At 41.5% G+C, this 72,089-nt stretch overlaps 2 protein-coding genes across 2 annotated transcripts; both read right to left on the bottom strand.

Moving 5' to 3' along the window:
- Window positions 1-3,521: 3,521 nt before the first annotated feature.
- LOC109871453 (forkhead box protein F2) lies at window positions 3,522-8,060 on the bottom strand. Its single transcript, XM_020462354.2, has 2 exons — window positions 6,696-8,060; window positions 3,522-5,377 (listed from the first exon to the last, which is right to left on the bottom strand). Exons 1-2 carry the CDS (start codon window positions 7,669-7,671, stop codon window positions 5,202-5,204), a joined length of 1,152 nt encoding a protein of 383 aa, XP_020317943.1. The 5' UTR covers window positions 7,672-8,060; the 3' UTR covers window positions 3,522-5,201.
- A 4,285-nt stretch (window positions 8,061-12,345) lies between these two features.
- LOC109872388 (forkhead box protein Q1-like) lies at window positions 12,346-14,858 on the bottom strand. Its single transcript, XM_020463599.2, has one exon. It carries the CDS (start codon window positions 14,642-14,644, stop codon window positions 13,823-13,825), a length of 822 nt encoding a protein of 273 aa, XP_020319188.1. The 5' UTR covers window positions 14,645-14,858; the 3' UTR covers window positions 12,346-13,822.
- Window positions 14,859-72,089: the final 57,231 nt, after the last annotated feature.

Here is a 72,089-nt window from a genome sequence, read left to right on the forward strand (position 1 = left end):
TTCTTTTGAGTTTTGATGTTGAGTCTTTGCCCGACAAGTAATGTTAAGATACTGTATATACTTCAGTGAGATTAGATTTTTAGCGTTTATAGCAATGGTTTTCAATTGTACTGCAGGGATGGAATGTAAGTTGCAGGAAAGGTAGGTTGTGGTGTAAGCTGCAGGGAGGTATTTGGGTGTACGAGACCTGACGTCAGAGGAGTTAGAGGGCGTGTTAAGTGGGGGTGTCCCGTCTTTTCAGGCTGTTGGACAGAGGTAGGACTAGATAGACTTCAACAGCGGAGAAGGGTGGTGGGTTTTTTAGTGAGTGTAGGGTTAGATGGTAGGGTATTTGTTGATTTTTTTTCAATTCCATTTCCTTTAAACCAAAGTATAAGGTGGTGGTAATGCAACATTTATCGGATGCCAACCGCTGTCAAACCTCATCGAATAAGAAGAATAGAGGTGAGATTTTAGATATCTCTGTAACCAATTAATTTCACACACATTATGTTTCCAGTTTGTGAGTGTGTGATATGGGGGTATAGAAAAGTTTATTTAGACATTTATACAGAAGAACTTTTAGAACCAGTAGCAGCTATGGTGACACTGCAATGTTGATCTGAGCCTTGCAGTTGGAAAACCACTACAGAGTCCGACTTTCTGCTATTGCAGATGCGCCTTCCACAACTTCACTCACCGACTTTCGTCTACAGTCGTCTTCGTTGGGCTTACTGCTCGAACACACCCAGCATTTAAAATGGAGTCAGGGGATCATTGCCAGGTAATGGCTGACTATTACAGCAACGTGGATTAGCCCAGCCGCAGCTGTACCAATAGACATCCCAGTCCAAGATGTACTTATTTTCTAAAGTAACCTTTCAGAAGAGCCAAGCAAGCTTACCCTCGAGTCCCATTTTTAAGAGACACGTCTTGTCCAAAGTGATCGAATGGGCAGGCTGATATCTAAATCTGTCCATCATCAACCATGCATAACATGCATATAATCATAATGTCAGGGCTTCATTGATAAGACATTATGCATGATTAATGCGGTAGGACTGATCTCTGCCCAACTGAAACGCTCGGCTGTTTAGGGAAGTAGATTTATGATGGATGGTGAATCATTATGATGTGTCGTGGTGGTGCTAGTCATTTCTGGTGGTTGTGATTGTTGTTGAATACTCAACAGCATTGACGGTAGCATTGATAGCCAGGTTGAACTACACAGTTTATACACGTTACATTATCTGAAAAATGTCTCACTTACTTGACCTTTTATTCATTCAACAGATAAGCTGTTTATATGTGGCAAGGAGGCCGTGCCATGAAATTAGGAGTTCCACAGAAGTCCTATGGATAGAGGTAGGCCTGTGTTACTCTGAATACATCCATCATGTCTAAGGGACCCACCAATTGGAAGTAGCCTATAGATTGTGAAAGAGATGCATGTAATGTATCTATCAAGACCGGTCTTTGAGCGCAGACAAATCGATCAACCACCAACTCTCTCAAGTCAGTTGGAAGAAAAACATATTCAATTTAATTGCTGAATAGCTAATATAAATCTGGACTAAACATTTCATAGCTGCAGAAATGAATTCAGATGCCTTTCAGGACATTTCCAGATGATTAATAATATAACGTAACCTGGTGCAATGATGACATGGATAGGATAGGATCACTACAATGTTAAGGGCTACTTTATTATGCATTTACATGTACATGTTTCTAACCCCCAGAGTCTTTTCCTGATTAAAGGTTCAATAAAATGTTTAAAAAGTGATCCGTTTTTTACATTTCTGAAGTGTGAGTCTTTCGGAATGTATCATGCACATTTGCTGATGTTTGTTAGTGAAAATATGATGTTTAGATGATTAAAAATGACTCCAGATTAAAAAATAGCGCTTTTACCACTCTTCATTTTTCACAATAAATAGATCCCGGCCCGAGGACCCCATAGACCCCATCCCTAGGCCCCCATAGACCCCGGTCCGAGGCCCCCATACACCCCATATAGTATTCTGTCATTTACAAACCTCTGGCTGTTTTGATTCAAATTTTTAAAAAATTATCCACTACATAGAATAATCCAATCCAATTTACTTTCATGATAGGTCAATTTACAATCAAATCAATATTGAACCCAGGAACCACATGTTCAATTTATGAAAAGTCTGTGATAGACCTTATAGAAGGGTCAGATTGACTTGGAATGAATTGAATATCGGTCTGTCCAATCGAAGCTTGGAAGTCATAGAGAAAAGCTGTAAGCCTGGTAATGTGTGAGGCAGAGGGAAGGCTCCAGAGTCATGTCTATATGGTCTGGTATGCATCATGTCCATGAAACAGGAAAGGATCACTAGAGTCACCAGTGTAGATGCTATATTGAACTTGAACCATTTCCCATTCCAGGCACCAGGGAGCCCCCGTTAATGTGGTAAGGCTGTAGGTTACCTCAACTACTATTTTGGGTAGTTAAATGCCAATATTGACTTCATGATTGCATCGTCTCAATAATGTACAGTAGTTGTTTTCCATCTTTGTGAATTTCACATTTCACATTTCTCGGTCTGTGGAAGGTGTACAGGTAAGGCAGTACCACTAGGTGGTGGCCTTGTTACAATCATTGCTTGAGATGGATTTGTGAGCAACCGGTAGGCATAACTAATCACCTGAAACGCAAACTGGAGTATAGTTCTATTTCACTATTGTTTTCTGGTATTCAGATTTCAGGCTACATGTATGCCTTTTAGCTACTATTCATTTCACAATGGCAAATCATGTATGTTTCTCCACCTTGTATCTATTTGTCTTTCTTTCTCCTCTCTAGTCAGCTATGCATCAATTCCAGTGACATGTATGCATGGTAGGCAGTGCAGGCAGTGCTTACCCTGTGATAGTCTAATAAAAAAGCTGATTCTGGTGGTTTTTAATACTCAACATTTCAAAATTGGCTAAAATGGCATCAAAGCCTGCAAGGCCATTCCCATACAGTCACTGTCTGGATAGGGACAACATAGGCCTCACTGCTTTGCCTATAGTTTAATTTGTTTATTGAGCCAATTTCCTATTTTGCGCATAAGTATTACCTCATCATGTTGTGTGGTAAACTCTGCACATGTGGGCGTGTCTACATCATTTAGCTGGCAAGCAAAAGCAACCTGACCAATTGATACTATACTGTACCTAAAACAATTTTCCAAGTTGTATTTTGAAGGAAAACTTGGTATAATTCAGAGAGGTTTACCAACACCGGAGTTACCTGACCTTCATCAGTGGAAGGGACAGAAAATCACCCGATCAAATGAACCACACTCAGCCTGACAGACACAGAAACCCGAAGCAGACAAGACGATTACAGATGAGACTAGAGGAATGTTTTACAACATTTTTTGACAATGTCAGTGTTCAAATGAAAGCCAGGTTTGATCATTTTGTCATTCTTGGCCCTACAACGATGCATTTTCTAAATGCATTTTCCTTTGCATTTTTTCATTTTTGAATGAATATGAGAATAGACAATATCACTTTGATGCATTTTATTTATTAAGGTAGAATTTCATTTTGAGACACTTTTTTAAACATTTTAAACTGCATTTTCATTCATTTCGAGTATTTATATGAATACTTTGTTGGAAGTATTGTAAATCCATTGTGAAAGGCTGTGGAGTTTGTGTTGTGAATTATTTGGATGAAATGTGTCCATATGTTGGTATTTTAGTGCCAGCTATCAGTTGTAACTCGGTCTATGGCTGAGCTATGTTGATCAGTGTGTCATTTTGTAGTATGATATGAAATATGCCACCATCTGAGGCTATCGCTTGTGTATGATGGCTACATTGGTATTTACATTTGAGGATTTTTCTTGACGTTGTCAATTTTGGTTAATAGCTTATGTCACCCTGATTGTTGGAGTTATCTGTTGTATGGTGAATTTTTGCTTCATCAAAGTTTATTTGTGAGCAAACCAGATTTTTTTTAAAATCAGGATTTAGAGAAGAAAAAGCATTGGTTGAATAGTAGGCCTACGTATGTTCAAAAGGTTGTAGTGGATGGTAGCTAGCATTTTGATAGTCGACATTTCAAAGTTTTAACCAATAGGTTATCTCAAATGTAATGCCGTTATGATTATTTGTCAAATGTATTCTGTAACAAATATGTAACAATATGTTGATATTAGTATGATCATATTATATATTCGATCCCAATGGAAATTAATCCTAAAAGCACCAACATATTTCAACCTTAAAACCTCCAACGGGGGTAATTTCTGACCCAAAATGGATAATGATTGCATTTGTAAATGCTGAATATAATACATTAGATGTATTCATGTGTTTGTCATTTATTTGTCAACAGTGAATTTGTTGAATTCAAATAGTAGGCTGTAACAATAACAATCTATCTGTGTATTAATAACAGTTATATTAAGGTTTATAATAACACAAAAATAACCAAAAAAATAAGACACCTAATTTGTCATAAAGAACTCAAAGACCATTTTGGGCAATTGTAGTCCCAAAAGATCTCCCACGCTGTATACAACCCCTATAGGATTTGCGATATGCTGCATTGTATAAACATTTAGCCTACCCTTGAATAAGAATGAACCCAAACCGTTTTAAAATAGATCTCTTTATTGACTTGCTGCAGCGAAATCTTTCGAAAACTCAAGGGTTTAGATTTAAGTGCAAATAGGTAAAGATAAATCGGAGTGAATGTGCATGTATTTTTAATTAAACACATTTAACGTAGTTGTATTGCATTTTATCCGTGTGGATAACTTATACTCAATCACTAGTCTACAATATGAATGAAACGACACAATTAGTGTACTCCTGAATGCATCATGGCATGGTGACAGAGTTTGAAGGAAGGCTGACTTGAGATGTCATTGATCAACTATATCCAATAGCTGTCTGAGCCGTCCTTGACAATGGCAATAGGCTACATGTATGTATTTTTTCTTCTCCAATTTTTACTCCATGTACTCAGTCCTAAAGTTTTTCATTTCTCCTGAAAGGTGTTATGGCATGGAAGTTCCCACACTGACATATTGTATACTGCCTAACCCCCCCACCCCCACCCCCACCCCCCCCCCCCCGCCCATTTTTACAGGTCTTGGCATCTGGAACAAATGACAAGGAAGCTAATGGCTTGTATATAGTAGCTGTGTAGTTGTTGTGATCCAAGATGGCGGTGGTCTTAACGCGTTGATTTCACAAGACGCATGGCTTGACGTCCTGATAGACATTCTGGTGATGGTGATGTAGCTGGTGGTAGTACGATCCACTGGCAGTTGGTGGGTGAAATGAAGAGATTCCGTTAAAGTTCAAAACAAAATCTTTCCTGTCACATACTGGCGATGAATGGCTCGAGTATCGAGACAATCCCGCTGCAAACAGATGGAAGAGACGTGACAGTCAAACACAAAGCTTTTTCAAATACAAAACCAACTTGTTCTAATGCAAAAAAAAAAATGAAAGAACTCCATGGCGCCAATATTTGGACGTTGTATTAATGCCAATTATTTTTCTTAAATGGTAGGCTACATTTTTCCTAAAACAACTGCATGCAGATCATTTAGAGCATACATGCAAAATACAAACGATTTCATGAAACACACACATATTTATTTATATATATATATAGGCTACATCACTTTTACAATGTGAAAATAATAGATCATTTGTAAACATAAGGTTTCGAATATTTTCCTGGAAAAGTGTCCTTGATATTTGCCATGAATACTTTGCTTTCTATTTAGTGTTGAATTATTTTACAAACATCATTTGTATTTGTAATGAAACTATTTAATTCAGTGATATTATTGTTCATATTTATATGTAGTTTCTTATGGAGACCATTGCGCACAAAGGTCACAGGCAGTTCTATCTACACTGCCCAGAATCAACCATATGCACGGATAGGGAAAACATACTTGGTTGTTGACAATACTGATGTAGTTTTGTGTATTATATTATTTGTGTATTTTTGTGTATTATACACATAATTAGTTGACATATTATTGCCATGGCACATATTGGTGTTTGGCGCATTTTCATTTAGGCCTATAGCCTTGAAAATGAAATCTAGGCTACAGTTTTTGGCCTTAGTGCTATTAGCCCATACAAACGCATTGATTAACAGCTTCACTACATGGAACAACATATAGTCCCCCCCAAAAAAATCTAAAGGAAGCTTGTACATTTTTGTGTATTATTATATACATAATTAGGTGTCGACATATTATTGTCATGTCATATATTGGTGTTTGTAGGTCCGTCTGTGGCTGAGCTGGCCAATAGCCTTGAAAATAAAAATATAGGCTACAGTTTTTTTTACTTCCTTGAGAGTGATTATGTTAATCTTGGCAGTAGAATTTGCATGAATATTACTTAATTATTTGTGTTTTTAGTTAAATTGTCATAGTTCTACAATTGTCTTTTATTCATAAATGGACAAGCAGAACAACGCCAGTGTTGCCTAACTAGGCCCAATGCCCCCTTCCCTATGATTCGCAATCAGCAACTGCCCATCTCGACTAGGTCTACTTCCAAATAAAACAGTAGATATAAATACGCACGATTTAATGCAAACTGCACGTAAGAGTATACTATTTATTACTTGGTTGCATATGTTATAATTGGCCAAATAGTGTGCCCATGCAATTAAATATTGTGTTTGCCTATTAGTAAAGTAAACAGGCTTACTTGAAATATCAGATGAGTCTCTTCCGTTGTGATGGCGATAACTTTGCTCCAGAGAGTAAGGGGATATGCTCGAATGCAAGGCAGAGGATGTGGGACTGTTTGAAGCCAGGGATTGCTGCTTGATGTATGGAGACACACCTGGTGATGTCCAGTGTGAGGGGACACTGGTATAGGGAGAGTGACAGTCCAAGGTGCCTGCTGCCATCGCCGCCGGCGATGAGTGCAGAGGGCTACTACTGTTGTCTGGGCAGTATTCTCCATTAGACGACACCTGACAGGCAGCCATGTAGGTGGACCCGGGGCTTGGCGACATGTGAGGAACATGATGCCCTCCAGCCAGCCCGTCGTAGCTCCCTGGCACCGTGGTCCCCATCACGTCCAAGTTGTAACCATTATGACATGCCAAGGACGCAGAGGGGTTCTGGAAATCGAAGTTTTGGGGCAGTATCGACGCGCCAAAGCCGATGCCATTCATCATTCGATACATGGGTTTCAGAGCTTGGCATTTCCTACGGAATCCGCGAGGTCTGCGACGGAAGGACCCCTCTTCGAACATAAACTCGCTTCCCGGGTCTATGGTCCAGTAGTGTCCCTTGCCTGGTCTGCCGAGGCCCTTGGGCAGTTTTATGAAGCACTCGTTTAGAGACAGGTTGTGCCTCACAGAGTTTTTCCATCCCTGGTAAGACCCTCTAAAGAAAGGGAAACGGGCCTGAAGAAACTGATAGATTTCAGCCAGAGTAAGCCTCTTTGTCGGGGAGCTTTGGATAGCCATCACAATAAGAGCGATGTATGAATAGGGCGGCTTCTCAGGACGCCTCAAGCCAGAGTTGCCCTTTTTCCTTTTGTTCGACGCATTTGGTGAGCTCTCCGCCACTGGCTGTGCGCTCATCTGAGTGGCGTGCATCACTCCGGCTGCTGGGCTGGATCTCAGAGGATGAGACGAGTCCAGATGTTGCTGTGAGCTCTCAGTCGTCATGTTTGCGCCCAAATTGGGACACAGAGGAGTATGAGTAGCCTATAACCAAGAGGATGACCAATGCTCTTTTTATTTTTGCACTGACCTGAAAAATCTAATGAGAGCAGTATCCTACACCCAATACTTCAGTCAATTGCTCAGCATAACTCCTTCAGACGTTCTAAAATATGTTTCCAAATGTGATAATTGAAGAGGTTAGTGTGCAGTGGCGATTCACTGCGCGTTTATTGCAGTTCTAATCAGGAACACCAGCTGATTATCGGTGTGGCGGCTGCTCCTCCTCGGTCTCACTGTGGCCATCGCTGGCAATAATCCTTTAAGAGGGGAAACATAAAGCTCCTCGACTTTCTTGCGCATATCCACTCGGCCAAACAAAACTCGACCACCTATCAATTCTTAAATCTCTCTCTGCCCCCTAGATCCCGGCTAAATCCCTCCAAGAAATCGCCAGGAACTCGAGACCCACCCTCTCCCAGATCTGGCCCCGGTCCAGCGGTCCAGACATAATTCTAGCAAGAGCCACACACATCACAGCACAAGCTCAGAAGACTAACAGAGACCTCTTCCCACCCACTCCTCACAACTCTCATACACGCAATTAAACCATTTATCAAACTCATTTAGACATTCCAGTCAACAGTGCAACACGCCAGACGATGAAGGCAATGGTTCCAAGTTAACCATGAATGAGACATAAACATAACGTAGGCATATCCTATTTACTAGCATTCTAGTTTTAGGTATATACAGTACCAGTCAAAAGTTTAGACACACCTACTCATTCAAAGGTTTTTCTTTATTTGTACTATTTTATATATTGTAGAATAATAGTGAATACATCAAAACGATGAAGTAACACATATAGACTCATGTAGTAACCCAAAAAGTGTTAAACTAATCAAAATATATTTTAGATTTTAGATTCTTCAAAGAAGCCACCCTTTGCCTTAATGACAGCTTTGCATACTCTTGGCATTATCTCAACCAGCTTCATGAGGTAGTCACCTGGAATGCATTTCAATTAACAGGTGCCTTCTTAAAAGTTCATTTATAGAATTTCTTTCCTTCTTAATGCATTTAAGCCAATCAGTTGTGTTGTGACAATGTGGTATACAGAAGATAGACCTATTTGGTAAAAGACCAAGTCCATATTATGGCAAGAACAGCAAAAATAAGCAAAGAGAAATGACAGTTCATCATTAATTTAAAACATGAAGGTCAGTCAATCAGGAAAATATAAAACACTTTAAGTTTCTTCAAGTGCAGTCGCAAAAACAAGCAAGCGCTATGAAACTGGCTCTCATGAGGACCGCCACAGGAAAGGAAGACCCAGAGTTACCTCTGCTGCAGAGTATAAGTTCATTAGAGTTACCAGCTTCAGAAATCAACAATTAACTGCACTTCAGATTGCACCTCACACATCTCAACATGAACTGTTCAGAGGAGACTGCATGAATCAGGCCTTCATGGACCTTTGATAAATTTGAGAGGTGTGATGGTGTGGGGGTGCTTTACAGGGTTCAAGTAACAGACACATCACAGCATCAACTGTTCGAAGGAGACTGCGTGAATCAGGCCTTCATGGTCAAATTGCTGCAAAGAAACCACTAAAGGACACCAATAAGAAGAAGAGACTTGCTTGGGCCAAGAAACATGAGCAATGGACATTAGACCAGTGGAAATTTGTCCTTTGGTCTGATGAGTCCAAATTTGAGATTTTTGGTTCCAACCGCCATGTCTTTGTGAGACACAGAGTAGGTGAATGGATGATCTCCGGATATGTGGTTCCTACCGTCAAATTTGAGAGGTGTGATGGTGTGGGGGTGCTTTGCAGGTGACTCTGTCAGTGATGAATTTAGAATTGAAGGCACACTTAACCAGCATGGCTACCACAGCATTCTGCAGTGATACGCCATCCCACCTGGTTTGCGCTTAGTGGGACTGTCATTTGTTTTTTTAACCAGACAATGATCCAACACACCTCCGGGCTGTTTATGGGCTATTTGACCAAGAAGGAGAGTGATGAAGTGCTGCATCTCCACAATCACCCGACCTGAACCCAATTGAGATGGTTTGAGAAGTTGGACTGCAGAGTGAAGGAAAAGCAGCCAAGAAGTGCTCAGCATATGTGGGAACTTCTTTAAGATTATTGGAAAAGCATTCCATGTGAAGCTGGTTAAGAGAATGCCAATAGTGTAAAAAGCTGTCATCAATGCAAAGGGTTGCTACTTTGAAGAATCTAACACTTTTTTGGTTACTACATGATTTCATATCTCTACAATGTAGAAAATACTACAAATAACAAAGAACCCTTGAATGAGTAGGTGTGTCCAAACGTTTGACTGGTATTGTATATATTCATATATACAGCCTATTATGTATAAAGCCTATGATGTACTTGAGGATAGAAAAAAGTCATGGAGAGCGGAGAACTACAGATCACAGTATTATTCTGCACAGTCAGAGCTTCTTAGAGCTTGTAGTTTTGTCTAGCAGAGGTCATGGAGAAATAACAGTCCATAGTTGTCGTGTTCATTTGTTCGGGGCTGTTCAGGATAGTACTTTGACATGAGTGGAAACATGATTTTTCCATCAGGCGCTGCCAGCATACCACACACGGCGCGCGAGTGTCAGTTTACCTCCTCGAACCATGGATCATATCCCTCGAGAGATTAATTAATTACACAGATCCAAATGAGATCTTAGAAAAATAGGTCCAATGGATAATTTTTATAGTAGCTTATGATGATGATTCTGATGTTATTCTGTTGTTATTGTCGAAGAAGAAACCATGCATGCCTTTGGTGTCCATATGCTAGGGGACATTGTGCTGTGCGTAAGCATGCATAATGCTTGTAAGGAGAAAATGTTTGGCAGAACAAAAGAAGGTCAAACGAAAGTTGGTTGCATGTGTATCCTCTCCCAATTCTTGATCAGGATAAGTTTAATTTCAATATAAATCACTTCAGGAGATAAACTATATACAAATCATCGAGGAAAACTGAAACATGTATAGAAGACAAATATAGAGATTTTGAGTTTAACTGAAATACAATTTTCACCCAACTGCATTTAATGTATTACTTGCTATAAGGCAATACAGGTAAAATTACAAAAACAATAAAGTCAAGGATTTAATGAAGAAATTGACAATATTTACACACGTGGTTTTACGAACTTTACGTACCCGTTAAATGTGTAATAACAGTATAGTACTTTAACCCAACGATTTTAATGCAACAATTAAGCGACAAGCTCAAACTCTTAACCAAACAAGTATGTCGAGATAAAATCATTTCCCCTTATAAAATCAAAGGTAAAGAACATAATCTCCTCATAATTTCCGGCAACATAAAAACTAATAAGCCCGCTGCGTTCAGGACGCACAGCTGGTTTAAAGGATTTTTATTTTCTCAGCCACAGAAGAATACTTAGAAGGCTCTGAACATATTGCACACAGAACGAGAGATCCTGTCATAACGTCTTGGTAAAATCGAAAAGAGTTGCTTTTCAGCTGTTAATATGGACTGAAATGGACTTGGATAGGCTATTTTGCGATCATCTCTCCCCTGCTCATGTGTCTCGACTTGAGGCGACGGTTATTTGTAGCTCCAGACAGAAAATATAAATACTGAATGTCTGTATCCGCTCACAGGGAGCTTCTCAGACACAGAAAAAATAAATGCAGTATTTCTGCCCCAATAGAGGGACCAATTTATAATTAGATATGTGCCACACTAATAATGATACACATCATTTCTTTAATTAAGAACATTATGGCTGTATTATTATTATCCCAAGCTATTTTGCCAATAACGATAGTTATTAACAATTATTGTAACGCAGTAGTAGTCCTAAATATAAATTGGCCTACCTCTGATAGCCTATTTGTAGAGTTGCAGAGAGTATGCTACTAAGGGACCTTTAGGTAACAATGTTATCTTAAATCTAGAATTACGTATGTGAAACATTTGAATGCGTAAAACTAATGTTATTGGACTATATTTAGTGTTAGGCCCATTCCCTTTTCGCAACCTTATTCGTGACCTCAGTCCCTTCTTTACCTTTTATCCTTCTGTCTATCTTTATTTCCATTCTCTGGCCTCTTCCTCCCTTACTTCCTTTACATACATAGTCTGGGCGAGACGATACTAGCCTAAACTGTAAATGGAATATTAAGAATATTTACAACATTATCAATGTGCTTCATACAGCACATCCACTGTTTGAGAGCTCACAATGATAGGCATATACGTTTTGACTGAGCTCTCAGCCAACGAAGATTTACTCATGTCCCAATCAATTTCAATGTGACAGCGCGCGAATAAGAAGCGCCTAATAGGCCTGACCAATATGTCACCTCGGTAGTAATGACAATGCAGTGTATTGAAATTAGGTGGATATTACACCAAGTTGATAAGGCAATTTTTTTATTGAGTAGCATAAGTAGTAGGCTACAAAAGGCGGGTAGACACTGGGGAATGGAATGAGGGATCAGGCACCTGCAGGCCTACACCATACACCTGTCAGTGTTTGTGTGGATAGATTGGCATTTTGCCGTTTGTCTTGAAAACAACTTGTAGCGCAGATATCTTGTTTGTTCACAATCTATTCTATGCGATATGAATTCAATGCCACCAAATATATATCAACATAAAAACACATCACAATGGCAATGTAAAAGTTACTCTTTATTCCAAATGTGTATTCTGTTTTAAACTAAATTCAACATATATACAAACTGCTCGACTTGATCACAAAATGCTAAATGTTATATTGTAGATTATAAACTGGGTGGTTAGAGCCCTGAATGATGATTGGCTGACAGCCATGGCATATCAAACCGTATATCATGGGTATGACAAAAACAATATTTGTATTGATCTAATCACATTGGGAACCAGTTTATAATAGCAATAAGCCCTTAACCGTGGTATATTGGCCATATACCACACCCCCTTGGGCCTAATTTCTTAAGTCATTTGGGGAAAAACGCCCCCTTAAGGGAAATGTCCATGTTCTGACAGAAAAAAAGCAATGTTTTGGTAATATTTAGATATGTGCATATTGGCTATACTTAGGTAAACACATTTTGAAGGGAAATAAGTGGGCAGAATGAATTAAAACGCCATAAAGTGGGCATTTTGAACTCACTATCCCTGCAAAATGCAACCCTGATGATTAGTGTGTTAAAACTCATTTATATACGTTTTATTTGAGATTTTTTGTAATTGACTCTTAAAAGCTAAAGTTTAGGTATCTTATTTTTTATTCAAATACATCGAATCTAGATTAAAAAAAAGAATTTAACTGCATTTCTCACTATTAATATCCTCAATATGATGCGGTTTGAATGTACTCTTTTTATTTTCGCACTTCCTAACTCCTCAATGAAGTTACTTATGGAGGACATGGATATGATTTGGAAAATTCTAATATAGATACCATTGACTTGCATTGAATTATCCTGAGGGCATTTTGCCCCACTGGAGTCACTACTGACTTAAAAGTTGGGGTGAGACATGACATTTTTTGTTGAGCAAGACTACTGGCATCCAGAGGAAGTGTTAAAAAATGAGTGACATGAAGTGGTTTCTGTGAGAATTACAGGAGGGGACGTTTAACCCCAAGTTACCCTAAACAGCATGATTTGAATGAAGGTCAAGTGATTCGACAATTCAGTAACAATATTTTTAACAAACCAACAACATAAATAGCCTATAATCTATACACCATGAACTGTATGTACACTGTATAGCAAAAAAAAAATGCTATTGTTTTAAAGGGAAATTACCATAGAACATCAAAGCAACGAAATAAAGTCTACTCCTCCCCACAGGGTGCGTCGATCCATACAAAAATGTCCACATATAAAAAATACTATACTCTTGTGACCTTGTCCAAATATAAGGCAATGAAATAAAATGCATTTTGTTCATACACAATTACTGTCAAAGTACACCAATGCCAACACAGTGTTTTCATTCTATTTGCCACACCACTCGGGTCCATTACGAAAGAATACTGTCTATTTTGAATGGGTGGTAAACGTCAGATCCTGGAGTAGCCAGCTGCTGGGATTATCTGGTAAATGTATGAGCACTTTTATGTCAATTTCAGAGCCGCGAAACTATCTTTTCGATGATCTATCTCAGTACAATCCACCACCATATCCCCCCAGGACATGCGCAGTGTATGAGTCAAAATGAAACATCGAATGGGCGTGATGCGGTAAGGCGACTGATGGTCCTCTCACAATGTGGGGCATCATTTGAGTGTAACCGGGCCACGGTAACGCACCAACGGTGGGAGAAACATCTGCCCACTCCTGTCTCTTGAACGGTTTGCTGAGGATACTGTCTATAGCGAAGGAGCTGGAGAACTTGGCACTGCTGGCTGGTGGTGCGGGTGTTGTGGTGAGTTGCGTGTCCTCGTCTGTACGATGGTCAGACACGTCTTGCTCTTTGCCTGTATTTTTGTTGATTCGCTTTCTCCTGCGTCGGAACACTCCGTCAGCGAAGGTGTACTCGCTGTGAGGATTCAGCATCCAGTAGTTGTCCTTTCCCCATGGTCTAGACGGGTCCCGGAGGACCTTCAGAAAACAGTCGTTCAGCGACAAGTTGTGGCGCACGGAATTCCTCCAACCGGTGTAACTGCCCCGGAAAAAGGGAAACTTTGTCATCAGATAGTCATTGATCTCCGCCAGAGTCAGACGCCCCGACGTTGAGTCACGGATAGCCATGGCAATCAGTGCGATGTAAGAGTATGGAGGTTTTGGTCTCCGCGTGTACGGTTTGCCTTTGCCATCTGCACCCGGTGTGACAGGTGGCGGGCTGTGCGCTAGACAGTCCCCATCCGAACCCAACTCCTCCTCACCAGAGACAGGCGAGCGGACGCTGTTCTTAGCATCGCTGCACAGCTCCACAGATTTCACCTCATAGTGGTGGTTTCCACAGAACACTTCAAGTTTCATGTTGTCTGTTTAAATGTCTGCTTTGCTGCGAGTTTCTATCCAAAGTTTATCCGATGCCCAAGTAAAAACAGGCACGTCGCCAGAAGAGCTCAGGCCTCAGAGGAAGTCTCGTCTTGTTTGTAAAGGTGTCAAAGCGCAGAACGCTTTCAGTCAAAATATCCTATAAGTACCCGATTAAGTTTATACCTTTGGCAGCACTAGAGCTCGTCTCACCTTCCGTCTGTCTGGTGGGCTGTTTATAGCAACAGGCTCACCTCAGGACCAACCCAACGAGGCGGGGCTTGATAATTACATGGATGTTTTGGAACAACTGAATATCATGCACTCTCAGTGTTTATGACGCATCATAAATCATAACAGTCATTTTTTATCTATTTTATTTAAATATTTGTTTGACAATTGAATTGCGTTGAGTAGCCCTTTCACCCTCTCTTTTCCAGTATAACAAGACAAGTAGGAAAATGCTATATTTCTTACCTGTGTAACTCGATCTCGCTGTGGAGGTAGACACCGCTGGAGTACTTCACCTGAGACAACAGGTGGCGTGCGTTTCATTTCCATCTGTTCTGCCTCGCATGATGCAATCCTTATGGAGAGTTATACCTGACTTATCATCTTTTTATAGCATATGAATTCTTCAAATGTTTCAGTTTGGCCATCATATGTCTGCAGATACCTGGAATAATACCCTATTATATGAATTTGCTACAAGCAGCCACCACTGATACAAATTATATATATATTTTTTATAAAGATACTATGCAGTGAATGTATTACACTACATAGCCAAAAGTATCTGGAAACCCTTCAAATTAGAGGATTCAGCTATTTCAGCCACACATCAACAGGTGTATAACATCGAGCACACGGCCATGCAATCTCCATAGCCAACGATTGGCAATAGAATGGCCCGTACTAAAGAGCTCAGTGACTTTCAACGTGGCACTGTCATAGGATGCCACCTTTCCAACAAGTCAGTTCGTAAAGATTCTGCCCTGATAGAGCAGCCACGGTCAACTGTAAGTGCTGTTATTGTGAAGTGGAAATGTCTAGGAGCAACAACGGCTTAGCCATGGAATGGTAGGCCACACAAGCTCACAGAATGGGACCGGCAAGTGCTGAAGCGTGTAGCACATAAAAATCATCTGTCCTCGGTTGCAACACTCACTACCAAGTTCCAACCTGCCTCTGGAAGCAACGTCAGCACAATAACTGTTCGTCGGGAGCTTCATGAAATGGATTTCCATGGCCGAGCAGCCACACACAAGCCTAAGATCACCATGCGCAATGGCAAGCGTCAGCTGGAGTGGTGTAAAGCTTGCCACCAGGAGCAGTGGAAACGCATTCTCTGGAGAGCTGAATCACGCTTCACCATCATGCAGTCCGATGGATGAATCAGTGTTTGGCAGACGCCAGGAGAACACTACCTGCACGAACGCATAGTGCCAACTGTAAAGTTTGGTGGAGGAGGAATAATGGTTTGGGAATGATTTTCATGGTTCGGGCTAGGCCCCTTATTTCCAGTGAAGGGAAATCTTCATGCTACAGCATACAATGACATTCTAGACAATTCTATGCTTCCAACTTTGTGGCAACAGTTTGGGGAAGGCCCTTTCCTGTTTCAGCATGACAATGCCCCCGTGCACAAAGTGAGGTCCATACAGAAATGGTGTGTTGACATTGTTGTGGAAGAACTTGACTGGCCTGCACAGAGCCCTGACCTCAACCCCATCGAACAATTTTGGTATGAATTGTAACAATGACTGCGAGCCAGGCCTAGTCGCCTAACATCAGTGCCCGACCTCACTAATGCTCTTGTAGCTGAATAGAAGTCCCTGCTGCAATGTTCCCACATCTAGTGGAAATCCTTCCCAGAAGAGTGGAGGCTGTTAAAGCACCAAATCACGCTCCTTACAATAATCAGACTCAAACCATCTGGTCATACCAGTCACAACCTTGCACAGCATGGGTGACATGGCCTTCTCACATATGGTCCCTTAGCTCTGGAACACTCTACCTGCGCATGTCAAGGAAGAAGCCTCAATTTCCTCATATAAAACACAACTAAATGTTTGATTGCCTAATTTGCCAAAAGTCTATATTTTGCATTAGAAGGTAATGTTTTGATGTATTGTGATAACGTATTCTACTTTTTATAGTATTGATGCATTTTTTAAAAACTTTTTCGTTTTCTACATTATGTACATTGAGCGTGAGAAATGCGCTCTACAAATGAAATATTATTATTATTTTTCCACAGTTTCTTTAGTCTTTGCATTCTCTATACGTCTGTGAATGATAAGAGCATTCCATCAAACACATGAACGTTATCTCAGGTGTCAACCATGGGGCAACATCTCAGAAAAACACTATAGTCATGGAATTGTCTGTAGAGTCAGCAGTATGTTACTGTGAAAGGCTCCACTGATAACGAATGCCATTATGAATAGTGAACATTCCGTTTTCCTATGCAGGTGTGTGGGATTTCCATACTATGGTTAGTGTAGAGAAGAAATCACAAGGCAGGTATTATGGTCAGGGGGGGACTAATTGTGAATTCTTAGTGGTGAGTCTTGTTCAGTTGTTATGTCTTGAAGAAGAACATTCCCACTAGTGGATGTCAGGGTGACAAAGAAAAAGTAAAAACAAATAGTCTCATAGTGGAAAGGGACACTTTCAAGTGTCCTCATGACCTCACATTAATGCACTTTGTTTTGGTGTAGCTGAAAGCATGTTCATACCAACTTGAGCACCCCCATAGAAGAGCAATGTTGTTGTGTTGTTGAGTTTTTCTTTCCCAAACAGCAACAGCTAGACCAGGGATGGGCAACTTTGATCGGTGTGGGGGCCACAAAAAAGTCTGAACTCATCATGAGGGGCAGCAGTTGCTTGCGGGTCTGCATATCCACATCCATAACCCCCCGTTGAGACCCAGACTGAGTTCCTAAACAAAAAACGATTAAATATCCGAGGGCCGTCAAAAGGGCCGTTAATTGGCCATCCCTAAGCCAGACTATTTACCTGTGTATTCCTGATCATCCTTGTTGCCGAGGGACTGAATGGCAGGCTGTTTTGATTAATCACTACTTTCTATGTATTAATTCATTTGAAATAAATAGCCTTGAGGGTTCTGATGACTTTAAGGAACAGGGAAGTTATGCAGATTTAATACCAAGATGACACTACAACTATGAAAACAGAGTGTCTGGCTAGAAGCCATGACAGAACAGGTTTCTGGAAGATATGCAAAGGGGGAGCTAGGCAAGCCCAATGCTCACTGGGTAAGCATTAATCTCAGGATCATGCACAGTTTAGCAAAAGAGAAGGAAGATCACACTGTTGGTTTTGTCACAGTGACAAAGCATTTGTCTCTCTGTCTCTGGTGTTGTTTTTGGGTTTGGTTAGGCCACTTAATCCAGGGGATGACCGCCAAAAGGTTAGCAAAACACTGGATGTAAAACTGACTCACATCATGGAGATTTTGTATTGTTTATTTAAATTTAAAAAATCAAATATGAATATAGGACAAAACACACATCAGGACAAGAGAGACAACACAACACAACACAACACAAAGAGAGACCTAAGACAACATAGCAAGGAAGCAACACATGACAACACAGCATGGTAGCAACACAACATGGCAACAACATGGTAGCAACAAAACATGGTAGCAGCACAAAACATGGTACACACATTATTGGGCATAGACAAGGGCAAGAAGGTAGAGACAACAATACATCACACGAAGCAGCCACAACTGTCAGTAAGAGTGTCCATGATTGAGTCTTTGAATGAAGAGATTGAGATAAAACTGTCCAGTTTGAGTGTTTGTTGCAGCTCGTTCCAGTAACTATCTGCAGCGAACTGAAAAGAGGAGCGACCCAGGGATGTGTGTGCTGTGGAGACCTTTAACAGAATGTGACTGGCAGAATGGGTGTTGTATGTGAAGGATGAGGGCTGCAGTAGATATCTCAGATAGGGGGGAGTGAGGCCTAAGAGGGTTTCATAAATAAGCATCAACCAGTGGGTCTTGCGACAGGTATACAGAGAGGACCAGTTTACAGAGGAGTATGGAGTGCAGTGATGTGTCCTGTAAGTAGCATTGGTTGTAAATCCAAATGGTAAAGAACATATAGCCGCTCGAGAGCACCCTTACCTACCGATCTATAAATTATGTCTCTGTAATCTAGCGTAGGTAGGATGGTCATCTGAATCAGGGTTAGTTTGGCAACTGGGGTGAAAGAGGAGTGATTACGATAGTGGAAACCAGGTCTAGATTTAACTTTAGCCTGCAGATTTGATATGTGCTGAGAGAAGGACAGTGTACCGTCTAGCCATACTTACCAGTAACCGTATGAGGTGACTACCTCAAGCTCTAAACCCTCAGAGGTAGTAATCACACCTGTGGGGAGAGGGGCATTCTTCTTACCAAACCACATTACCTTTGTTTTGGAGGTGTTCAGAACAAGGTTAAGGGTAGAGAAAGCTTGTTGGACACTAAGAAAGCTTTGTTGTAGAGCATTTAACACAAAATACAGGGAGTTGAGTATAAGACTGTATCATCTGCATATAAATGGATGAGAGAGCTTCCTATTGCTTGAGCTATGTTGTTGATGTAAATTGAGAAGATCAGGTGGCCTTGGATCGAGCCTTGGGGTACTCCCTTGGCGACAGGCAGTGGCTGAGACAGCACATTTTCTGACTTTATACACTGCACTCTTTGAGAGAGGTAGTTAGCAAACCAGGTCAAAGACCCCTCAGAGACACCAATAATCCTTAGCCGACCCACAAGAATGGAATGGTCTACCATATCAAAAGCTTTGGCCAAGTCAATAAAAATAGCAGCACAACATTGCTTAGAATCAAGGGCAATGGTGACATCATTGAGAACCTTTAAAGTTGCAGTGACACATTCATAACCTGAGTGGGAACCAGATTGCATACCAGAGAGAATAATATAGGCATCAAGAAAGCCAGTCAGTGATTATTGACAAGTTTTTCCAACACTTTTGATAAACAGGGAAAAATAGTACACCCTAGACTTCTCTGTAATGCACGCTATTACAGTGGCAGTGAATGTTACTGTAATTACTGAATGTAGCTGAACTGTCATGGACGTCTTGAGGATGCTGAATTCTATTGGCAATGCTTCAAGAAAGAAAGTGTTGTTGGTTTGAGGTTGGAGATAATGCAATGGCATATCAAAGGGCATAGCAGTTGATCACCTCTCAATGCCCTGTCAACCTTCTCCAACCTCTACCACAGGGACATCGCAGACTGAGGGCATGCTTTAGCAGAGCAGAGTTAACCTGACTTGTGATTTCCCCCTATGGCTAATGCCAATGCTTTGATTCACCTTTAGCACCATCCCACCCCAGCTCAGAATCCCTGATATATTTTCTCCAGATGTATAAAATATTCTCCTCCCCTGTAGCACACGTCACGGGCCGCTGCCGGAGTCAAGTGGCAGTCATACTAAATTGGATAACTCATCGGTTGCCCTTTGTTGCACCCTGTATCAGTGGCACGCTATAACAAGAGTACACCAGACACCTCCTGTGCCAATAGTTTTATTGGTTGGCCACCATCTCTTAAAGTAGACACAAAGACAACAGTGCATTTAAGTAAGACACATTTGAATACAGAGTTATGCAAATTAATTCAATTCTCCCATTTCTTGTTGACTTCACAAGGACCAACACACGCCAGAATGTTTTCTTCCAGACACGAGGCCCTCCACCCTCTGTTTACGGAAAAAGCACTTCAAATGTCAACGTGTGTGTGTGTCATAGTCTGTGTCCGTGTGTTTTCAGAGCATATTGAGTGTGATAATCTGTTTGTGCTGTCTGTGACACCCAATTCTGGGTGAAGTCACTGTTTTTAGAGAGGCTGTGTTGACTATAGGTTTCTGTAATCCAACCACACAATGAGTAAGGCTCAGGTGTTATGTATGATTTCTCCTCCTCACATGTAATGGCTTGTGTTAGTGTGTGTTTATGTGTGTTTTCACACTCCCCTTGACCTTTTCTACATTTTGTTGTGTAACATACAGCCTGAATTTAAAATGGATTACATTAAGAAGTTGTGTCACTGGTCTACATACAATGCCCCATAATGTCAGAGTGGAATTGTGTTTTTAGAAATGTTTACAAATTTAATAAAAAATGCAAATCTGAAAGTCATTAAGTATTCAACCCCTTTGTTATGGCAACCCTAAATCAGGTCAGGAGCAAAAATGTGCTTAACAAGTCACTTAATAAGTTGCATGGACTCACTTTGTGTGCAATAATAGTGTTTAACATCATTTTAGAACGACTACCTCATCTCTCTACCACACACATATAATTATCTGTAAGGTCTCTCAATCGAGCAGTGCATTTTAAACACAGATTCAACCACAAAGACCAGGGAGGTTTTCCCTCACTGAACATGCTTCTCGACTCCCAGCGCACAAGTTACACAAAGATACAGGTGTCCTTCTTAACTCAGTTGCCGGAGATGAAGGAAACCACCCTGGGATTTCACCATGAGGCAAATGGTGACTTTAAAACAGTTGCAGAGTTTAATGGTTGTGATAGGAGAAAACTGAGGATGGATCAACAACATTGTAGTTACTCCACACTACTAACCTAATTGACAGAGTGAAAAGAAGGAAGCCTGTACAGAATACAAATATTCCAAAACATGCATCATGTTTGCAACAAGACACTAAAGTCATACTGCCAACAGTGTAGCAAAGCAATTCACTTTTGGTCCTGAATAAAAAGTGTTATGTTTGGGGCAAATCCAAAGCAACATTTTACTGAGTGCCACTCTCCATATTTTCAAGCGTAGTGGTGGCTGCATCATGTTATGGGTATGCTTGTAATCTTTAAGGACTGGGGAGTTTATCAGGATAAAAAAATTAACAGAATGGAGCTAAGCACAGGCAAAATCTTAGAGGAAAACCTGGTTCAGTCTGCTTTGTGAGTGTCACGTTGGTAACAATGATTCGGGAGACAGGCGCAGGAATGCATAATAGTTTTTTTTATTACGCCCCAAATTACGGCGTGCTGTGTAAGAGCACGGGGACGAAGACCAAGCAAACACGTACACAAAACACAGGGTTGAAACCCAAACAAAAGAGTAAGCAGTACCTCGAATAAATACACACACAATGATTTACACACGGGCAAAACCCGTAATCATCTGCGCAATTCACAATGGCACAAAAGCCAAAACACACCAGCAGCTCAACGACACTGGCCTTGAGGACTATCACAGGAACACAGTGCGGGTCGATCAGGATCCGATGTAGCTGCCGAAGTTGCGTCGTCGTCGGACGGACCAGTAGCAGTGGCGTTGGACAGGCCATTTGTGGCTGCTGAAGTTGCATTGTCGGACGGATCCGTGTGGCGACGTCGGACGGCCCAGTTGCAGCTGCTGAAGTTGCGGCGGTGCAGGACGGACCAGTCGCAGCATCGTCGGATGGGCCATTCCCACTGTCTCTCTTAATGATCGATTATTCTCTCATGTTGGTAATAATGATTCGGGAGACAGGCGCAGGAATGCGTAATCGTTTTTTTATTAAGCCCAAATTACGGCTTGCCATGTAAAGGCACGGGGACAAAGACCAAACAAACACATAACAAAAACACAGGGTTGAAACCCAAACAAAAGAGAGAGGAGTACCTTGAATAAATTACACACGCGCACGATGATTAACACACGGGAGGAGACCCTTAATCATCTGCGCATTCCACAATGGCACGAAAGCCAAAACACACAGCACAGGTACCCACACGCACCAACAGACATTGGAACAATAATCGACAAATAAGGGAAACCAAAGGGCACACTTATACAAGTACTAATCAGTGGGAATAGGGGACAGGTGTGCGTGATGAAAGTTCCAGAGGGATCTGTAACACTGAGAGATGAATTCACATTTCAACATTACAATAACCGATAAGACAAGGCCACATCTACACTGGAGTTGTTTACCAAAAAGACAGTAAATGTTCCTGAGCGGCAGAGTTACAGTTTTGACTTAAATCTACTGAACAAAAATATAAAAGCAACATGCAACAATTTCAAAGATTTTTCTGAGTTACAATTCACATAGGGAAATCAGTTAATTTAAATAAATTCATTAAGACCTAATCTATGGATTTCACTTGACTCGGAATACAGATATGCAACTGTTGGTCACAGATACCTTAAAAAAAGGTAAGGGCGTGAATCAGAAAACTGATTCACGGCGGTGCAGGACGGACCAGTCGCAGCATCGTCGGATGGGCCATTCCCACTGTCTCTCTTAATGATCGATTATTCTCTCATGTTGGTAATAATGATTCGGGAGACAGGCGCAGGAATGCGTAATCGTTTTTTTATTAAGCCCAAATTACGGCTTGCCATGTAAAGGCACGGGGACAAAGACCAAACAAACACATAACAAAAACACAGGGTTGAAACCCAAACAAAAGAGAGAGGAGTACCTTGAATAAATTACACACGCGCACGATGATTAACACACGGGAGGAGACCCTTAATCATCTGCGCATTCCACAATGGCACGAAAGCCAAAACACACAGCACAGGTACCCACACGCACCAACAGACATTGGAACAATAATCGACAAATAAGGGAAACCAAAGGGCACACTTATACAAGTACTAATCAGTGGGAATAGGGGACAGGTGTGCGTGATGAAAGTTCCAGAGGGATCTGTAACACTGAGAGATGAATTCACATTTCAACATTACAATAACCGATAAGACAAGGCCACATCTACACTGGAGTTGTTTACCAAAAAGACAGTAAATGTTCCTGAGCGGCAGAGTTACAGTTTTGACTTAAATCTACTGAACAAAAATATAAAAGCAACATGCAACAATTTCAAAGATTTTTCTGAGTTACAATTCACATAGGGAAATCAGTTAATTTAAATAAATTCATTAAGACCTAATCTATGGATTTCACTTGACTCGGAATACAGATATGCAACTGTTGGTCACAGATACCTTAAAAAAAGGTAAGGGCGTGAATCAGAAAACTATTTAGTATCTGGTGTGACCACCATTTGCCTCACGTAGAATGACACATCTCCTTCACATAGAGTTGATCAGGCTGTTGATTGTGGCCTGTGGAATGTTGTCATTCTCCTCTTCGATGGCTGTGTGAAGTTGCTGGTCTCAGAAAATCCTGCAGGTGAAGAAACCGGATGTGGAGGTCCTGGGCTCACCTGGTTACACGTGCATTGCGTTTGTAAGGCCGGTTGGAGGTGGCTTATGGTAGAGAAATTCACATTCAGTTTTCTGGTAACAGATCTGATGGACATTCCTGCAGTCAGCCTGCCAATTGCACGCTCCTTCAATGCCACATTTGTGGCATTGTGTTGTGTGACAAAACTGCACATTATTGTGGCTGGTGTGCCTGGAACATACTACCATATATAAAATTTAAAAAAAGCTTCTTGTGTGTATTGAACATTTCTGGGATCTTTTGTTTCAGCTCATGAAAAATGGGACCAACACTTTACATGTTGCTTTTATACTTTCGTTTAGTAAACCTATGACAACCTCAAAATGGTTGTCTAGCAATGATCAACAACCAATTTGACAGAGATTGAAGAAGTTTGTGAAGAATAACGGGCAAATGTTGCACAATCCATGTGTGGAAAGCTCTTAGAGGACTTACCCAGAAAGACTCACTGCCAAAGGTGCTTCTACAAAGTATTGACTCAGGAGTGTGTATGCCTATGTAAATGAGATATTTCTGTATTTCATTTTCAATAAATTAGCAAACAAAATTAGAAAAAAAAAATGCAATGAACTCTTTTTCAATTCAGGCTGCAGCAACACAATGTGGAATAAGTCAAGGGACATTAATAATTTCTGAAGGCACTGTATGTCTTGATCCTCTTAATAAGAGCTTGGCTGACATGCTGCAGCAGGTGGGACTGGAGAGAGGGAGAGAGCATGGCAGAGGGGTAAGCCCATCGTAGATCTGTAATGATGAGATATCACATTGGGACATACGTCAGAGTGCAGGTGAAATTCACAGTGATGGAATAAAGTAGAACAGTGCAACTATGGAAAACCAGGATGACTTGGTTGTCTAGTTGTCAATATGAATATAGCCATGTTCATGAAATTGTTAGCCTCTGTATGGGTGTGTGGGATTGAATTGTAGTTTAAGATGACAACAAAAGGAGATCACCAACAATTTGTCATGGTGGTCCCAGTTCACTCTCCCCAGTCACATGGTGTCTGACTCTTTGATTTATTAAAGAAACCTGTGATTAACCAGTGCTTCTTCTACCTGCTATTGTCACATGTTGCCCTCCTTAATATTTTCCCCAAATTAGAGACCAGGACTTTTTGTGTGTATTTCATTTTTTTGAGTTTGCTGTGACCTTTATTATATATATTTGCCTTTTTGTAATTTTGCTTGATTAAGGTTTGCTATTATTCTCCCTCCTTGTGTTTCTAATGGTAGACTCTACCCCCTTGGCTGGTCTTCTTGGAGACAAGAATAGGCCCAGGTCTGCCACACCTGAGCGTAATTGACCAACGAGCTCCCTGAGCCCCTTAAAATGGAGCTTGTGTAAAGGTTGTCACGCTGCTTGCTTAGCCAGTACCACTTCCCCCCCAATTCAGCCCATACTCGGACCTCTGCCTCGCTAGCACACGTGACCGTCCTCCCTCAAGTGTCTTAGCCGATTGCGCCATCTCAAAAGCTAGCCAATGAGGCGACGCAAGCGGGACACTTCAGGCTGAGGAGTAAGTTTCACAGATCTTCATCATCTGCTACACTTGCAATTTACTCTGCTGGAGGAGGAAGACCATGTTGAACTGCTGTTGCCACTACCGACGATACCATCGCTACCATCAACGGGACCACGTCACACCGCTCTGCCACTTACATTGCAACCAGAGGGGGACCATTTATGTGTGAGTTTGGTTGAATACTTCTGTTCAGAATGGTTCTTTGCTCATGTTTTCCTGTCCCCCCTCTGTAGACTAAATTGGACCGGATCATGGGCTGGGTGCCACAGACGATTGAGGACAACAGACGATGAGGAATGACTGCCAAATGACTACCGACTAACAATCCTTCAGCAGCACGGACATTATCTCCAGAACCGAGTTTGGTGTGTGTGTGTGTGTGTGTGTGTGTGTGTGTGAATGGTGTTGTCGAACTTGTACTACACAAAAACTTGAGATAAAGAACATTTTCAAACCTGTATAACCTCGTCTGTGTGCTGGCCTGGGATTTTTTTTTAAACAACGTTTTTTGACACTAGGCATAGTCGGCAGGATCCCAGCACCCCAAACAGACTGGTTTACGGTTTGTAGAATGACCTGTAGCATTTCAGGTGGATGGGACAACCACCATTTTAGGGGGTACATGTTGCCCTCCTTTGTATTTTTCCCAAAGCAGTGACCACTATTATATATACAGTATATTTTGTGTGCCTTATTCTAATTTCACATGATTAAGGTTTGCTGTGTTGCTCCCTGGTGTTTTCTAATTGATCGATGGTAGACTCCTCCCCCTTGGATGATTTCCTTGGCGATGAGAATTGGCCCAGATCTGCCACACCTGGGCCTCATTGACTAACTCCTTAGCTCCTTAAAATGGAGCTTGCAGTTCACTTGGGAGGAGGACGAGCATGTCGAACTGCTGCTTCCTCTCCCCCCTCTGTCGACTGCATTGGAACGGACCACGGGCTGGGTGCCACAGACGACGAGGAATGGCTACCGAATGACTACCAACCAACAAACAAACCAATGGTAGATGAGCAACTGATGGGTTGTGGCGGTGGCCATCTTAGACAATCCTCCAGTAGCACAAACATTAACCCCCTGGACTGCGTTTTCTGTATGTGTGAATGGTGTTGTTGAACTCCCAAAGAACTTGAGAAAGAACATTTTATGTTTTCTATGTGGTGGCCTAAGATCAAAGAAATCTCCTCACTCTCACATGTGTCAAGATCAGTGCTGTGAGATTCATGAGGAAGTTAGATTACATTCAGGAGCCTTGCCACAGGCCCTAGATCAGATAAGAAACCTCCAGTTAAAGACCACAGTCAGGTATGAACACACACACACGCATACGCAAACACACGCACGCACACTGGTTCACGTCACGTTCATGTGCAGTACTTTATGTGCAGTTCAGCCAGACACTCCAACATTCATCACGCTGTTGATAATGTCAGTGTTATGATTAGCTATATAGCTAGCTGCAAGTTGTTTCATCATCGTACAGTATGTTCAGGTAAAAAGTTTCAGATATTCTTTTATATATCTGGGTCAGGAGGTTTGAATTCTGTAATAGAAAACTCAGATGTGTTAAGACATGATTAAATACCTGTATCCGTTCCCCATACAGTACCCAACTAAAACCCCTCACCATTCAGTTCCACAGTCAAATAAACAACCTAGTTTGGTTTACAGCAGAACTCCACTCAGACTGGGTTCAGCAGTAAATCATATAAAGAGGAGTAGTCACAGATATTTTCCCTCTAATTCCTTCCTTCTGTCTCTGTGTTTGTTTCCAAAGACAAAGTGGGCCTTAGTCATTTGGGGTATGGATTGGAGTGCCCAACCGACAGGCCCAAACATAAACAACTGCACTCTCAGCAGATTGAAGGTTTTACACATAAATTAGGAGGGGGTGAAAGTATAGAGGACAAGATTTATGGTTGGTGAAAGATTGATTTCTCTTAACCTCTTAACCTTAACCTCTACCTTCAAAGGTAGAGTTGTGTTGTAATTTGTTCTGTCAATATGTTCAACCCCTGAATTCTCTTGATCAGTTGACCTAGGTGCCAACCAGTGCAATGGGAATGAAAGAATGAGTAAAGTATTGTTTGCTTGAAACTAGCATAAGAGTGGCCATTTTACAAATAGTTTTATCATATTTACAGATAGTGTGGTCATCACAGTCAGACAGGTGCATTGCTTTCAAACTTGGAGACATGGTGATTGCCCTTCAAGCGAACATACAGGAAATGTTTTGGACTATTCAAATGGTTGAAATGTATTTGAGTGTTAATACAATACAGTAATGGATTTATGTGTTTGTTGAGAATACACAGGCCCTGATATGGGATATGGTCAAATAAAACATGAGCTTTAAATGTGCCCACAAATATTTATTTTGCCAGCTACTGTATGTCTGGGCCATTGGCCGTTGAGATTGTATAATGGAAACGGACCAATGTTAGAAAATGGTCTGGAATTGTGTGGTAAGGCCTAATACATTTGTGTGATGTCAATACATGCTTAGGTATAAATGTATTAGACATAAGCACGTCATGTATTTTCATGTCAATGAATCTTGTAATTGAACTGTACAGGTCACACAGTTACAGTGGAGTAAAATACTTAAACTCTTTTTATTTTTTATTATATTTTGTTTATCACAGGCCATCTAGAAACATCTGTTAAAGTTAGAAATGTTGACCTTAATAAGTATTTCAGTAATGTAAACTGTCTCAGCTAATTGCCCAGCCCGGTCTAAAAATATCCTCGTCTGTGGATCGTATACCTGCCAAGCGGTAAGTCTGCATAGCTTCAGCTCAAAAGGTTGTGTCTCTCTCCCTCTGAGCAACCAAAACGTTTCTTACGTGTGCCACGCTGATGCTAACTTGGGTAGATGTTCCAATGTTTTCCCCGCAGATTACGTGGATGAAAGTATTAAAGACCACTGAATCACTTCACCGAGCGGAGATCGACTAAAAGCAAGGCTCAAAATAGAACTGGGAATTCCAGGGTGATTCCAGACACTCCTTCATGTTCTTACTGACAGCTACTGCGTTTTATCCTCGTTGTACAATGCATTCCAGCCCAGCATATTCCATCAGCCAATAATTAGTGTTTTGACAGCACTGTTTCCAAACCACCTTTCCAGTGCCTCGTGTTCAACTGGAGCTTTATGGTTTTGCACAAACGTGTGTCTGTGTGCTCTTGGTAATAACAACGACTTTACAATGAAGGCTGTTTCTTCATATTGGTCACGGTCCTACTTTGTTGTGCAGATATAGAAACCACATTTTGTAACAATCTTCGCAGTATATAGAAACAGGTGTCGCTGTTCTTTTAGATGACGTTGCGTTTCAAAAGCATTGGTTTATAAGAAACACTTTTAAAGGCAAAGCACGGTCCTTTATCTTTACACAGTCTCTTCTGGAGGTCTTTGAGCCAAGTGTTCAACTTTGTATTTTCTTCTGTTATGATATAAATACTAGCAAGGTCAGCTTACAAAGGCTTTTACAACGCTTTCATATAGTGTAATGATGTGAAGATAGCGGTGAACATAGTTCAGGTTTTTTCATGCCCTCCCGTGTGAAAAAGTACCAAACTGTTTTAGAGGGAGCATGCCCTTGCCTGTTGTTGGCTGGAAGAAGTTTCTATTTTGGTAATGTGGTCTCCTCACGTGACAACTAGGTGGCAACAGAAAGGTGTCAAAACCCACAATTTCAAATAACAAAGGGAGAAGGTTAATTACCGGTGAGGAGGAACATGGTGCCTGTACATCTCTCAAAGGTAGTCTCGTCTAAATGAAGCAATCAACGCTTCACCTCGCAGAAATACTGCAACGACGTGCATGAGAACTCCACCACACAGGGTCAAGGAGTCAAATGCTAAACGACTAGCACAACCTCCCTTGTTTTAACGGTTTCAATAAACATCAGAGGAATGAACACTCGCTGACGATTGACTGTGCTGTCAGTCTGCAATTAGAAATCAGTTATTTGAGGCGTCAGCCTGCCACTATGTGATGGATGGGGGAGATGGCATGTTGTAAAGATTATTTATGGGCACGAACAGAGCCACTGCATAAGGAGTATGTAGTAGATGTACAGTGCCAGTCAAAGGTTTTAACACACCTACTCATTCAAGTGTTTTTCTTTATTTGGACTATTTCTACATTGTAGAGTAATACATCAGTAATAAAGACATCACAACTATGAAATAACACATATGGAATCATGTATTAACCAGAAAAGTGAAACAAATGTGAAACAAATGCAAATATAACATTTAGTTGAGATTCTTCAAAGTTGCCACCCTTTACCTTGATGACAGCTTTGCACACTTCTGTCATTTTCTCAACCAGCTTCATGAGGTAGTCAGCTGGAACACATTTCAATTAACAGGTGCGCCTTGTTAAAAGTTCATTTGTAGAATTGCTTTCCTTCTTAATGCATTTGAGCCAATCAGCTGTGTTTGTGACAAGGTAGGGGTGGAATACAGAAGATAACCCTATTTGGTAAAAGACCAAGTCCATATTATGGCAAGAACAGCTCAAATAAGCAAAGAGAAACAACAGTCATCAAATCAAATGTATTTATATAGCCCTTCGTACATCAGCTGATATCTCAAAGTGCTGTACAGAAACCCAGCCTAAAACCCCAAACAGCAAGCAATGCAGGTGTAGAAGCACGGTGGCTAGGAAAAACTCCCTAGAAAGGCCAATACCTAGGAAGAAACCTAGAGAGGAACCAGGCTATGTGGGGTGGCCAGTCCTCTTCTGGCTGTGCCGGGTGGAGATTATAACAGAACATGGCCAAGATGTTCAAATGTTCATAAATGACCAGCATGGTTCGAATAATAATAAGGCAGAACAGTTGAAACTGGAGCAGCAGCACAGTCAGGTGGAAGTTGAAACTGGAGCAGCAGCATGGCCAGGTGGACTGGGGACAGCAAGGAGTCATCATGTCAGGTAGTCCTGGGGCATGGTCCTAGGGCTCAGGTCCTCCGAGAGAGAGAAAGAAAGAGAGAAGGAGAGAATTAGAGAACGCACACTTAGATTCACACAGGACACCGAATAGGACAGGAGAAGTACTCCAGATATAACAAACTGACCCCAGCCCCCCGACACATAAACTACTGCAGCATAAATACTGGAGGCTGAGACAGGAGGGGTCAGGAGACACTGTGGCCCCATCCGAGGACACCCCCGGAGTCAGGGTCCATCATAACAGTCCATCATTAGTTGAAAACGTGAAGGTCAGTGAATCAAGAACATTTCAAGAACTTTGAAAGTTTCTTCCATTCGAGTCGCAAAAACAATCAAACGCTATGATAAAACTGGCTCTCATGAGGACCGCCACAGGAAAGGAAGACCCAGAGTTATCTCTGCTGCAGAGGATGAGTTCATCAGAGTTACCGGCCACAGAAATCGGTAGCTAACTGCACCTCAGTTTGCACCTCACACATCTCAACATTAACTGTTCAGAGGAGACTGCGTGAATCAGGCCTTCATGGTCCTTTAACAAATTTGAGAGGTGTGATGGTGTGGGGGTGCTTTGCTGGTGACACTGAGTGATACATTTAGAATTCAAGGCACACTTAACCAGCATGGCTACCACAGCATTCTGCAGCAATACGCCATCCCATCTGATTTGCGCTGAGTGAGACTATCATTTGTTTTTCAACAGGACAATGACCCAACACACCTCCAGGCTGTTTAAGGGCTATTTGACCAATAAGGAGAGTGATGGAGTGCTGCATCAGATGACCTGGCCTCTACAATCTCCTGACCTCAACCCAGTTGAGATGGTTTGGGATGAGTTGGACCGCAGAGTGAAGAAAAAGCAGCCAACAAGTGCTCAGCATATGTGGGAAATCCTTCAAGACTGTTGGAAAAGCATTCCATTTGACTACCCTTTGAGAGAATGCAAAGCTGTCATCAAGACAAAGTGTGGCTACTTTGAATAATCTAAAGTATATTTGGATTTGTTTAACACTTTTTTTGGTTACAGCATGATTCCATATTTGTTATTTCATAGTTTTGATGTATTGACTATTATTATGCAATTCAGGAAATAGTGAAAATAAAGAAAGACCATTGAATGAGAAGGTGTGTCCAAAGGGTGTTGATTGAAGGGATAGCATCGCACCATGCAAAGTGTTAGGATTCTATCGCTGCATGTGTGTGGTCCTTGATGAAGAGATTCATTTAAAAAGACTTGGTTATGGTCTTGTGTCGGCTATACAGGATGACGGACATCTCCAGGTAAGATGACTAATATCTTCTCTAGATTGTTACTGAGTCAGCCGAAGGGCACCTAGCCATTGGTTTAGAGTAGGAGAGAGAGAGAATTAAAAAATCATTGGGATGAATGAAAAGAGAGAGAGAAAGAGAAGGAATTGAAAATCCAATAGGACAAATTAAAAGAGAGAGAGATAGAGAGAGAGAGAGAGAGAGAGAAGGAATTGAAAACCCATAGGAAAGAATGAAAAGAGAGAGAGAAGGAATTGAAAACCCATTGGGACAAATGAAAAGAGATATTGAGAGAGAAGAAATTGAAAACCCATTGGAACAAATTAAAAAAGAGAGAGAGAGAAGAAATTGAAAACCCATTGGGATGAGAGAGAGAGAGAGAGAGAGAGAGAGAGAGAAAGAGAGAAAGACTCCTGGCTGTTTGCAAAGGTGAAAAGGTGAAAAGTATAAAAATACACTTGACTGACACAACAGCATTCCATTTTTTTATTACAGTTGCATCTTAGAAGCCAATTAGTCTTTCAGCGCAGAGGGTTCCAGGGCTTTCTGGTTTAATCCAGTCATAGGGAGAAACAGGTCCTCCTCTGCCCGACCTGAAGGAAACCAGAATGGGGTGGAGAGGTGTAGGGTAGCAGGCGATGCTGGAGGGGCACTGTGGTACGGCGGTTAAGCGGTACATCTCGTGCAAGCCCTCTGCGTGAGTACGGTGTTTGGCTCCTCTTTCGTGTTTAGACAAAAAGAAAAAGGGGGGAAGGGGTGAAACCGCTGCCAAGAAGGCAGCAGCACTGTACTGTAGGTGAGGCTGATGTAAAGTGCAGAGAGAGGGGGAGATCAGGGATACGATTTAGCCTCTCGAGAGAAGAAAAAATCCTCAGTGTTGAATGAGGGCAGCGTCATAACAGGGTGAGTGATAACAGACAGCTAAAGCATTTAGAATGGGTATCAATCATTTCCCTCTCTTTATTCTCCTATAGGCTCTGGTGGTGTGGCCCTTGTGGAGGGAGGGCTAGCGTGTGAAGGGCCAGGCCAGAGAGAGACAGATCTGTATAAGCTGTTACTGACAGACTCTGGCTACGTTAGCAGCTGTGCTAGGAGAGCTAACAAGCCCACACCATGGTCGAGCGAGGGATCAGATAAACATCTCATTGTAGATCCACACCACACCACGCACCAACCACTAACGTCAAACTAGGTGGGCCCAGAGGCTAGATAAAGCCTAAATCTGCTGGTGGTGTTTCATGAGTTTGAGAGGAATCGTGTCTTGCGAAACTTTAGATTGTCAAATATATCTCTGACATGATAAGCAAGGGCAACATGTACAGTATCATGTCCTATGGGAACACCACATGCATATTTTTTCTTTTTACCTTGTTTTGCTACAGAAAATATCATACTGTACATAGTTTATTCTCAGTCAGGCCCTTCACATGCTACTTTTTATAGACCCTCACACCTCAATCACAGCTCAGCTGAGAGTCATTCAACTCAGTGACCCAGTTACTGCAAGGAGAAAAGTGACAATACATCAATTGCAGCCACACAGGTTTAGTGGTTACATAATTGTCTCGTCAGTCGTTATGGCTGCATCATTTGAAGCACAGTTAGGGATTTGTAGAATGTTAGGGATAATCGCCTTGATATCAAGTCCCAGACCCATTTATGGTTCCACAAGAAACAATAGACCCCTCACAACTAAATAAATGCATGTTTCGCACTAACTCAGTCGTTATATCTGCTATATTCCTACTGTATTCAAATCAAATCAAATTTATTTATATAGCCCTTCGTACATCAGCTGATATCCCAAAGTGCTGTACAGAAACCCAGCCTAAAACCCCAAACAGCAAGCAATGCAGGTGTAGAAGTATTCATAGATGTCCATCATTTTTCTGTATACAAAAAGACAGCATGATAAATTAGCATTGCATTTCAATGGCTGCTAGTATCTCTACACAGTTTCCAGATCTTTCCCCACTCACAACCTGCCAATTACCTCTTCTTACGTAAGATCTCTCAATGACGAACGTCCATTGTACAGTTGGACGAGACTTGTGAATTAATAAATCCCTCCGGGTGATACCAACATAGTTGTACAATGCAATGACAAACTTCAAAGTTGGAACTTGATCATATGTACCACATTGTACCCCATAAACTGTAACTTTCTGTGCCACAGTGTACCAGAGACAAGCACAGTTACAGTGTGTTCTCTGCAGTCCATAAGACTCATCGAGAGCAGTCGCTGAGAACAATGTATTAAGTTATTCAGAAACCTTTTCAAAGTTCACAGCTGAACTTATACAGATGTAAGAGAAGTAGGTATTTACAGGGCCTTGAGAAAGTGTTCACAGCCCTGGACTTTTGCCACATTTTGTTGTGTTACAGCCTGAATTTAAAATTGATCAACTTGGATTTTATTTGTCAATGGCCTACTTACAATACCCCATAATCGCAAAATTGAATTATGTTTTTCCAAATTTCTACAAATGAATTAAAAATGGAAAGGTGAGGCCTCCCGGGTGGCGCAGTGGTCTAGAGCACTGCATCGCAGTGCTAGCTGTGCCACCAGAGACCCTGGGTTCATGCCCAGGCTCTGTCACAGCTGGCCATGACCGGGAGGTCCGTGGGGCGATGTACAATTGGCCTAGCGTCGTCCGGGTTAGGGAGGGCTTGGCTGGTAGGGATATCCTTGTCTCATTGTGCACCAGCGACTCCTGTGGCGGGCCAGGCGCAGTGTACGCTAAGCAAGGTAGCCAGGTGCTTCCTTCCTCTGCTGTGTTAAGAAGCAGTGTGGCTTGGTTGGGTTGTGTTTCGGAGGACGCATGGCTTTCAACCTTCTTCTCTCCCGAGCCCGTACGGGAGTTGTAGCGATGATAAAAGATAGTAATTACTAACAACAATTGGATACCACAAAATTGGGGAGAAAAGGGGGTAAAATGTATTTAAAAAAAATGAAAAGGTGAAATGTCTTGAGTCAATAAGTCAACCCCTTTTCTATGGCAAGCCTAAATAAGTTCAGGAGTAAAAATGTGCTTAACAAGTTCTATAATAAGTTGCATGGACTCAATAACAGTATTTAACATGATTTTTTTAATGACTTCCTCATCTCTGTACCCCACACATACAATTATCTGTGATCAGTCCCTCAGTTGAGCAGTGAATTACAAACACAGATTAAACCACAAAGACCAGGGAGGTTTTCCAATGCCTCACAAAGAAGGGCACCTATTGGTAGATGGGTACAAGAAAAACAGACATTGAAGATCCCTTTGAGCATGGTGCAAGTTATTAATTGCACTTTAGACGGTGTATCAATATACCCAGTCACTACAAAGATACAGGGGTCCTTCCTAAATCAGTTGACATAGAGGAAGGAAACTGCTCAGGATTCTCACCATGAAACCAATGGTGACTTTAAAACAGTTAGTGTTGAATGGCTGTGATAGGAGAAAACTGGGGAAGGATCAACAACATGGTAGTTCCTCCACAATACTAACCTAATTGACAATGTGAAAAGAAGACACTAAAGTAATACTGCAAAAAATGTGGAAAAGCAATTCACTTTTTGTCCTGAATAGAAGGGGGGGGGGGGGTCTAGGTGAGGAACGGGATTATTTAAGATACTCTTAGAAGAAGAAGGGTTTCAGGTGCTTTCGGAAGATTAGCAGGGACTGCTGTTCTAGCTTCAGGAGGAATCTGGTTCCACCATTCGGGTGCCAGGACAGAGAAGAGCTTGGACTGGGCTGAGTGGGAGCTGCCCTCCCGTATGGGTGGGAGGGCCAAGAAACCAGAGGTGGCAGAATGGAGTGCTCAGGTTGGGTTGTAGGGTTTCAGCATAGCCCAAAGGTGGGGAGGTACACTCCCTCTTGCTGTTCCGTAGGCAAAACACCATGGTCTTGTAGTGGAAGCAAGCTTCAACTGGAATCCAGTGGAGTGTGCAGAGGAGTGGAGTCACATGGGTGAACTTGGAAAGGTAGAAAACTAGGTGGGCTACAGCGTTCTGGGTAAGTTGCAGGGGTTTGATGGGAGACCAACCTATAGAGAGTTGCAGTAGTTCAGATGGGAGAGGACAAGTGCCTGGATTAGGACATGTGACGCTTCAGTATGAGGTAAGGTCATACTCTATGGATGTTGTAGAGTATGAACCTGCAGGAGCGAGTCACTGCTTTAATGTTTACAGAGAACATCAGGGTGTTGTCCAGGGTCACGCCAAGGTTTTTGGGAGTTTTCAACCATGATGGAGAGGTCTTTGAGCAGACAAGCCTTTCCCGAGAAGAGAACAGCTCTGTCTTCTCTTGGTTGAGCTTGAGGTGGAGGGCCGACATCCAAGCTGAGATACCTGCCAGGCACGCAGAGATGTGAGTCGCCACCTGGGTGTCAGAAGGGGGAAGGAGAAAAGTAGTTGAGTGTCAACCGCATAGCAATGATAGGAGAGACCATGTGAGGATATGGCGGAGCTGAGTGACTTGGTGTATGCGGAGAGGGGTCGAAGAGGGTCGAAGAGGCAGAATCAGGAGATAGGAGGGAGAAGGATTTAGCAGAAGGGACAGATGATAGGATAGAAGAGGAGAGTGTAGGTGGAGGGAGAGAGAGAGTGAAGATTGTAATGGTGCATGACCATCTGAGCACTAGTAAAAAAAAAACAATAGCGAGGCTACATACAGCAGGTACCGAGTTAGTCTGTTAGTCGAGGTAATTGAGGTAATATGTACATGTAGGCATTGTTATTAAAGTGACTATGCATAGACAATAACAGGGAGTAGCAGCAGCGTCAAAGGGTTGGGGCAATGCAAATAGTCTGGGTAGCCATTTGATCAGATGTCCAGGAGTCTTATGGCTTGGGGGTAGAAGATGTTTAGAAGCCTCTTGGACCAAGACTTGGCGCTGGAGTCTTCACCAATTTTTAGGGCCTTCCTCTGACACAGCCTGGTATAGGTCCTGGATGGCAAGAAGCTTGGCCCCAGTGATGTACTGGGACGTACGCACTACCCTCTGTATTGCCTGCCTTGTGAGTAGGAGGGGCTTGGGAAAGGATGAGGTCAAAAGAGGCAAGGAGGGGAAAAAATAGTTGGAGACAGAGGTCAGGAGGTTGAAGTCACCTACTATGAAATTAGCTTATCAAGATATTAAGCTCATTGAGGGACTCTCCAAGGGCACATGGTGGGCAATAGATGACAACAATGTTAAGCTTGAGTGGACAAGTGACAGTGACAGCATGGAATTCAAATGAGCAGGTGGACAGCTGAGAGGGAGAAACAAGAAAATCTTCAGTTAGGAGAAATGAGTAGCCCTGTGCCACCACAGCGACGACCAGATGCTCTTGGACTATGAGAGAAAACATAGTCAGATGAATAGAGAGCAGCTTGAGTTGCGGTGTTCTCTGGGGTGAGCTATGTCTCAGTCAGGGCCCAAAAGTCAAGGCTGCCGGTCACATAATTGACAAAGCTGCAAAATGCAAAACATATTTGATAATCAGAAAATAACTAGGTATGATACTCAAGTAAGGGAGTGGTGTGGAGCCTTCCTCTCTTTCCTTCCTCAAATAACTCAGAAGAACAACTCGGCGACCCGTCTTTGTTTCACTATTGGTCTTAATTTTGCAGACAACCCCGCACTGACACAAATGCCGCCTACAGCTGTCGCTGAGAAACCAGGGTAGACTGAAGTACTAACACTAATTGCTTAGTGTCTAGGACAGGAGAACCCCCCCCCCCCTCCAATACAGCCGCTGATTACCAAAACAAGTTACAAATTGCCCTGCCCCTTGATCTTGGTTAGTGTATTTTTATTCCTGGGATCCAGCAACAATCAACTGTGTCAACAATCCTCTGCAAGTTATGAGCAGTCAGCAGTTCACACAGCAAGTAGGCTACTGGGAAGACAGGTAGCATTTAAGTAGATTAAGCAAAACTCCTGGAGATGCCAGCAGTGCTCGAGGTATGGAATGAAGCAGGTTTGTTGCAAATCCAATACAACACATTACTGAGTACTACTCTCCATATTTTCAAGCACAGTTGTGGCTGAATCATTTTACGGGTATGCTTGTAATTGTTAAGGACTGGGGAGTTTTTCAGGATAAAACATGTACGGAATGGAGCTAAGCGCAGTCGAAATCTTATAGTAAATCCTGGTTCACTCTGCTTTCTACCAGACACTGGGAGATGAATTTACCTTTCAGCAGGACAATAACCCCAAACACAAGGCCAAATCTACAGTGGAGTTGCTTACCAAGAAAACAGTGAATGTTCCTGAGTGGTTGAGTATCAGTTTCATTTAAATCTACTTGAAAATCTATGGCAAATAGTTGTCTAGCAATGTTCAACAAAACATTTCACAGAGCATGAAGAATTCTGAAGAATATAATGGGCAAAAGTTGCACAATCCAGGTGTGGAAAGCTCATAGAAACTTACCCAGAAATACACACAGCTGTAATCGCTGCCAAAGGTGCTTCTACAAATGATTGATTTAGGGGTGTGAATACCTATGTAAAGTAGATATTTCTGTATTTCATTTTCAATACATTTGCAAATACTCCTAAAAACATGTGTAGATGCGTGAGAAAAAAATATTTAATTCATTTTGAATTCAGGCTGTAACACAACAAAATGTGGAAGAAGTCTAGAGGTATGAACACATTCTGAAGGCACCAAATGGGATCATTCTTTCAAGTTGTTGATTAATCGCGTTTGATTTGAATTTGGCACTATGCATTTCCCGAGGCTATTGGCTACTTGAGATGCTAGCGTCTCACTATCTCCAAGAGGTTAAAAACTCATAGGCAGTCATTTGTCACATATTGTTACTACCTCCGTTTCTTGAGATACTGTACAAATACAACATTGTTTCCTCTATATTCATTTCTAAATACTTTTCGCCACTCCAGAAAAGGACTAGATTTGTGAGTTATTACTTAAAACATTTTTTTAGATATGGTGAAACATTTTCAGAGTAATCTTTAATGACTAAAACCAGATATGAAGTACGCAATGCAAAAATAAATAAAAACTCATAGTTGCAAACTAACAAAATAAAAACTAGACAGTCAGGGAGAATCAAAAATTGCTAAAATGTTATGGAATGGGGCCCACATTGATATTGTTATCATATTTGGTTAACTGAGATAGCGTAGGAACACAGCATAGAACACGGCAAAATGGGTTCAACGTCACCTCTGGGTTCAACGTCACCTCTGGATAACCTTACTCCCTCCTTATTTTAATTGACAGTCTTTATATGTTTTTGTTGCCATCTGTTTGGCAGGCTGTGTACCCATAGCCTTAAGGTGAGGTGGAGAGGAGACCACATCACCAAAATAGAAGCAACACAACGACGTAAACAGGCAAGGACCTGCTCCTTCTCTGGCTTTGCCTGCTATTTACGGTCTCATAGAATTGTGGCAAGAGATGCAAATTTTTTTGTGTGTGAATTTGAACAGTTATGAAATTTTGGAGTTGAAGGTTTAAAGGTTAGAGTACTGGAGAATCTATTGCACAAAAGCTGCAGACAGTTAGCAGACAGTTGGAAGCAGACAGCTTTGCAATCTGCATTCTATGATAATTGGCTGATGTTAATCTGTCTATCACTGCAAAGTGTAGTGGGCCCAGTGGCGATTTTAACTTTAAATCTTTGTGGGGCAAACAACAAAAAATGTAGGATGCATGCCAGCAAAGCAACAACACAACACTAAACAATAAATTAATTGCACTATCACGGTGACAAACGGTGCCCACAAACTGTTAGGGCCTACATCAAGATGTCCCAACAGCAGAGTCCCAACACCTTACCACTGCTACAGTTCATTCAGCCTCATTTACTGCCTTTAAAAAAAAAACCTGTGCCATCAGAGACTCTGGGTTCGCGCCCAGGCTCTGTCGTAACCGGCCGCGACCGGGAGGTCCGTGGGGCGACGCACAATTGGCCTAGCGTCGTCCGGGTTAGGGAGGGCTTGGTCGGTAGGGATGTCCTTGTCTCATCGCGCACCAGCGACTCCTGTGGCGGGACAGGCGCAGTGCGCGCTAACCAAGGTTGCCAGGTACACAATGTTTCCTCCGGCACATTGGTGCGGCTGGCTTCCGGGTTGGATGTGCGCTGTGTTAAGAAGCAGTGCGGCTGGTTGGTTTGTGTATCGGAGGACGCATGACTTTTAACCTTCGTCTCTCCCGAGCCCGTACGGGAGTTGTAGCGATGAGACAAGATAGTAGCTACTACAACAATTGGATACCACGAAATTGGGGAGAAAAAGGGGTAAAAATTCTACAAAAAAAATCACAAAAAAAGAAAATAAATAAAAAACACAGCTGATATGGCTGACTTGATTAAATAAATGTGGCACTGACAATTGAGATGTAAAAACTGTGGCATAAGCTCACGACAAGCGGTAATTTCGATTCAGACATTAATGAGCGAGAGACGACGTAGTCAATATAACTTTTTGTTCGGCAGTTTTGAAATGTACAGCGACAGAATTCAGAACGTGGGCCGTTCTTACATATATGGACAATGAAAGATCTTACAATATTCGATGATTACAATTTCTCTGAATATTGAACGCCGTCGGGGCCTTTTTGCGTGTCAAAAAAGATACACGTCTTATAACACTATTTGACGCGTTAAATAAACTTTTCATTTGACACAATTCTTAAATGAGCTTTTAATCAAATAACACAATTCTGTTGTAGAATGTTGTTTGTGAAGGTTTTGCACGTGTAAGCCAAGCGCCACCACTACTGTAAGTAGCACTGTCAAAGCTGTACAAAAGAAGTTGTAAATAAGCACACACCGGCCACGAACGATGTGTTTACAATACCGAGTTGGTGAAAATAGGCCAAATTATTAGGGTGAGGCACATGGGCTACTAACAGCTTACTACACTACACACACTTAGTGTTACTTTAGCTACAATATACATTTCTCTCTGGCATGGTATATAATTTATGAAGCAGCATAAGACATTTTTGGACTCATGTTGTGATGTGCTTGAAGAGGAAAGTGGGGCGGCGGTCCTTCCTGGGCAAATTTTGTCATCAAAGAGAAAGATGCCGGATTTACAATTCCGAGTTGGATGTCCGTTCGAAACGTATTTTCCCAGTCGGAGCTCGTTTTTCCCCAGTTCCCAGTTGTCTTGAACTCACAGATTTCCAACTTGTTGTGTAATGTTTATGTCCATGGGCCGATGAGCACTGACATGTTTTATCTCTATTTTCTCTTCATATGACAAGGCTTGAAAAGGATTTGATTGTCGACTTGATTCATGGTGACGACTGCTAGCTTGCTAGTTAAGATTTTGAAAGTATGATGTTGACAATGAAAGCTACTGTAAATATAATGTGATTTGATGTCATTCTATCTGTGGCCAATGACGAGTGTTCTTGGATGGGCACTTCTAATATAACTCTATGGCAGAACCCAAGGGGCAAACATTTTCGAGCTCTAACCTTAGAATTGTTGATGACGTACTGTCCCATGGATGACAGAAACTGAGCCAATCACGCGCAACGCTCTGTATTTTCTTCTGGTTACCCCCACCACCACAGAAAGCACTAAGCTAGGCTGAAACACCTGCATTTTGGAGCTGCCTTACCCAAGAAAGCAAAAAAGACGCCATCTTTGTACTCAGCTTTATTAACTCAATGACATTTATTTTACATTGTTTGCAAACTGATATGTGACACGTATTAATGCCAAAATAACAAGCAAAACTGACAAGCCCCCCCCCAAAAGTATTATTTCTTTATTTACCTAAAAGTGTAGGGCTCAAAACAGATGGGGCTCTGCCCTGAATGATGGGTTGCCATTAAGATAACGTATCAAGGTTTTGATTGGATTTTCCCTTGCCCTTTTGTACAATTGAATTTATATCCATAAAGCCTTTTAGTTTTTCCTTCAGTTTGGTCAACCTCTTGAGCTATAACCTCTGGTGGGACAGTGTCAATATTTAAACAGGGGGGAACTTTTCTAGGAACGTTGGTGGGTTGTTGTTTGTTTGCATGTTCGACAGTTGCAAAGAACAATGTTGAGATTGGAGTTGACCTGTGGATAGCCCTCTCATTTAAGCTGAGCAATTTACTCTTTCTTTATCAAATGGTGATAACTCATGCAATGCCAGTTACATTCAAAATGACAGGCAATGGAAGCAAATGTAAAATGGCACTAGTGTCTGAACTGACAGATGATTTTGCTTAATATGAGGACCTATATGAACAGATGCAGTGCTGAAAAGAAGGTTGATGATATCCACTCATCATTCACTCAGCCTATTGAGTCCACTGGTCCCACTCTCACAGTACTACCCTACGCCTTACATAAACATTAGAGGAAGAAGGAGATAGGATTCCCATTGGGCAAGAATGGAGGAACGTATAATGCCCCCCCCCCCAGCAGACTGTCAACCAATCACATTCACGTTGTCATGCTGTGTCACGCTGTTGCTAAACTAATCGTCAAACAACCCCTTCTCAAATTCTGGGTATTTTGAGAAACGTGCCTATTTTCTTCGAAAGTATGTCACTGTTCCGGCTATACAATATTACAGATAGCAAGTTAATTATCTCACATCTCAGAAATGATTTGTAATGTTGTACTTCTTGTTAGCGAAATTCATGCTAATGTTGCGTTTTTGAGTGAGCGCCCAATTGACTACTATTCAATCCTTGAAGGAGAGCTCTCCTTGTCCCAGAATCGCCCAGAATGCACCGTGTGTCCTATTGATGTAGCATGATCAACGTACACAGTGGGTGTTAATACGATTCCAATGGAGTTTCTCATCTCCTCAAAAGTATCTCGCTCTGCTCAACGAACGAAGAGACATGAGAGCAGTTATCTGTTCACTACTTTTGGTCACTCTAAACTCAAGGAACATTTATTTATTTTTATCTCTCCTGACACATTTGAGGAGGTATAAACACTTCTATCACCATGTTATGATCTTAGTCAGATGCGACTGTACTGCGCAGCAGAGCGCAAACAAATGGCTCAGCTTCAAAATGTTAGTGATACCCGAGCCCTACTCGTACTGTAGTTGTTGATTAAAAACAGGCCCTACACGGCCCTAACCCGATGTATAACGCCGAGGCCCCATCGGGCTTGGATTTGGCAGCACCCTCTAACCCAAAACATGGCCATGACGCCTTAACCTTTTCGCCCTTTCTCTCCAGATGAAATCCTGTGACTAGTGAGGTCCAGCCGCCTGACAACTGGCCCGCTCGACCCCATCCCCTCCTCCTGTCTCTGGAGACCTTATCCCAATCCTCACTTCCCTCATAAACTCATCCCTGACTACTCAATTGAAACCGCTCTCCACTGTGTCACGGAGGAGCTCCGCTCTGCCAAAGCTGACTCTCCTTCCTCTGATCTAATCCTCCTAGATCTATCCACTGCTTTCAACACTGTGAACCATAAGATCCTCCTCACCATCGTTTCACGGCTAGGCGTCTCAGGCTCTGCAAACAATTTTTAAAAAACTTTTTCAAAACAATACAATACAAAGATAATACGAATGGCCACTCTCATCAGTGGATGCTCTGGACAGTGGGTGCACTTGGCAAAGCCCCGGCCCATCCTTTCTGGCAGGACGCTCCTACCAGGTGATTTGGAGAGGATCTGGATCGGTACCACATGCTCTCACTCTTTTTTTCTTTATACACCAAGTCACTCGGCTCCGTCATATCCTCACGTGGTCTCTCCTATCATTGCTATACAGACTCAACTACTTTTGTCCTTCCCCCCTTCTGACACCCAGGTGGTGACATGCATCTCTGTGTAACCTGGCAGATACCTAAAAAAAGTAAGAGATAAAATTAACAAATAAATAAGAGCAGCAGTAAAATAACAATAGAGAAACAATATACAGGGGGTACCAGTACAGAGTCAATGTGTGGGGGCACCGGTGTCGAGGTAATTGATGTAATATGTACATGTAGGTAGGGTTATTAAAGTGACTAATAACAGAGAGTAGCAGCAGCGTAGAAGGGGGGGAGGGGACAATGCAAGTAGTCTGGGTATCCATTTGATTAGATGTTCAGGAGTCTTATGGCTTGGGGGTAGAAGCTGTTTAGAAGCCTCTTGGACCTAGACTTGGCGCTCCGGTAGCGCTTGCCCTGCGGTAGCAGAGCGAACAGTCTATGACTAGGGTGGCTGTAGTCTTTGACAATTTTTAGGGCCTTCCTCTGACACTGCCTGGTATAGAGGTCCTGGATGGGAGGAAGCTTGGCCCCGGTGATGTACTGGGCTGTACGCACCACCCTCTGTAGTGCCTTGCAGTCGGAGGCCGAGCAGTTTCCATACCAGGCAGTGATGGTGCAGCTGTAAAACCTTTTGAGGATCTGAGGACCCATGCCAAATCTTTTCACCCTGTTGTTCTCTGCAAACGACAAAGCAGTGACTCGTTGCTGCAGGTTCATGCTCTACAACATCTATAAAGTATGACCCTACCTCACACAGAAAGCGGCGCAGGTCCTAATCCAGGCTCTTGTCATCTCCAGTCTAGACACCTGTAACTCTCTGTTGGCCGGGATCCCTACTTGTGCCATCAATTCCCTGAAACTAATCCAGAATGCTGCAGCCCACCTGGTGTTCAACCATCCCAAATTCTCCCATGTCACACTGCTCCTCTGCACACTACACTGGCTTCAATTTTCAAGTTTTATTTGTCACATGCACAAGTATAGTGAAATGCTTAATCTGGTACAATGCTGTGTACTACTCCCTTCACAGAACAGAGCAAACTGGCTCTAACCAGAATAGAAAGAGGAGTGGGAGGCCCCAGTGCACAACTGAGCAAGAGGACAAGTACATTAGAGTGTCTAGTTTGAGAAACAGATGCCTCACAAGACCTCAAATGGCAGCTTCATTAAATAGTACCCGCAAAACACTAGTCTCAACCTCAACAGTGAAGCGGCGACTCCAGGATGCTGGCCTTCTAGGCAGAGTTGCAATGAAAAAGCCATATCTCAGACTTGCCAATAAAAATAAAAGATTTAGATGGGCAAAAGAACACACACTGGACAGAGGAACTCTACCTAGAAGGCCAGCATACCGGAGTCGCCTCTTCACTGTTGATGTTGAGACTGGTGTTTTGCGGGTACTATTTAACGAAGCTGCCATGTGAGGTCTTGCATGAAGTAGATGTCCTTACCGAATTGCCAAAACTATAGTTTGTTAACAAGACATTTGTGGAGTGGTTGAAAAACAAGTTTTAATGACTCCAACCTAAGTGTATGTAAACTTCTGACTTCAATTCTACATACAGCACCAGTCAAACGTTTGGACACAGCTACTCATTCAAGTATTTTTCTTAATTTTTTTACTATTTTCTACATTGTAGAATAATATTGAAGACATCAAAACTATGAAATAACACATGGAATCATGTAGTTACCAAAAAAGTGTTAAACAGATCAAAATATATTTTATATTTGAGATTCTTCAAAGATTCTTCAAAGTAGCAACTTTGCCCTGATGACAGCTTTGCACACTCTTGGCATTTTCTCATCAAGCTTCATGAGGTAGTCACCTGGAATGCATTTTAGGTGACTACTTAAAAGTTAATTTGTGGAATTGATTTCCTTTTTAATGCATTTGAGCCAATCAGTTGTTTTGTGACAAAGTATGGGTGGAATACAGAAGATAGCCCTATTTGGTAACATACCAAGTCCATATTATGGCAAGAACAGCTCAAATATGCAAAGAGAAATGACAGTCCATCATTTCTTTAAAACAGGAAAGTCAGTCAATCCGGAACATTTTAAGAACTTTGAAAGTTTATTCAAGTGCAGTCGCAAAAGCCATAAAGCACTGTGATGAAATTGGCTTTCATGAGGACCGCCACAGGAAAGGAAGACCCAGAGTTAACTCAGTTAACTCAGTTAACTTTCATTATAGTTAACTGCACCTCAGTTTGCAGCCCAAATAAATGCTTCCCGGAGGAGACTGCATGAATCAGACCTTCATGGTCGAATACTGTAACTGCAAAGAAACCACTACTATTGGGCACCAATAAGAATAAGAAGAGACTTGCTTTCCATAACAGTTGTAACCCCATTTTGCCCTCAGAACAGCCTCAATTCATTGGGGCATGGACTCTACAATGTGTTGAAAGCGTTCCACAGATGCTGGCCCATGTTGACTCCAATGCATCCCACAATTGTGTCAAGGTGACTGGATGTGATTTGGGTGGTGGACCATTCTTGATACACACGGGAAACTGTTGAGCGTGAAAAACCCATCAGCATTGCAGTTCTTAACACAAGCCAGTGTGCCTGGCACCTACTCCCATACCCCATTCAAAGGCACTTAAATATTTTGTCTTGCCTATTCACCCTCTGAATGGCACACATACACAATCAATGTCTCAATTCTTTCAAGGCTTACAAATACTTATTTAACCTGTCTTCTCACCTTCATCTACGCTGATTGAAGTGGATTGCATTTCAAAGTTTTACTCCAATCAGAGGAGGGAGTGGTAGTGGAAAAAATGGGGAGGCTGAACATTTGCAGTATACATTTCTGGAGTGCATCAAGTTGTATGTGTGTTCTGTCATGATTTGCGAAAGTTATAAATGGATGGACGCGCTCCTGATAAAACCTTATAGCCTATTTTGCAATATATTCCAAAATTCAAACAAAATACACCAGCGACACCATTTATGATATACAGGTAGTGAGCACAGAGTTTCTGATCAAGTTGACAATTATCTTCTAATGTGTTTGTCTGGCTACAATGCCATCTTTAGCACACATCATGTTCTGCTTCTATTTTGCTTCTATTTGAGCCAGGCGTCTTTTTCCTTAATGCACACAGCTTTTGTGCATTTCCATGCCAGTTAGCTTGCAGTTCTCAGCTGTTAGCAACCAATGGCTAGCAGTTTCTTCCTGGGATAAAAACTGATTATTTACAGAATTATTTAATGTAACAAATCAAACATTACATTTCGTAAACAAGTCATAGTAATTCATGATAACCTCTTAAGAAATTTGTTTAGACCTGGATTTGATTTGAAACAGGTGTTTACTTGCTGAAATGTGTGCCGTTGCCCTACTACAGGATTGGTGTCCCTAAACCGGGATGATTGTTGTTAAATGTGCACTAATGTGACTAGAACGACATTGTTGGTAACAGCCAACTTTCCAGGACATAGACATGTCTTATATGGGCAGAAGGCTTAAATTCTTGTTAATCTAACTGTAGTGTCCAATTTACAGAAGCTATTACAGTGAAGAAATACCATGCTATTGTTTGAGGAGAGTGCACAACAACAAAACACTTTCATCACAGCAACTGGTTTGATACATTCACCTCTGAAGGTAAATAATGTACCTTACATTCAGTAATCTTGCTCTGATTTTTCATCCTGAGCATCCCAGAGATAGAATGTAGCATAGTTTTGTTTGATAAAATCTATTTTTATACTATAATGTAGGAACTGGGTTCTACAGTTTGAACTCCTGCGGTCTCTGGCCCCACACCCACCTCTGCCCAGCCCTCTAGATGTGTGAAGGTTAGTGTTTTTTCTCTAGGGAAGATAATTATCCATCATGTGTGACATTCCTGGATGTGTGTAAACGTACATGTTTTTTTATCACCATAGCATTTTTGTATTTTCTCTATAGTTATGTATCAATTGACCATTTTGGCACTTTTAGGCAAACTCCTGGCATAATGTAATGTAATGCTTCACTGGATCAATCTGAAACTCTGCACACACACTGCTACCATCATCCAAAATCTAAATTACACCTACACTCCTATCTGAGAGTATGGCCTTTCTCTTGCATTTCAAAGATGATAAAAAAAAAGAAAGAATTGAAAACACATGTTTTTTTTGTTTGTATTATCTTTTACCAGATCTAATGTGTTATTCTCCTACATTCATTTCACATTTCCACAAACTTCAAAGTGTTTCCTTTCAAATAGTATCAAGAGTATGCATATCCTTGCTTCAGGTCCTGAGCTACAGGCAGTTAGATTTGGGTATGTCATTTTAAGCAGAAATTGAAAAAAAGGGTCAAATCCTTAGGAGGTTGGGACAGGCAGCTATTTGAGACTGCGTTTAATTGAAATTTTACAGAAATAAGTGCATGCAGCCAGGTAATCTGTTTTGCTTCAGAACGCGCCTTCACTACATGACAGGAACACACACGCCTGCAGATCCCGTGCACTAAATGATGTCAGATTAGAATGTAAGGATTCTTTGCCTTTCTCTGCTGGGAGATGACTGCAGATGGTTTATTATGCCTGTATGAGCCATACATTGACATGGCAGGTTTGAAACATAACAAGGTAGTTTTCAGTCATCCATAGCTTCACTTTAATAGACAAAGTAGTATTAGCTGGCATATTTGACCCCAACTCGGGTGCAGATATTGTTGTTTGTACATTTGCATTTTATTCACCATAAAGAACTGTGAGCTCTGCCAGACTTGAAGGTAGCGATTATGTCAACTGTCAGTCACGGAAGAGTGTACCTGCATGGTTTGCAGTGTTGCCAATTCAAAGAATCCAATCCATTGTCATGACAAACACACACATACACACACGTTCAAGCGTTGCGCAATCAAATACACCTCCTCACCTTTGTTTGCGTAAGCAGACTAATATCACTTTGTATCCTTTTGTCTGGAAGGCAGCCATGGAATGTCAGGCTTTTAATCTCCACTCTGACAGTTACCCTGAACTTCATTTGCTTTGTAGTTTTGTTAGTGTACATTTTGGCTGTTTGATGTCATGAACACTGGCAATTTCTCATCACTGACTGACTATGGTGACCAGGTATCTTAACGATCCATGATCTGAGAAGTTGACAATGACGTGAGGCTATGGTCTGATGCTCTGTGCACAAGACATATCACTGTATGGCATCTGAAAGATTGCTTGTGTATGAAAAGTGTTGTCTTCTGATCTGATTTTGCATACCTACATGTACAGTGACAGTCAAAAGTTTGGACACACCTACTCATTGAAGGGTTTTTCTTTATTTGTACAATTTTATTGTAGGACAATAGTGAAAACATCAAAACTATGAAATAACACATATGGAATCATGTAGCAACCAAAAAAGTGTTAAACAAATCAAAGTATATTTTATATTTGAGATGCTTCAAAGTAGCCATCATTTGATCTTGGCATTCTCTCAACCAGCGTCATGAGGTTGTCACCTGGAATGCATTTCAAATAACAGGTGTGCCTTCTTAAAAGTTCATTTGTGGAATTTCTTTACTTCTTAATGCATTTGAGCCAATCACTTGTGTTATGACAAGGTAGGGGTGTTATACAGAATATAGGCATATTTGGTAAAATACCAAGTCCATATTATGGCAAGAACAGCTCAAATAAGCAAAGAGAAATGACAGTCCATCATTACTTTAAGACATGAAGGTCAGTCAATGCGGGAAATTACAAGAACTTTGAAAGTTTCTACAAGTGCATCAAGCTCTATGATGAAACTGGCTCATGTCTTAAAGTAATGATGGACTGTTGTTTCACTTTGCTTATTTGAGCTGTTCTTGCCATAATATGTACTTGGTCTTTTGACAAATAGGGCTATGTTCTGTATACCAACTCTACCTTGTCACAACACAAATTGTTGTCGAAAAAGCATTAAGAAGGAAAGAAATTCCACAAATGAACTTTTAACAAGGCATGCCTGTTAATGGAAATGTATTCCAGGTGACTACCTCATGAAGCTGGTTGAGAGAATGCCAAGAGTGTGCAAAGCGTTCTTTAATGCACACGGTGGCTACTTTGAAGAATCTCAAATATAAAATATATTTTGATTTGTTTAACAATTTTTTGGTTACTACGTGATTCCATAAGTGTAATTTCATATGATGACTTCACTATTATCCTACAATGTAGAAAAAAGTAAAAATAAAGAAAAACTCTGGAAGGAGTAGGTGTGTCCAAACATTTGACTGGTACCATGAGTCAGAATTCCTTTAGACTTGCCCACACCTTCTTCTCAACTCTAACTGGCACTCCGTTTATGAAAACAAAAGTCTATGAAAACAAAGGTCCTGACCCCGACACCTTGTATGTATTCACCTGAGAAAATGACTACTTACTCTGAACTGTTAAAAAAAGTATTTTCGAAGGTGTTAGGGAGGCTTAATCTGCCTCAGCGGTGCTCGACTTGTTTGGCCTGTAAAAGCCTTTCTGCTCAACGCCTCTTTCTTCTGTACAGACGAAGAGGGAGAGAAAACAACACAGCACAGCACTGTGACAGGATCCCCCTTAGATAATATCTCTGTTACGACATCTACAGAACCTGTTTGGGTTATTTTCGAATAAGAGAAAAGGAGAAGGGAGAAAAATAAAAAGTGAGTGCGTCAACAACAAAGGAGACCTGCGTGCAAACAGAAGGAGGAACTCCCTTTAGGTTAGTGCCTGGAACACATGGGCTTGGCACGAAACCCTCCTGACGCTATACACAGGTTCACTGGAGAACACCGTTTTTTACACTTACACAAATATGAGTCAATTAGAGGACAGGCAGTTGTCATTTTAGAGGTGTTAAACTCATGGTGAATCATAATGTTTATGATGATTATGACTATAATTAGTGTAGGTTTTTGTTTGGTTGCTATACAGTAATAGTAGGTGTTCTCGTTGGTAAGTAATTTGTCCTTTGAACTTGGTTGACGAAAGTGTCACTAAGAAACACTGCCATAAAGCTTAGATTAGAAACCTTTGATTCTATGACCACTATTTTGCGTTTGTGTCTTTTGTCTTTTTGTGTCAGTGATTGTATTTTGGCCCAATCCCAGCGCATTTAATCCCTAACATTGTGTCGCTGGGTTGTCATAATGCTTCAGCAAATGCACATTATCCCATGGGTATTGGAAGACACATAATTTACCTAGTGACCTAATTTATGTCCCTCTTACTGCCCTGAATGCCTCTGCTGATCCAACAGCTATTGTATACAGTAACCATGTGCCTATGAACCAGAGTTATACTGTTAGCACTTAGGCGGTGTGCACTAGTGGGAAGTCCACTGTGTGCAGGTCACCCTGCACTAACATAAATAATATAAGCATGCCTACCTCTCCTAAGATTCCCAGTAAAACAAAAAAATAAATCAAGAATCACAGAAAAGGGCTAAAAATAGCCCACGCTAACATACGTATCTTAATAAACAAAGTTAATGAAATCAATAATTTGCTAGTAACAGATGACATTCATATTCTATGAATCTCTGATACTCACTTAGATAAAACATTTGATGATACAGTGGTAGCAATACATGGTTATAAGATCTACAGTAAATACAGAAATGCCAAAGGTGGAGGTGTGGCCGTTTCTTTCAGAACCACATTAATGTAAAGCTTAGAGAGGATCTCATGTTAAATACTGTTGAAGTAATATGGCTACAGGTTCATCTGCCTCACCTAAAGCCCATTCTGGTGGGAAGCTGTTACTAGTTGTAGGGCCCTTGCTTGCTTCCATAAACAGATATCCCAGGTGGTCCATGGGCAGTGTGTATGTGCGCGACTTGCGGCATGCATGCATGCTAGTGTGTACTGTATTTTTTTTTTCAACACATTTTTATTAAGTAACTGGTTCCACAGATTTTTTTTCTGTTTACTCAACTTTTCAGTTCAAGTTTTACCTAAAAAAATGGTTGTGCCATGTACATTCAACTATAAATTATGATTTGGGCATCATACCAAAAAATGGCTGTGGAACTAGTTACCCAAACAGTGCTTTTAATATACAATGTTTTTGACTTACATATTTGATGCTCATTGACATACATGGTTACATTGTGCATGTATACAGTAATTCATATTCATCATGCCCTCACCTGGGATTTGAACTTACAACCTCTTGTTGCATGGCATTCCAAGCTTCCTACTATGGCACCGTGTCTGTGTCAACGACTGTACTGCTACTTTGTGCTTCAAAGTAAATCTCAGCTCCGTTCAAAGTACACTCAAGAAAAATGTATATTTATCACAGTGATTAAGGATTAACATTAAAACAGAGTAATATGCTCCACCAACATTAGAGAACAATACAGACAAACCTAAAATTGCAGAAATAAGTCAAATCAATGATTGAGAGACTAGTCAGACTAACTGATAATTGAAGCAGGCGTAGCAAAAAGATTGGAATGCCATGAACCAAGAGGTTGTGAGTTCAAATCACAGGTGAGAACATCTTGAATAACAATTACTGTATAAATGAAAATGCACAATGTAATCATCATGCACTGTATGTCAACTTGTTTTAAAATATGTACATTTGCATATAAAAAGCACTGTTTGTGTGCGTTTAACCAGTTGCACAGCCTTTAAATAATTTTCTATAGTTGAATGAGACAAGTTTAGCAACACATCGTTTTTGATTAATTTCTACCTACGTTTTCTGTTTGTGCCCGATGTTTTTTAGTTTAGGTAACACTTAAGTTAAGTAAACTAAATCAGTACTGTGGAACCAGTTACTTAATAATAATTAGTTGAAACAGCACTTTTTTTTTTTTTTACAGCGTGTGTATTTACGTGCATGCATGTGTGTGTGCGCACCTGTTTGTGTGTGTGTATAATGTGAGCAGGTGTGGGGAGGCAGACTGCCTGCGGAGGACAGCCAGGCTCTTATGGATGGCGATGCACTCAGCAGAGCCAAATCCAAACTGACAGCTGAGTGGAATTCTATTTAGTTCCAGGCCACGCGTTACCAGACCTGTTCTGGATCTGGAGCCGCACTTGGGGCCTGAGCTCAGCACAATGTGCCTGCCGCATCTGGTCTGGTGTGTGTTTGCCTTTGTGCCTGTGTTGGGTAAATGTTTACAGCATGTGTGATTTGTGTTAATGCGCGTGTGTGTGTGTGTGTGTGTGTCTGAGTGTATGCGTGTGTTTGTGTGTTTTGTGCTCATGTGTGTATATGGGCATGCATTCCATTTGTGTGTGTACGTGTGTGCATTTGTGTCCTCGTTCGAAGTGTGTAAATTCCTCTACAGTATGTGCATGCATGTGTTTCATTTCAGCTGTCTGGATGCTGTACGAGCATGTGCGTGAATAGCTACATGCTTTAAGGAGTAATGGGACTTTTATCACTCCATGAATGTACACAGACTATCCTCCAGGTGAATTAGCCTGCTCCTGCCTGCCAGCCAGGGCAGATTTACTCTCTGTTCTACACCCCGTCTATCTCCCCTCCCTGGGCCAGGCCTTCCAGCAGAGCTCCCTGTATCAGCACTCTGTTCAACATCACTTTCAGAGTTAACCCAGACATAACTTACATCCTCCTCTACCACTACCACCACCAGCCAGCCGTGCTCTACTGCAGTGGGACCACATTGACCGAAGCAGCACTGGTTAAGTGTTATATTCTCCGTTCCTCGTCCTGGGAACCCACAGAGTGTGCAGCGTTTTGAACCAGCCCAGTATTAACACACCTGAACAAGATCCTGCACAACCTGTGGGTCCCCAGGTATTTAGAGTATCACTCTCATATTTGTCACCTACATTCACAGAGAAAAGGATGTCACAGTTACAGTCACAGTAAAACCATTGGTACCTATACACAACAGCCTCACCAATTCTAATGTTTCTTAGAATTTGACCCATACAGTAAAATATGCTTTATGGTGAGTTATAGGGTAATCGTTTATAGAGAGACCAAACATATTTTGGGTCTGAATCGCCCACCACTCATTGTTTCCATTGATGGATTTGGATATCTCATTAACTAGAGTAGATAGACCTCCATGTTCAGTCTGAGATCGAGTCTCTATTGTTTGAGACTCGATCTCAGACTGAACATGGGTCTAATCCTAAATGATGATTGGTTAAAACCGCATTCCAGACGGTGTCTATTCCACAAGTTACCACCGGCTAAATCTATGACATTAAAATGCATATTTACTCTGTTCCATCTGACTGTGCAATCCACTGTCTCACCAGCCCAGCCAGTCACTTTATAAACTTGATCCTCGCTATAAAAAGCATCTAGACATGATCTCACATTTCTTTAAGACTAACATTTAGTTTTCAACAGCAGAGATTTGTATAAACCTTGTCTCTCCCATGTTTGCAGCATTGTTTCAATATTCAAATTCGATCTCCAGCTATCCCATAGTAGTGGACGTGTCAGGAGTCAGGACAAGACAGGCAGGCAGCATTTCTCAACCAGTTGAAATCATGAATTACCTGGTGTCATTTTTATGAATATATACAAAGAAATGTCAATTGAAAAAATATAAAATGAAATGAAGTGCAGCTAGTTTGCAGTCTTTCCAGCGTCAGTTTGATGTGATTGTATTAGCTGTGTTGTTGGCTAGCTCCTCTGAATAAAAGTGTCCTGCCGAGTGTGCACATTTTCTATGCCAGGCGAAATCGCGCCTAATTAGCTCATTGTTATGGATGTATCCAAATATATGTCACTAGAAAACAGCTTAAAGAAATGCAAGTGCATTATTCTGGCTGCACTTTTTAACGTGACTGTAAATTAACCGTAGTTGGCTTGCTACCAAGCAAGGGATAAGAATGTTGCCAGCCAGTATGGTAATGGGAAATTGCGAACAAACACCTGCCCATGAATACAAAACAAAGACTGAACGACTGGGTCGCGTCTCTGGCAACCGAACCGATAGAACGAATGACCAGCCAGCTTGGAGAGTAACCTTAGATTTGTGTTAGGGATTATATCTTGCGGAAGGATGAAATGATAGGAATACATTTATAAAAATAACATTTTTAATGTAAATATGTAAATCGTTATTTGAATATGTTGGTAACCCTTTGTATAAAAGTGATAATGCCCTCGAAGCCGGTGTTTGGAGGATATATTGGCAAGGTTTTTCTCGAGCCTAACAACACCTGTGCCAATATCTCTTCCAAACACCGGCTTTTTGGGCATTATCACTTAAATATCTGCTAATGGCTATTTCATTTAGCTAGCCTTGTAGTGACTAATTGTAACTAACAGCTAATTATAGAAACTAAAGTCTACTCTGTCCAGAGACGTGTATCCATAGATGATGGATACTCTTTACTATGAGTGATATGGAAGATGTTGATGAGAACTACTCACCTTTTACCACTGACCACATTGTTGTTTCCCTGTAAGAGACTTCCAAGAGCGACGTACACTGTGTGTGTGTTTGGTTTTACTATTCTTGTGGGGACCAGAAGTCCTCACAGGGATAGTGAAACAAGGAACATTTGGTAAAAGTGGGGACATTTTGCTGGTCCCGACAAGTTAAAAGGCTATTTTAGGCTTAGGGGTTAGGTTTAAGGTTAGGGTTAGAATTAGGGTTAGGAGTTAGAATTAGGGGGATTGGGGTTAAGGTTAGGGTTAGGGGTTTGGGGATAGAGTTAGGGTTAGTTTTAGGGTTAGGGGTTAGGGAAAATAGGATTAGGGTTAAGGTTAGGGTTAGGGTTAGTTTTAGGGTTAGGGGTTAGGGAAAATAGGGTTAGGGTTAAGGTTAGGGTTAGTTTTAGGGTTAGTGGTTATTGAAAATAGGATGAGGGTTAAGGTTAGGGTTAGTTTTAGGTTTAGGGTTTAGGGGAAAATAGGGTTAGGGTTAAGGTTAGGGTTAGTTTTAGGGTTAGGGGTTAGGGAAAATAGGATTAGGGTTAAGTCCCTAATTTGAGGTCCTACAAGGGACCTGTGGAAGACAAATAAAACTTCCCCTAATATGCAGGGCCTCCAGATGATGTCAATGCAAGATGTTGTTTCTTTTATACTCTTACATATCTGTGTTTGTGTGTAGGTTTATAATAGTGTGTATAGAACATATGTGGGATGATGTTTCAGTCTAGGTGTGTTCGCGTCATTTCCCACCTTAGCAATGTGTCTGTGGTTGATTTGTTTTGGGGTTTCTGTTACGTTACTCAAAACCAACCTGTCTTTCAAGGTCACATAACTAATATATCTTCCTATATAAACAAAGCAAAAAAAGAAACGTCTTTTTCAGGACCCCGTCTTTCAAAGATAATTCGTAAAAATCCAAATAACTTCACAGATCTTCAATGTAAAGGGTTTAAACACTGTTTCCCATGCTTGTTCAATGAACCATAAACAATTAATGAACATGCACATATGGAACGGTCGTTAAGACACTAACAGCTTACAGACAGTAGGTAATTAAGGCCACAGTTATGAAAACTTAGGACACTAAAGAGGCCTTTCTACTGATTCTGAATAACACCAAAAGAAAGATGCCCAGGGTCCCAGACATCACCGGCAACAACGTCGCCTATGGGCACAAACCCACCGTCGCTGGACCAGACAGGACTGGCAAAAAGTGCTCTTCACTGACGAGTCGCGGTTTTGTCTCACCAGCGGTGATGGTCAGATTCGTGTTTATTGTCAAAAGAATGAGCGTTACACCAAGGCCTGTACTCTGGAGCGGGATCGATTTGGAGGTGGAGGGTCCGTCATGATCTGGGGCAGTATGTCACAGCATCATCGGACTGAGCTTGTTGTCATTGCAGGCATTCTCAACGTTTGTTTAAATGATGCGTCTCCCTGACCACCTTCCTCTGATCAAGCCATGAACTGTCCCCTCTCCTTTTGTTAAAAAATGATGTTTTACCACTTTTCTCCCCAATTTCGTGATATCCAGTAGGTAGTTACTGTCTTGTCCCATCACTGTAAGTCCCGTACGGACTCAGGAGATGCAAAGCTCAAGAACCATGCATCCTCTGGGTTTTGAGAAGGAGGTGGAGAGAGAAGAGAGGACGTGAGGAGTATGCAATTGAGATTCTCGCAGGGGCCTTTTCTCAACTGTACTGTATACTCCTCGCATCCTCTCTCTTCTCACATCCTTCTCAAAACCCACTGGATGAGAATGCCAAACGGTCCCTACTTCTGATTTTCTCCTCCAATGGGTTTTGAGAAGGAGGTGAGAGGACAAGAGAAGTATGCAAGTGAGAAAAACCAAGGTTGTTTGTTTTGCTCTACGACACCCACAAGCTTTAAGGCAGTCGTCTAACCTCTCTGTCGTCGGTGTCATAATTTCGGAAGAGGTCTTCTCAGGTTTCCACTAGATAACAGCCACAAAGTGGCTATAGGCCGATACCGGCTTAGGAATTTACACCTTCCTACGTACATTTTTCCAACGTAGTTTTCAGTGTTTGGTATTCAGACTTACCTTATTCAATAAACATCATTCAACCGCTGAAAACCCTCCCACTTGCTGGCCAACATTTTCTCAATGAGTTGACCTTCAATAGGGGTTTCAGTACATTTATCTTAAGCCATCCCTGTGAATGTGGTGTACCTTTTAGTTAGAATTTTGTAGACAGATTAGAATGTCATGAAAGAAAGGGTTCATAATATTGGGGATCAATGAAAGAAAGCCATCTAAATACATGCATATTCGTCTCCGTTTCAGCGCCAATTGGTAGATTAAAAAAATACTCTCATCTTGTGGATTGTTAAGGTCTGCAAAGTATTTATGAATCATAAAACCCAGGTTTGGAGAGTCTTCATGCACATTTTCAAAATTGCCACGTTCAGTTCTTAAATCTATGGTAATGTTGGAAGATTAGTGAACATAGAATTTTAATTGGGAAAATCGTGTAAATAGTAGGCTATACCCTTATCTATTGCCTGCACTAACTATGGAACTGTGTGATGACATGGCCAAGTATTGCGAAAAGCATCGGATTCAAACTGCAACAGCTTGGTCAGCACTCCGTCCGGTCCATAACAATTTAATTAGCCTACATGTCTTTTTTTATATTATCAACTGATACTAATGATCCTCGGCAACAACCACACAGCCGTGATGGTGTTTAGAGGAAACAAATGTACGTAAACGAAACAATGTACTTAAATGGAATGATAAGGTAAGAGATACCAACTGAAGGGAACTAACAGTAAATTGGTAGTTGAATATGTGTTGTTATTAGGCCTACTGATGGTCGATACTGTTTGTGGTTAATATTTAACATGATAGAAATAGGAGACAGAGAAAGTCGGGGGAGCCTATCATTAAGACATTCCCTCTGCCCATCCCTGCAGTTTAAAAAGGCCCTACAATTAAATGCTGCATAATGGAACAGCATTTCATAAACTTGACTGAGAATAAATTGATATGCTTCAGTTTGCTGCCAAATGACTGGTTTCACATTTATCTCCTGCGATTACAAGGTAAAATAGATCTTAAAGTGTCCCTTATATTTACAATTCCCTTATCCAAAGGGATTACTCATTCACCTAGCTCTTATCAAGTTGTAAAATTACAGTCCATGGACAATGGAGAGTAGATGCTTTCCCCACTTGGAACCAGAAGGTTTGATAGACCTTATTCATGTCAAGGTCAGAATACAGCATATCTGTAGATACACCTCTGCCAAGGACAACAACCACCCGAGCCACCGCCTGTAGCAGGCCAGAGATAATTACAGACACCTGTGATAATCTAAAGTACCCAAAAAGGCCACAAGATGTCATATGATAAAATTCCATGCATTTCTTGAAAGTTTACCAGTAAACTACCAGAATTTGGTTAATTTACACATTTTCCAGGAACATACCCTTCCTTTGTAACCCTAGTATGGCCAGTATTTTTCAACAATCCCCTGCCATGATGATGGAGAACATATAGATGTAATTTAGATGGCTAGATATTTCACTCATCATTGACATTCAGTGTACTTAATCATAATCCTCCTCTTGTCTATCTTTCCTAGATATATGGCATTGCTACTTCTACTACCCTTCAATGCAAACTGTTGTTTTGTATTCTGAGAATGCTTGTAAACCTACAAGGGGACCTGTCTCTAGCCAGCCTGGCCACCTGCTTGACAAGACTTCCTGACTGTGTGACTAATCAGCCATCCTACTCCTCCATGGTTGGCCACGAAGGTGAGTAAGAGAGCCACCACATTGAATGAATAATTCCCCAGCCATCAGAAACCTCGTTATCAGATAAAACAGCATAAATCAGTTGATTATTTAAACTTTTTCGATAAAGTATGGGAGAAGATGGCGCCAGCAGATAGGGCAGCCATGCTTCTAGCTCCTAAGCAACTTTGTAGTATTTAGTTTTTTTATGTGTTATTTCTTACATTATTAGCCCAGAATTGTTCTAGTGTTATTACATACAACCGGAAAAAACGTTTGGAAATCAGAGTGGCAGTAACTCACCAGCATTACCAGCATTACGACCAGGAATAGGACTTTTTTTTAAATTCGTACCCCCCGGGGCAATAGTCCTTTTGCACAATGTAGCAACGCCCACTTCTGCTCAACTTCCTACCCGATACATAGCTTCCTGTCCTGATCGCGTCCTGTAAGCCTGATTGTAGCCATACTAGCCTTGAAGTCGCTCGTTTTATCATTAATATATTTAGGTAATCTGTGTATATATATATATATATATAATCATATTTCTATCGCATTTTTTAAAATTATTTTTGTTAAAAATTGTGTTTATCCGTTCAGTTAGTGATTTTTGTAAGTTGATTATTGTGTTCTGTCTTTTTTGTCTCTTAGCAAGCTAGCTATTAACGCACTAACTCGTAAGGTGGCTAGCAATTAGCCCCCCCCCCCCCCCCCCCCAACCATGACACTGTTTTACTCAAGGCGCTTGCAAGGGCTGCCAAAGAAAACAGTAATAGATGTACATCGTCTGGCCAAGACACGTAGCAAAGCACCAACCTCCAAGTTGGAAAAATAATTCAAACTTTGTCTCCAGTTACCTTTTCAACTATGAAGGTAAGTATAGCCAAGTTGCCTATCAGACCAGACAAGGACGTTTACTCAAAACTGTAACCTAGTTTAAGACATGCCTTTTACAGTAGCTAACATTATGATTGCTCCTTCTTTTTATTCCAAACAGTTTTGAACAGGGACAAAGTGACAGGAGAGGTCAGCGTAAGGGCTTGCTGCTACAGCTCCATGAGGAAAAATGAGAAACCACACAGTTTGAGTGTAGGGTAAAAAAAATCTGCTGTTTGTAACACACTACATGCCGGTTACACAGTCAGAGATGAAGCCTAGTCTTAGACTAAGAAGTTCAATGGAGATCTGCATTAAGAGGCATTGCTTAGTCTCGGACTAGGCTTAACCCATGTCTATGAAACCGTTCTTAGTGAAGTAATTGTTCAGTTGTCTTCCTTGCTGTTTCTGTAAGCTCTATGTTGGACGCATTAGATTCCATTTAAACAAGGGCACGTACTCTTAATAGCAAAGTTTAAACCTGTATTGCTGTAATGAATTTAGTGGCTATTGCACCCGTCACTTCTGTTTGCTGGTCGTGACACATGTTGAGTGATTTTATAGTCTAATCATTTTATTTTGATACCCCCACGTAGGTTGTACTGAAGCCCTCTGAGCCAGTAACAATGACACAACATCACTGTTCATGTGTTGCTGGCACTGCATTGTGAAACCACACAGTTGCAATACTATTCCAGTCTGCACACTATTCCCAGATGGAAACACCAGTTGTCCCACCTGTGCACAGCTGCACAGAGGCTGAGCAGCAGTGGCATAAGCCAATGACTATGGTATGTTTTAATAGCTATACCACATATCAACATCATATGGCTATAACCACATCTCAATGCTAATAAATTATTAAATGAAAACTTAATTTGTCTCATAATTAGATTTAAAATAGTGTACTGTATACTGTAAAAATTGTACTGTATTTTTACAGGGTCTGAAACCAGGGCCCATAGGCAAAATGACCATCACCAAGCCCACCAAAAAGCGCATGGCAGAAGGAGGGATTATGTGAGTATTCCCTAATAGCCAGTATATTAGGTTGTAGCTGGTCATATCCTATTACACGTTGACTATAAAAATGATTTAATTTCAGGTGGTTTCAAGTACATCATTTAGATTGGCTAACCACAGAGGCTGCTTTGCAGAAATACACTCTACAGCCCCCTTCTTGGACCAGATGCAGTTGAGTCTTCCCGTTCGTGACATGGGGATCTCTGACTGAAACAGCTTGTTCAGTTTAATTCTGTTTAATTCTGCCAATTAATCTCTCAATTATGGACTCTAAGTTTGGAAATCTCTTGCGTTTGATGTACCTGTGCTTCTGGCATTTGGCTCTGTTTAGACAGAAAGAGTGGACGGTGGACCTTGTCTGGCACACAGTAATCAATCAGAAACCCCTTCACTGCCATGACTTCTGTGAGCAAGCCAAACAGTCCTGATTGTTTGAATAGCTCTTTGTCGCTGATGGAGCCAGCATACAATTCTGACACAAAAAAAACTGCGCCTGGATACCTACTGAACTCCTTCGGCAACACACAGGCTTGACATCTTCCGAAGACCTCCATATAGAGACAGACCCCAGCAGAATGTAAAGGTCGTTGGCCCATTTGACAACGATACTGCTTACTGTCGAGTGATGGATGCCAAATCGTTCAGCGAGGTCCATCTCAGACGACCCCAAGGACAAGTACATGGTGGAAGAGGAACAGCTCATCCAGCATGGGTAGCGCATGTCTCTGTAGGACAATTTCACAAATCACTAACAGATATTCACAGTAGGCTATAGCTTTAAGCTAAAGTGAAAAGTAACATTGGGAAGACAATACAGTTAATCAGAAACTGTAGAATTTACTGAGTGGGTATATGGAAGTGTCACCTCCTCATTCCTCAGCTTGGTTTTCCTTGCTCGTGTGACACGGACAATATTGGCAGTTGACAGTTCGATGAAAGACCAAAAGTCCATCAGATGGTCACATGAGGCAAATCTACATGGGAAGAAACATTGATAGGAGTCATTTAATCGCAAGTCTAACATTAAATGTAGTATCATAAATCTAAGACAGAAATGCTGGTAACTAGGGAAAATGGTGCCAGAAAGCACACAGTGTTAAGTTTATGATGTAACAATACTAAGCAGGGCTAGGTTTACCCTTGTGAGGTATTGGATCTGTGCGTATGAACCCACAATTCGCGACGGCCCAAAATGACTTCTCACAGTCAACTCCTCTACTTTGTTCCGTAGGTCCTCAATCTCTCTCTCTGCATCTTTACCCTCTCAATCAAAACCAGGTCAACTGCAGCGGGCCCAAGCACTGCACAGTAGTCTTGGTCATGTTAGCTATCCATCTTTCCATCCACACAAACTAATAACGTTAACATTAATGTTAACTAGGTACTGGAAGCTAACGTTTGCTAGCTAAAGAGAAAAAAAAAGACACAGAACACAATAATCAAATAAAAAATTCACTAACTGAACGGATAAACACAATTTTCAACAAGAATTATTTAAAAAACTCTATAGAAATATGATTATACTAATATACTGAGGTAATGATAAAACGAGCGACTTCAAGGCTAGTATGGTTACAATCAGGCTGGCAGGACGAGATCGGGAGAGGAAGCTATGTATCGGGTAGGAAGTTGAGGGGATGTGGGTGTTGCTATGTTGTACAAAAGGACAATTGAACTGATTCCAGAGGCTCATCCAAAACACCGCTGGCGGAGAAGAGGTATTCGGGGTGGACTCCTAATCCGACTCAGGAGGAGTGCACACCACCCACCGCTTCCAAGTATATTACTGGCTAATGTTCCGTTTCTGGATAATAAAGTTGACGAGCTCAGGGAGAGGATCTCCTTCCAGAGAGACATCAGGGATTGTAAAATACTCTATTTCAAGGAAACTTGGCTCTCTCGGGATATACTGTCTGAGTCCGTACAGCCAGTTGGGTTCTCAGTTAATCACATAGACATAAATAAAGATCTCTCCACGAAGAAGGGCGGGGGTGTATGTTTCATAATTAACTACTCATGGTGTGATTGTGATAACATACAGAAACTCTGGACCTTTTGTTCACCCGACCTAGAATACCTCACAATCAAATGCCGATCGTATTACCTAACAAGAGAATACATTTAAAATAAAGTCACAGTCGTGTATATTTTCCCTCAAGCCGATACCACGCCGATACGTCCATCAAATAACTACACATGAGGCTGCATTTATTGTAGACAGGGATTTTAACAAAGCTAATCTGAGGAAAACACTACCGAAGTTCTACCAACACATTGACAGTAGCACTCGCTCTGAGAATACATTGGACCACTGCTACTCAACTTTTCGAAAGGCAAACCCCTGGCCTCCCTTCAGCAAATCTAATCATGACTACATTTTGCTCCCCCCTTTCTATAGGCAGAAATTCAAACAGGAAGTACCCCTGCAACAGACCATTCAATGCATGTCTGACCAATCAGAATCCATGCTTCAAGATAGTTTTTATCACATGGACTGGGATATGGTCCGGGTAGCCTCTGAGAATAATATGTACAAATAGTACATACTTTGAGGATAACACAGTGCCACCGACGCGGCCAGATACCAAGGACTCTGGGCTCTCCTTCTCTGTGGCAGACATGAGTAAGACATTGAAGCGTGTTAACCCTTGCATGGCTACCGGCACAGACAGCATCCCAAGCCGCGTCCTCAGAGCACGCGCAGACCAGCTGGCTAGAGTGTTTACAGACATATTCAATCTCTCCCTATCCCAGTCTGCTATCCTCACATGCTTCAAGATGTCCACCATTGTTCCTGTACCAAAGAAACAAAGGTAACAGAACTAAATTACTATCACCCCGTAGCACTTATTTCTGTCATCATGAAGTGCTTTGAGAGACTAATCAAGGATCATATCACTTCTACATTATCTGACACCATAGACCATCTTCAATTTGCTTACCTCCCCAATAGGTCCACAGATGATGCAACCGCCTTCGCACTGCCCACTGCCCGATCCCCGATCCCATCTGGACAAGAGGAATACCTAGGTAAGAATGCTGTTCATTGACTATAGCTCAGTATTCAACACAATAGTTCCATCCAAGCTCATCATTAAGCTCTGGGCCCTGGGTCTCAACCCTGCCATATGCAACTTGGTCCTGGACTTCCTGACGGACCACCCCCAGGTGGTGATGGTAGGAAACAACACCTCCACTTCGCTGATCCTCAACACAGGGGCCCCACAAGGGTGCGTGCTCAGCCCCCTCCTGTACTCCCGGTTCACCCATGACTGCGTGGCCACGCACGCCTCCAAATCAATCATCAAGTTTGCAGATGATACAATAGTAGTAGTCCTGATCACTAAAAATGACGAGACAGCCTACAGGGAGGAGGTGAGGGACCTGAGAGTGTGGTGCCATGAAAAAAACCTCTCACTCACCGTCAACAAATCTAAGGAGCTTATTGTTGACTTCAGGAGACAGCAGAGGGAGCAACCCCCTATCCACATCGACAGGACCACAGCAGAGAAGGTGGAAAGTTTCAAGTTCCTCTGCATTCACATCACTGACAAATTAAAATGGTCCAACCATACAGACAGTGTGGTGAAGATGGCGCAACAATGCCTCTTCAACCTCAGGAGGCTGAAGAAATATGGCTTGGCAACTAAAACCCTCAAACTTCTACAAATGCACAATTGAGCGCAACCTGTTGGGCTGTATCACCACCTGGCATGGCAACTGCACCACCTGCATCGGCAGGGCTCTACATTTGGTGGTGAGGTCTGCCCAACGCATCACCGGGAGAAAACTACCTGCCCTCCAAGACACCTACAATACCCAATGTCACTGGAAGGCCAAAAAGTTCATCAAGGACAACAACCACCCGAGACACTGCCTGTTCACCCCGCTATCATCCAGAAGGTGAGGTCAGTACAGGTGCATCAAAGCTGGGACCGAGAGACTGAAAAACAGCTTCTTATCTCAAGGCCATCAGACTGTTAAATAGCCATCACTAGCACCTTCGAGGCTGCTGCCCTATATACATAAACTTGTAATCACTGGCCACTTTAATAATGGAACACTAGTCACTTTAATAAGGTGTACATATTTTGCACAACTCTTCTTATACTGTATGTATATATTGTATTCTATTCTATTCTACTGTATTTTAGTCTATGCCGCTCCAACATTGCTTGTCCTAATATGTATATTTTCTTAATTCCATTCCTTTACCTTATATTTGTGTGTATTGTTGTGAAATTGGTAGATATTACCAATTTGCACTGTTGGAGATAGAAACACAAGTATTTCGCTACACCTGCAATAACATCTGCTAAACATGTGTATGTGACCAATAAAATTCGATTTGATTTGATTTGAACATGAAAGCGACATAATGAACACAGCAGGGCTCTGATAAGCCACTCTAGATCAGACCCAAACCAGGCTAGAGTAGTAAAAGCTGGTTCTGTGGAATTTCACATTTACATTTTAGTCATTTAACATACGCTCCTATTTAAAGCGATTTATAGCTAGTGCATTCCTCTTAATAAGATATATAGGTGGGAAAACCACATATCACAGTCATAGTGAGTACATTTTTCCTCAATAAAGAAGGTATCAAAAAAATGTTTAAGTCAAGTGTGAGTGTTAGTTCACAAAAGGCTTTTTTGGAATGTGTCTTCACACCCTCATCTCCTCACACCCTCATCACCCCACACCCTCATCTCCCTCAACAATGCCTGTGTCAAGTGGATAATCCCTTAAATTGTGGAATATTCTGTGATCATCAAAAAGTGATTGCAGGCCAATACTGAGGTATCAGGCGGTCCTCGAGTGAGGATTATCATGATCACTTTTAAAGTGCAAGATTTAGAGACTGCTGTGATTGAAACACCTGCCACATGCCTGCCTGCCTGCCTCCCTATCAGTACCCATATTTAGGAGAGGGAGAAAGGGAGGGAGGGAATGCTGCAGATCCCAGAAGCATAAACAAGCTGAGACACAAACCGTGATCTCACGCACAGCCGACACAGCCTTTCTTTTCATGCAGTATGTACAGGAAAGGCATAGCTCACTCTGTGCCTTGCCTCGCTCAGCCTGCATGCTGAAATACCGTACACCTAAAGACAATAAACAGGCAACTTGTTTTCAGAAAAGGAATGCCAGAAAGTACTGTAAACAACTATTATGATCCGGGGTAGCAGGTAGCCTACAGGTTAGAGCGTTTGGCCAGTAACCGAAAGGTTGCTAGAACGAATCCCTGAGCTGACAAGGTAAAAATGTGTCATTCTGTCCCTGAACAAAGCAGTTAACCCACTGTTCCTAGGCTGTCATAGAACATAGGCATTTGTTCTTAACTGACTTGCCTCATTAAATAAATGTAAAAACACTGACTGACCCATAAACCACAAATAGCTACAATTACCTAATACAATAAGGCCTAACATTTCCTGAATGCTTTGTAGTCCTAAGTGTTAGTGTTACAAAGCTATCTGGAAACTCATTTATTTAACTGTTACTTTTACATTTACCAGGTAAGTTGACTGAGAACACATTCTCATTTACAGCAACAACCTGGGGAATAGTTACAGGGGAGAGGGATGAATGAGATAATTATAAGCTGGTCACCATGAAGGTATGACAGACAGCTTGGGAATTTAGCCAGGACACACCCCTACTCTTACAATAAGTGCCATGACATCTTTAGTGACCACAGAGAGTCAGGACACCCGTTTAACGTTCAATCTGAAAGACAGCACCCTACACAGGGCAGTGTCAATCAATCACTGCCCTGGGGCATTGGGATATTTTTTGTGACCTGAGGTAAGAGCAACTCCTACTGGCCCTCCAACACCACTTCCAGCAGCATCTGGTCTCCCATCTAGGGACCAACCAGAACCAACCCTGCTTAGCTTCAGAAGCAAGTCAGCAGTGGGATGCAGGGTGGTACGCTGCTGGCAGAGTAGATGCCATTCCCTATTCTTTCATTAGAACCAAAGCCGCCGAACCCGTGCTCTTCATGCTTCCCTGTGATCCCAGTCTGTTACGTCCAGTCTAGTTGTGGTAAAAGACACGCTGAAATCTAGTCACCTGTTCATGGCCCTGGCCTGCTGTTTCTAAACAAGGAAGTTAATGCCCAGCCACTCTGCTAGGGACTGCCTGCCTATGACTGAGAGAGGAAGTTTTATTTTATACACCCCCTGTTGGTCAGGTCTGGACTGGATGGGGGGGTACATGGGGGTCTGAGAGGGCCTGGATGAATTGGGGTTTCTAGTTTAGGCTCTGTGATGGAGGGAAGGAGGGTCCATCTCTAGGAGGGTTTTGGTATGTCTCTTACCTTTGACCAAATCTATGACATCAGAGAAGAAGAAGAATAGAAGAGAAGAGAATAGAGAGGAAGTCTTGTCCTTGGCATGTGACAACATCTTCCCTGACATTATCCCCTCTTAACCTACTTAATAAGGATCGGACTGTTTAAAAAAAGTAAAAAAATATTTCCTAAAATGACATACCCAAACCTAACTGCCTGTAGCTCAGGACCTGAAGCAAGGATATGCATATTCTTGATACCATTTGAAAGGAAACACATTGAAGTTAGTGGAAATGTGAAATGTAGGAGACTATAACACATTAGATCTGGTAAAAGATCATTTAAAAAAATCTCCATTATTTTTTAAATGCAAGAGAAAGGCCATTATCTGATTTAGGACTCATCCAATGAACCATTGCATTTCTGTTCAAAATGTTGTATCAAGTCTGCCCAAATGTGCCTAATTGGTCAATATATACATTTTCAAGTACATAACTGTGCACTCTCCTCAAATAATAGCATGGTATGTTTTCACTGTAATAGCTACTGTAAATTGGACAGTGTAGTTAGATTAACAAGAATTGAAGCTTTCTGCCCATATAAGATATGTCTATGTCCTGGAAATTATTATTTTTGTTACTTACAAAGTCATGCTAATCACAGTAGCGCACATTAGCTCAACTGTCCCGAGAGTGGGACACTGATCTGCAGAGATCTTTAAGAGGTTTTAACACCCTCCTTAGCTCTGTGTTTCTCGAAATTTGACACGTTTTTAATCAAGACTGTCAAACCCCATACTCACAGGGAAAGCTTCTTGCTATAGTTTTGGTTGGTTGATTGACAGAAGCCATTAGGGGGGGGACTTCTTTACAACCTCACCTCCATTGTAGATTGGTGATGTCTTTGTCCTTGTTTATTCAAGGTAATTGGCACCTACATATTCTCCAACATACCTCACACACGGTTTACTTTGAAGTACAACAACAACATCAATATCAGTGTTCCTCAGAATAGCAGCGTACAGCATACTGTATGATGCTTTAGATGATTTGGGAACCCAATCAAGATGCGTGAAGTGGTCCCATTGTACAAAATGGAGGGTTAAAGTCAAAGAGGCAGGAGCGATGAAAGCACTTCCCATGCACTGACCTCATGTCATTCCAGGCCCGTCACGTTATAGCAGCGGGATCAAAACAAACCCTTTGTAAACTGATCTCCATTCGGTGCCGAGTAGAAACCTTTTGACAACAACAGCCAACTAAACAACAAACCACGAGGCAAAAGGGCAGAGAAACACCAGAGGAAAGTCCATTAAAGGCCATTGACAAAATGATTTGTGACCTAAAAGAGACATAGGAGGTTGGCATTGTGCCTCTTTTCCGTTGGGAACACCTCTCCAAATCCAAGGCTGTGCATATTTTTTAAAACATGATTTAAAATGTTAACAGGAAACCAGTGGATATGGGTTGTTAGATTGTATCATGTAAAATTGCAGAGATTATTTGTAATCTCTGTACATATTGAGACAAAATGAGAGAGCGATTGAGCACTCATGACATTCCGAGCCAAGGTTTTACTCTGCAGTGGCAAACACCAGTCAGAGACAGAAAATATTTACACAGTCTATCATGTTTCAAGAAAGACAAAAAAATATTCCTTTTGGAATTGCTGGAATTCCTCACAGACATACCAACTGTGTTTTTCAAGCAGCACAGATGCAAAGTGTTGAGCTCCACTTGACACTTCTTGAGCAAAGTACCACAGGCTCTGAATGTTCCCTACCATATACACTGAGTGTAAAAAAACATTAGGAACACCTGCTCTTTCCATGACATAGAGTGACCAGGTGAATCCAGGTGAAAGATATGATCCCTTATTCATGTCACTTGTTAAATCCACTCCAATCAGCGTAGATGAAGCGGAGGAGACAGGTTAAAGAAGGATTTTTAAGCCTTGAGACTATTTAGACATGGATTGTGTATGCGTGCCATTCAGAGGGTCAATTGACAAGACAAAATATGAAGTGCATTTGAACGGGGTATGGTAGTAGGTGCCAGGCGCACCGGTTTGAGTGTGTCAAGAACTGCAACGCTGCTGGGTTTATCACGCTCAACAGTTTCCAGTGTGTATCAAGTATGGTCCACCACCCAAAGGACATCCAGCCAACTTGACTGTGAGAAGCACTGGAGTGAACATGGGCCAGCATCCCTGTGGAATGCTTTCAACACCTTGTAGAGTCCATGCCCCGACCAATTAAGGCTGTTCTGGGGCAAAAGGGGGTGAAACTCAATATTATGAAGGTGTTCCTAATGTTTTATACACTCAGTGTAGGTTAGGGATATTCTATAATATGTGGTATGTCCATGGATTGTGAACATCATGTTGTTTTTAACTCAACATTTTTACAATTACCGCAAATATGTCAGTGTATTTTAAAACCATTTTACATTTTACATTAATCAAAAGTAGCATGAACTTTGAAAAACAAACACATAGCATGCCATCCCATAATAAAGGAAACTGCATGCTTTACTGGTAAAACACAAAGTGAATCACAATGGGAGAGGACAACAGGAGCTCAATATTTATTCAGAAAAACCCCAAATAAAGATTAATTCATATTTGCAGTCACTATGAACCATACTATACCTGTTCTGTTTTATGAAAAGATAGGCAATACCTTCTTTTGACAAACTGACCTTTATAAAAATAGAACACTACTATAGTCCCACAACAATGGGAGAGGGAAGTGTTTGAAAAGGAAAATGGACGCTTTCAGAGGTTAACTAAAGGATCAAAGACCCAGTATCAGATTTGTCATCTCATCAGCAACAGGTGATATTGTCCTGTGCATTGTTAACTTCTGTCGTTGTATTGTACATGCTGTAGAACTCCATTTTCCATTCATGGCAACAGGTGAGTCATGGCAACTGTGGAGGGTGTGTCGATGACATTCAGTTGAAGTCGGAAGTTTACATACACCTTAGCCAAATACATTTAAACTCCGTTTTTAAATTCCGACATTTTATCCGAGTAAAAATTCCCTGTCTTAGGTCAGTTAGGATCTCCACTTTGTTTTGAGAAAGTGAAATAAGAATAATAGTAGAGAGAATGATTTATTTCAGCTTTGATTTCTTTCATCACATTCCCAGAGGGTCAGAAATGTACATACACTCAATTAGTATTTGGTAGCATTGCCTTTAAATTGTTTAATTTGGGTCAAACATTTCGGGTAGCCTTCCACAAGCTTCCCACAATACGTTGGGTGAAATTTGGCCCATTCCTCCTGACAGAGCTGGTGTAACTGAGTCAGGTTTGTAGGCCTCCTTGCTCGCACATGCTTTTTCAGTTCTGCCCCCAAATATTTTACAGGATTCAGGTCAGCGCTTTGTGACAGCCACTCCAATACCTTGACTTTGTTGTCCTTAAGCCATTTTGCCACAAATTTGGAAGTATGCTTGGGGTCATTGTCCATTTGGAAAACCCATTTGTGACCAAGATTTAACTTCGTGACGGGTGTCTTGAGATGTTGCTTCAATATATCCACATAATTGTCCTCCCTCATGATGCCATCTATTTTGTTAAGTGCACCAGTCCCTCCTACAGCAAAGCACCCCCACAACATGACGCTGCCACCCCCATGCTTCACGGTTGGGGTGGTATTATTCGGCTTGCAAGCCTCTCCCTTTTTCCTCCAAACATAACGATGGTCATTATGGCCAAACAATTATATTTTTCTTTCATCAGACCAGAGGACATTTCTCTAAAAAGTACAATCTTTGTCCCCATGTGCAGTTGCAAACCGTAGTCTGTTTTTTTTATGGAGGTTTTGGAGCAGTGGCTTCTTCCTTGCTGAGCGGCATTTCAGGTTATGTCGATATAGGACTCCTTTTACTGTGGATATAGATACTTTTGTACCTGTTTGCCCCAGCATCTTCACAAGGTCCTTTGCTGTTGCACCAAAGTGCGTTCATCACGAGGAGACAGAATGAGTCTCCTTCCTGAGGGGTATGATGGCTGCGTGTCCCATGGTGTTTACACTTGCGTACTATTGTTTGTACAGATGAACGTGGCACCTTCAGGCATTTGGAAATTGCTCCCAAGGATGTACCAGACTTGTGGAGGTGTACAATTAATTTTTTTAGGTCTTGGTTGATTTCCCCAGGATGTCAAGCAAAGAGGCACTGAGTTTGAAGGTAGGCCTTGAAATACATGCACAGGTACACCTCCAATTGACTCAAATTATGTCAATTAGCCTATCAGAAGCTTCTAAAGCCATTACATAAAGCTGTTTAAAGGCACAGTCAACTTAGTGTATGTAAACTTCTGACCCACTGGAATTGTGATACAGTGAATTATAAGTGTAAACAATTGTTGGAAAAATTACTTGTGTCATGCACAAAGTAGATGTCCTAACCTGACCTAACAAAACTATAGTTTGTGGAGTGGTTGAAAAACGAGTTTTAATGACTCTAAGTGCACGTAAACTTCCGACTTCAACTGTAACTGGTGCAACAGTGCCTGCTGTACCAGTTGAATGTTTCAACTCATATCTCAACATACACCTGCAGTAGCTGATCCCCAGGCACATGCACAGATAGGGATTAACCAGTGCCCGAGCACCTGCCTTTTTGCCCTCCTATGAAAATGTGCCCTCACAGCTCGTGGTTTAAAACATTTGTTTGAAGTACCTTTACATTCTATTTGGAGTCTCTATTCATTGTTCATTTAAATTTTAAATTTGACGTTATGAAATGCAATTCAAATTAGCTCTTGAATCTCTGCCCCGCGATCCCGCCCCAAAGGGCACTTGTCTGACTTCCGTGGGGAGACTTAAATACTGGTAGGAGGCTACATTAGAGTTGTTGTTTTTATGTATTAACCCTCCCCCCTCTTCAGAGGACAAATATCTTTTAGGATTTTTTTTACAGTTTTTTGCTACATTACATACATTTTACATGTACATTTTACATACATGGTACTTTTATATAAAGCATTCACATAACAATAATACATCAGCAACTTAAGCTCTTTAATCACAACTATCAGCCACTCTCAGCCCATCCCACCTATCACTATAGACCACCCTCATTTGGTTTCCATGTGCCATATATTTTGTTAATTGTGCTGGGATGTTTGACTTTTTTTTTAACCTTTTTTAATCGTATATTATCCACAGATTGTGATCTAAAGATGAAAACCTTTCCTACGAGTATTATTATGTTATTTATTGACTGACTATGGCTTTCCAAATCGCCCAACACTGCTATTTGTAAGGTACATTTTTTTTGTGCATGTTGTGATTTTTTAACCATTCCTGAACCTGTGACCAGAAACAAGCTACATAGGGGCAATACCAGAATAAATTACCTATTGATTCTGTCTCTTCACAGCAAAACCTACAGAGCCGAGATTGTTGTATGCCCATATATATAGCATTCTGTTGGTGGC

This window comes from Oncorhynchus kisutch, linkage group LG27, assembly GCF_002021735.2.
Source record: "Oncorhynchus kisutch isolate 150728-3 linkage group LG27, Okis_V2, whole genome shotgun sequence".
In the NCBI taxonomy this organism is placed as follows: Eukaryota; Metazoa; Chordata; class Actinopteri; order Salmoniformes; family Salmonidae; genus Oncorhynchus; species Oncorhynchus kisutch.

What these genes read in the sequence shown, in the direction of transcription:
- LOC109872388 (XM_020463599.2), bottom strand. Translation starts at nt 14,644, where the DNA reads ATGAAACTTGAAGTGTTCTGTGGAAACCACCACTATGAGGTGAAATCT.
- LOC109871453 (XM_020462354.2), bottom strand. Translation starts at nt 7,671, where the DNA reads ATGACGACTGAGAGCTCACAGCAACATCTGGACTCGTCTCATCCTCTG. An exon ending in AGACTCATCTGATATTTCAA is followed by an intron (nt 5,378 to 6,695) that starts GTAAGCCTGTTT and finishes ATCTGTTTGCAG; the next exon opens with CGGGATTGTCTCGATACTCG.